This window comes from Heptranchias perlo, chromosome 31, assembly GCF_035084215.1.
Source record: "Heptranchias perlo isolate sHepPer1 chromosome 31, sHepPer1.hap1, whole genome shotgun sequence".
Taxonomy (NCBI): Eukaryota; Metazoa; Chordata; class Chondrichthyes; order Hexanchiformes; family Hexanchidae; genus Heptranchias; species Heptranchias perlo.
The window spans coordinates 594,881-666,969 of NC_090355.1; the positions used below are offsets into that span (position 1 = coordinate 594,881).

Here is a 72,089-nt window from a genome sequence, read left to right on the forward strand (position 1 = left end):
GTGGATGTGAAAGATCCCATGGTGCTATTCGAAGAAGAGCAGGGGAGTTCTCCCCAGTGTCCTGGCCAATATTTATCCCTTAATCAACACCTAAAAACCGATTTATCTGGTCTTTATCACATTGCTGTTTGTGGGAGCTTGCTGTGCAAATTGGCTGCCGAGTTTCCTACATTACAACAGTGACTACACTTCAAAAAAGCTCTTCATTGGCTGTAAAGCACTTTGGGACGTCCTTACGTCGTGACAGGCGCTATATAAATGCAAGTTCGTTCTTTCATGGGGGCCATCGCAGCCGAGTCATATCTCCCCTCGCCCTGTGCACTTCCTTTGAACGCTCTGCTTTCCTTGCAGAAATGCTGTTCGAAAAGGACGGCCCCCCCCAATATACTGGGTGTAAAGCAGCACCCGGGGTAGTACTGAGCCAACAGAGCAGAAAGCACACTGCTATAAATGCTACTGATTGGAAATAAAAACCAAGCTGCTGAATTCTACAGCAGGTCCACCCGAGTCTGAAGGGAGGAAATGAAAACAGCTAATATTTTGGACAGTGGCCTTCCAGTTGCTGCTCTGACTGGGTTTGACCCCTGGCCTGTGCTATGTTGGTTAATCTCCCATGGCACCCTAACCTGAGAATGAAGGAAGTATTACCGAGAACCCCCCAACCCCCCCCCCCCCCCCTCCCCATCCCTTGATCATCATTCAGTGCCTTGCAGGAGAGTGCAAAAGTGTATGGACATGGGGCAAGGACATGATCAGGCAAGGACATGATCAGGCACAGCTGTGATGCTCCCCAAGTGTGAATAGCCATACTGTAAAAGACATAGAATAATAATCATGGGAGATTTCAACTACCCCCAAACAAACTGGCGAGAGGTGGGAAAAGGGAATGGAGTTTTTACAGTGTGACTCCTTTCTCACCCAGTATATGAGAAGCCCAATGAGAGGAATCACTGCTGGACCTAGTAATGGGAAATGAAGCAGAACAGATAAGAGAAGTAAACGTAGGGGAGCATCTAGGCAATAGCGATCACATCATAAGGTTTAAGATAATGACTGACAGAGACATAAATAAGACAAAGACCAAAGTAATAGATTGGAAAAAAGCTAATTATGAGTGGATGCGAATGTAGGGAAGGTAAACTGGGGAGAAAATATTTACAAACTGAACAGCAGTGGGAATTTTTTTTAAAAGATGATCAATAGAGTTCAGGAGAAATACACTCTGCTTTTTAAAAAAAACCAAGAACAAACTAGCCAGTAATGACACACCATGGATGAATAAAGATAAGGGCACAATTGAAACAAAAGAAAAAGGCATTCACTAAGTACAGAGACAATAAAGGAGAGGATGACAAAAGGGAATGTGAAGAGGTTAGGAAAGAAGTCAAAAAACAATTAGGAAGGGAACGAGGAACTATGAAATTAAATTATCAAGGAATCTAAAAAGAAATATTTTACAAACATATAGATAACAAAAGAAAAATCAGGATAGGGATACACACGATAAACTCACAGGTAATGACAGCGAAATGGCAGAAATGTTGAATAATTACTTAGTCTCCCCGGTAAATACTGAGGCAAACGTGGTGGGTATGACATTAGAGGAAGAGATCAAAAAAGATATAAAGATATTTAAGACAGAAAGGGGGAGATCATTGATAAAACCCCTGGTCTAGGAACAGGAGTAGGCCATTCAGCCCCTTGTGCCTGCTCTGCCATTTGGTAAGATGATGGCTGATCTGTGATCTAACTCCATATACCCGCCTTTGGCCCATATCCCTTAATACCTTTGGTTGCCAAAAAGCTATCTATCTCAGATTTAAATTTAGCAATTGAGCTAGTATCAATTGCCGTTTGCGGAAGAGAGTTCCAAACTTCTACCACCCTTTGTGTGTAGAAATGTTTTCTAATCTCGCTCCTGAAAGGTCTGGCTCTAATTTTTAGACTGTGCCCCCTACTCCTAGAATCCCCAACCTGTGGAAATAGTTTCTCTCTATCCACCCTATCTGTTCCCCTTAATATCTTATAAACTTCGATCAGATCACCCCTTAACCTTCGAAACTCTAGAGAATACAACCCCAATTTGTGTAATCTCTCCTCGTAACTTAACCCTTGAAGTCCAGGTATCGTTCTAGTAAACCTACGCTGCACTCCCTCCAAGGCCAATATGTCCTTCCGAAGGTGCGGTGCCCAGAACTGCTCACAGTACTCCAGGTGCGGTCTAACCAGGGTTTTGTATAGCTGCAGCATAACTTCTGCCCCCTTGTACTCCAGTCCTCTAGGTATAAAGGCCAGACTTCCATTAGCCTTCTTGATTATTTTCTGCACCTGTTCATGACACTTCAGTGACCTATGTACCTGACCCCCCCAAGTCCCTTTGGACATCCACTGTTTTTAACTTTTTACCATTTAGAAAGTACCCTGTTCTATCCTTTTTTGATCCAAAGTGGATGACCTCACATTTGTCTACATTGAATTCCATTTGCCACAGTTTTGCCCATTCACCTAATCTATCAATATCGCTTTGTAATTTTATGTTTTCATCTACACTGCTTACAATGCCACCAATCTTTGTGACATCGGCAAACTTAGATATGAGACTTTCTATGCCTTCATCTGAGTCGTTAATAAATATTGTGAATAATTGAGGCCCCAAGACAGATTCCTGCGGGATTCCACTAGTCACATCCTGCCAATGTGAGTACCTACCCATTATCCCTATTCTGTCACCTTTCACTCAGCCAACTTCCTAACCAAGTCCGTACTTTTCCCTCGATTCCATGGGCTTCTATCTTCGCTAACAGTCTCTTATGTGGGACCTTATCAAATGCCTTCTGGAAGTCCATATAAATAACATCCATTGACATTCCCCTGTCCACTACTTTAGTCACCTCTTCAAAAAAAATTCATTCAGGTTTGTCAGGCACGACCTACCTTTCACAAATCCATGCTGGCTCTCTCTGATTAACTGAAAATTCTTGAGGTGTTCAGTCACCCTATCCTTAATTATAGACTCCAGCATTTTCCCCACAACAGATGTTAGGCTAACTGGTCTATAATTCCCCGGTTTCCCTCTCTCTCCTTTCTTAAAAAGCGGAGTGACATGTGCAATTTTCCAATCTAGAGGGACAGTTCCTGAATCTAGAGAACTTTGAAAGATTATAGTTAGGGCATCCGCAATGTGCTCACCTACTTCCTTTAAAACCCTGGGATGGAAACCATCTGGTCCTCGGGATTTGTCACTCTTTAGTGCTATTATTTTCTTCATTACTGTTGCTTTACTTATATTAATTTCATCGAGTCCCTGTCCCTGATTCAATATTAGTTTTCTTGGGATTTCCAGCATGCTATCCTCTTCGACTAAATACTGACGCAAAGTAATTGTTCAACATGTCCGCCATTTCCCCATTGTCAATGACAGTATCCCCACTTTCAGTTTTTAAGGGGCCAACACTGCTCCTGACCACCCTCTTTTTCCTAATATAACTATAAAAGTTCTTCGTATTGGTTTTGATATCTCTTGCGAGTTTCTTTTCATAATCTCTTTTTGTAGCTCTTACTATCTGTTTTGTGACCCTTTGTTGATCTTTGTATCTTTCCCATTCGCCAGGACCTGTGCCATTTTTTGCCTTTTTGTATGACCTTATGTCTTATATTGTCCCTTACCTCTTTAGTTGTCCATGGCTGTTTTTTTTGGCAGGTAGAGTTCTTGCCCCTCAGGGGTATAAACCGATTCTGTATCACGTTAAATGTTTCTTTAAACATTTCCCACTGATCATCAGTCGTTTTACCCATTAACAGATTTGCCCAGTTTACTGTGGACAGTCTCTGTCTCATCCCATTGAAGTCGGCCTTGCCCAAGTCTAGAATCTTAGCAGCTGACTCACTTTTTTCCCTTTCAAACACTACCTTGCACTCGATCATGTTATGATCATTATTGGATAGATGTTCGCGCACAGTTAAGCCGTTAACTAAATCTGGTTCATTACTCATTACTAAATCTAGTATGGCTTGCCCCCTTGTTGCCTCGAGGACATACTGCTGTAGAAAACTATCTCGGACACACTCAAGAAATTCACTATCTTTCTGACTGTTGCTAGTCTGCTTTTCCCAATCTATGTGAAGGTTAAAGTCCCCCATTAAGACCACTATGCCTTTGTTGCACGCTTGTCTAATCTCTGCATTTATACAATCTAGCACTTCAGAGCTGCTGCCAGGGGTCCTATATACAACTCCCACTATAGTCTTAGATCCTTTCCTATTTCTCAATTCAACCCATAAGGTCTCTGTTGGCTGCTTACCTCTCGTTATATCCTCCTTTATCATTGAAGTGGATGCATCTACGAATATTAAGTGGTTAGGGAAGAGAGAGCAGAGGCACTATTACATATATATAAAAACGCATTGGAAAAGGGACTGGCGGACAGCTAATGTTATTCCAATATTTAAAAAGGGAGATAAAACAAGTCCAGGAAACTATAGACCAGTTAGCTTAATGTCAGTGGTAGAAAAAATAATGGAATCTTTACTCAAAGATATAATAGAAAAATACTGAAAATATAATCAAGAATAGTCAGTACGGATTTCAGAAGGGAAAGTCATGATTGACCAACCTTACTGAACTGTTTGTAGGAGAATATGTGGATGTAATAGACCTGGACTTTCAAAAGGGAGTGTTTGATGGGACAGTGTAGAGGGAGCTTTACTCTGTATCTAACCCGTACTGTACCTGCCCTGGGAGTGTTTGATGGGACAGTGTAGAGGGAGCTTTACTCTGTATCTAACCCATGCTGTACCTGCCCTGGGAGTGTTTGATGGGACAGTGTAGAGGGAGCTTTACTCTGTATCTAACCCATGCTGTACCTGCCCTGGGAGTGTTTGATGGGACAGTGTAGAGGGAGCTTTACTCTGTATCTAACCTGTGCTGTACCTGCCCTGGGAGTGTTGGGTGCTGATCTTTTCCAGTACCTGGACACTCGGGCCTTTCCAGCATGAACATTGCGTGGGAACTCCCTTTTCAGAATTGAACAAATGCTGCGAGGGGGGGTTGACGCTGAGGGGAGGGGCTGACTCTTTTGTTTTGTGCTCAGGGTCTGCAGGACAAAACAAGCAACACACGATTACTAAGAACACTGCGAAACTGGACCGGGAAACTGAGGAACTGCACCATGAGCGAGTGTCGCTCACTGTCGGCAAACTGATCCAGCAGGGCCGGCAGAATATGGGAATGAATCAAAAGGACCTGGCGACAGTGAGTGTACACCGGCCGGGGGGACGGGGCGGGGGGGCGAGGGGGGGGGACGGCGCAGGGGTGTGGCGGGACTCCGAGGGCGGGGCGGGGGCAGAGGCGGGGCGGGCGGGGGGAGTGTGGGTGGGTCGGGTGGGACGCGGGCGGTGGGGGAGTGGACGAGGAGGTCGGAGTGCAGCCCGTTTTCGGGGGAGGTGGTCGGTTTGGTGGGAGGGGGTGCTGTTCTGTTGAACAACCTTGTTGATACCCTGTCTGGGTTCAGAACTGGTGAGGGGCCAGAAGGTGCCCAGTGCTCGTTGAACTCCACCTCCCACCACGATGCAGCACCTTCAGGACTGGGAGACTGGAAGTATTTCGAGCAGTTTCTCTGATATGTCCTGGCACTGGGATGTAGTTTTAATTTATTTTTCATGGGTATGAAGTGCTGCTTTAGCACCCAAGAAAGAAGAGCTCTTCCCAGTCTTACCCATTGCTGCTTTGTTTTCTCTTCAGAGAATCAGTGAGAAGCCTCAGGTCATTGCTGACTACGAGTGTGGAAAAGCCATTCCCAACAACCAGGTCCTTGGCAAGGTTGAGCGAGTACTCGGTGAGTCGACAGGCGCCTCATTACCATCGCGCTCAGAGCTGCCCCATGGCCATGGCGGTATGTTGCAGATCCACACACACCAGGAAGGTCCCCATCAGTTAGCTGATCTCCAGGGGGGCTGCTTTAATCTGCTACAGAGGGGGGGTTGGTGCTCCTGGTCACTGCGGGATGATCCCTGCTGAAAGTGTGAATGTGTGGGCTTCGCTCGAAGACAGGATCGGGAGTCTCGTCTCCGTATGTTTGGCCTGTCCTGTTGTCCATCCATTGCTGGGTGATCAATTGACCTTCTGGTGTTAACAGTTTTCCTATTCTGCTCCTGATTCTGATCTTCCCTCCAAAACCTCAACTGTGGTCTCCTTCCAATCACCTGAAGGTGCCCACCCACCCGCCCGCCTGCCATTTAAATATATACCCGCACACCCACCCTCCATTAAACGCGCACCCTCCATTATACCAAGTGTAACCAGCAAGTTTGAGTGTCTAAGATGGAATTAGTTGGTTTTAACCAAACTTGCTTTTTTTTCTTTTTCAAAGGCCTCAAGCTACGTGGGAGGGATATTGGACAACCTCTGGAGAAGGGACCAAAGAAAAAATGAGAACAAAGCCTCGAAATCAGTTCTCCCTTTGAACTGGTCTCCCCTGGCTTTTTCACAAGTCAGAATGACATATTGCCAAGCTGAATACAGGAGGGACTTGGACTTACCACAGCTGAGGAACTCGATCGATTTTCTGCCGGCATTCTACTTCACCCAAAGAAAAGCTTAGTTTCTGAATTTCTATCTGATTCCCAGGCATGGTTTGAATGCGATTAATCTCTAACCAGGGACAAAAGTGTGGAAACTTTATTTGTGTTAAATGCCCATTCCACATCTGCACCCCCTCTCTGGGTGCATATATTATTTCCTCTCGCTTTCTCTCTTCTCTCCCTCCTCCCTAAGTTCTTGTAGAAATAAAGTTTAAGCCTTTGGACTCTGTGTCTGATGGTTTTGTGTACGTTCATGACGAGGATATGACTGCGGCATTGACGTCCATGTAGTGTTTTAAACTTTCACCTTCACCCTCACCCTCACCCGGAGTATCTGGACCAGGTCCATCCAGGACTCTGGGCTTCCCAGTGGACATGAGCCTCTCGGATGAAATTGGGTGCCTGCCCACCTGGATACGATTGCCTTGCCTTGTGAGTAGGCTCTGGAACATCACACAAGGCCAATTCTCTGCATTGAGGTGAGCGACTTGCTTTTCCATGGAGGAAAGGCTCACATTTCCCAGTAACTGATCCGGTGGGAGAAGAGAGCTTTTTGTTGAATCCAGGGTTGCTGGAGTATGTTCAGGATTGGACTAAGGGCAGTCTCCTATCTCTCACTACACTGGACCTTCCAGCGTAACATCAGGCAATCCTGAATGCAGTGAGGGGATATGGAGGGAGGGTGGGGGTGGGTGTGATACTGGAGGATATACGGTACTGGATACCAACAGCTTCAGGCAAGGACAGTGACTTGAGGAAGTGATTAGCTGGAGGAAGAAGGTGGTGAGGAAAGGCAAGTGGTAGTTACAGGGGTTGCTATTGGAGAGATCGATCGCCTTTTCTGCAGCTGTAACCAGGGGCCTTGAATGGTTAGTGATGTTGGTTGAGGAATAAATATTGGCCAGGACACTGGGGAGAACTACACTGCTCTTCGAATAGTGTCCGTGGGATCTTTTACATCCACCTGAAAGGGCAGACGGGGCCTCTGTTTAACATCTCATCCGAAAGACGGCACCTCCGACAGTGCAGCACTCCCTCAGTATTGCATTGGGAGGGAGAGTCTAGATTTTCTGCTCAGGAGTGAGGCTTGAACCTACAACCTTCTGAATCAGAGGTGAGAGAGCTACCCACTGAGTCACAGCTGACTGAAAGGGTGAATAGAGCAGTGAGAGGCTTTAGATTAATGAGGCAGCGGGAAATCTTAATACCACATGGAGGGTTAACAATAAGTGAAAGAGCATTGCAGTCATAAATAGAAACTCGAGGTGTGTAGAGAGATATAACTTAGGGCAAATAAGACAACGGAAAGAGAAGGATAGACAGGATGGAGTACTAAGGAGTATAAATGTATTGGGATTAGTGTTTGTACACAAACATGCCAATCAGCAGAAATAGGGAACTAGGTACACTGATTAGAATGGAGCTTTATGATGGTGTAGCCTTGACGGAAGATTTGGTAGTAATTATTGCTGGCCATAAAAGTTTCGAGAGAGAGAGCGAAAAGGAGGTGACATATGAATACAGCCATAGAAGGAAAAGGTTTTATAGATGTTGTCGCTCACGTGGAGGCTGGTTGAGTGAAGGAATGACAAGGGCTCTGTTAACATTAGGAGTACATTATAGAATACCAAATATGTGCATTTTACCAGAAAACTGATCCTCAAAATAAATGATTGTTTTGGTATAGATGTCTTTTTCTAAATTTACAATATTTAATAAATCCTGCATCTTGATTCAAAGAAACCCTCTCACAATCAAAGGACCGTCCTCTATCTGATATGTGAAGAGAGTGAGTGTTTATCTTAGAGAGAAATTGTTTTCACATACACTGAAAGATGGTCTAAACATCTCATCTGTATCAAAAAAGGGAGAGCACGGGATGGTTTTCAGGAACACAGTGTGTCCAAACAAGGCTATCTTTCTGACATTAATACTGGCCAGCTTCTCTCGCTCTCACTTGCTCGCTCTTGCTTGTACTGACAAAATATTTTAGGGCCGATTGCCCAATTGAGTGGTTCCCACAAGCAGTGGCAATAACAGAGGGCTGGGGCTGAGAGTCCTCAATATCCCAGCCAGAGCTCACTGCGGGTGACGCTGTTCAGGTACAACACTCCTTCAGTGACTGACGCTGGGTTCACCCAGATGGAAAGTCACCCTTCCATTCATTCATTGATATTTGATTAAACAGGTGGTTGAAGTGTCAATCTCTGTCTTAAAGCTTGCTCTGTTTTTATGATCTCAGCTTACCTGTCACAGGAAGAACCCAATACAAGTGTGAGATTTGCACGTAGTGGAGGAGGAAAGAGCAGGAAGGCAATGAGTGGGGAATCATCAACTCACCTCTAACCTCTCCTGGCAACCGAGTCAATAGCTCCAGCAGCAGAGGCCTGGTAACAGGCCCCTTCCCTACCCAGTGTCCAGGGAATGATGGATGACTGGGCAGTTAATAAAGCAAAATCTATCCCCATACTAGAAACCCATAGCTATACAAATCTATATACATATTTTTATGTATGTACCAAAGTGCCAGAATGAATAACTGTTTATTGAGGGATTATACTTAACTTCATCACATCCTCACAACATATCTTAATATCTTGTCCTCTATACACATATTTTAATGCTATGTCATCGACACACATCTTAATGTTACGTTCTCTGTACACACATCTTAATGTTACGTTCTCTGTACACATATCTTAATATTACGTTCTCTGTACACATCTTAATGTTACGTTCTCTGTACACATATCTTAATATTACGTTCTCTGTACACATCTTAATGTTACGTCCTCTGTACACATCTTAATATTTTGTTCTCTGTACACATCTTAATGTTACGTTCTCTGTACACACATCTTAATGTTACTCGATGTGATCAAGTTGTATAAATAATTGAAAAAGCAGAGTGTTGTAAAGTTCTAGTGGAGTTCCATTAAGTTTTATGTTTTCTTCAATCTTTCTTTCTTGTCCTGTTTGGTGATGTGGTTAGGTGATAGTAGATGTCAGGTTTGGGAGTGCACTGGGTACCCAATAATATGAGGGCATCCTCCATAGTGAGAGTCTCAGAGGAGAGGAGAAAGCCTTTGCCTGGAGTGGGTGCCCTATAACTCAGTGGGTAAGTGCGTTGCCCAGTGTGCTATTGAGCCACACAGTGTCGGAAGTTCCCACGTTCAATCCCGATTTTCACTGGGTTAACTGATCTCAGCCAAAGTGGCATTTGAGGTACGATAGTTGGTCTAGGAAATTCAACCAAGGGCGGCATAGCTTCCAAAACCAAGCCTATCATCACCAAAGGTCCGAATTCTTAGAAGTGGTAACAGGAACCCTGCTTCCCCATTCCAAACCTAGGTGTACTGAGCCCAATCCTAGCCCTCTCTGGTTGCTGAGATCTGTTAACATAGACCTTTCAGCTCAGCTCAGCTCAGCTCAGCTCCCCCGCTGACCTTATCAGGAGCCAGGGCTATGATTCTTAACCAACTCCCTCTGCTCATTGATGCCATAACCACAGTGGCAGTTTTTATTTCCCAGGTGAAATCTCTCAACTCCTTGTTAATAAGTAATCTGAGAGCTGGCTGATGCTGTTGACCAGACGTCGAGTCTCCTGGGAAAGGTCCATTGGAGGGAAATGGGACTCCATGTGGCAGCACGGGACACTAGTGGGAAAACAATCGTCTCAAACATGTTTCGGGAGCACGTGGAAAGAACTTGTGCAGTCAAGCGGTTGCCATAGTCACCGGGCAGCGAGCGGTGGATGTGGAGAGGCTGGAGATTCCTCGGGATCGAATCAGCTGCCACTAAAGTAGCTGAGAGAGAGAGAGAGAAGGAAAATGAGACTGAGCTAGCAGACCTCTCGTGGCATTGCTCACGGTGATTGGGCTGTTACCGGGAGGGAGGGAGGTGGGGCGGAGGAAGAGGATGACCACCACTGAAAGGAGTTTGTGACGCACAATTAAGTGTTTTTCGGTTGTTTCTTGGAAAATAAATAAAGGGAAGAACGTGCATTCCTATAGGGCCGTTGACCACCTCAGGACGTCCCAAATCCCTTTACAGCCAATTAAATACTTTTGAAGTGTAGTGACTGTTGTAATGAAGGAAACACAGCAGCCAATCTGGGCACAGCAAGATCCCACAAACAGCAATGTGATAATAACCAGAGAATCTGTTTTAGTGATGTTGGTTGAGGGATAAATACTGGCCAGGAGACCGGGAGAGGGCGGAGCATTTCTACCAGGAGTCTGGTTTTGCTGAAGTGCGGGGCCTCATTGATGGCACCTAACAACCACCCTGATCTATATAAATAGAAAAGGATTCCACTCAGACCATGAAAGGAGACTAATTGTGGGGACTGCAAGATACCTCGGCAGCCCCCACGGTGCTGGTACGATTTGAAGACTGCAGGCAGGCCAGGGATACCCCTTGCAGTGTTGGCCATAAACACCAATCAGGGATCCGCACACAAATTACAGATGAGGCTTTATGACTTCACCTGAATCCTGGTGCAACGCACAATTGGTAGATTGAAGCAGCACTTCTGACTGCGTCCAAAGGTCGTGGGTTCAAGTCCTACTCCAGAGACTTGAGCACAAAATCTAGGCTGGCCCTCCAATACAGTACTGAGGGAGCGCTGCACTGTCGGAGGGTCAGTACTGAGGGAGCGCTGCACTGTCGGCGGGTCAGTACTGAGGGAGCGCTGCACTGTCGGAGGGTCAGTACTGAGGGAACGCTGAGGGAGCGCTGCTCTGTCGGAGGGTCAGTACTGAGGCAGCGCTGCACCGTCGGGGGGTCAGTACTGAGGGAGCGCCGCACTGTCGGAGGTGCCATCTTTTGAATGAGACTTTAAACCAAGGCCCCGTCTGCCCTCTCAGGTGGAAGTGAAAGATCACGTGGCACAATTCGAAGAAGAGCAGGGGAGTTCTCCCCGGTGTCCCGGTCAATATTTATCCCTCAACCAACATCATTAAAGCAGATTATCTGGTCATTATCACATTGCTGTTGGTGGGATCTTGCTGTGCACAAATTGGCTGCTGTGTTTCTTCCATTCCAACAGTGACCGCACTTCAAAAGTATTTAATTGGCTGTGAAGCGGTTTGGGACGTCCTGAGGTGGTGAAAGGTGCTGTAGAAACAAGTTCTCTCTTTCTTCTTTGGTGTTCCTGCTCTAGGAGGGACACCAAGGTCTCCACCTTGCAATTCAATGAGGGGACCCCACTCAGCCAGAGGGCAGGAAGGTTGGCCTGCAGCTTTGACAGAGGATGATCGAGGCAGGTGCAGAGCCAGGCAGACTGGTGCTTCAAGCATTGGTTGGCAGGACTCTCAGTTAAAAGCAGCCCATGACCTCCTGTACTACCAATGCTATGGTCCATCTGTCCTACATTAATGCCCATACCACCAGGCTGAGCCCAATCTGCCCCCTCCTCACCACCATCACAACATCAACAGTCGTATGTCCCAACTGGAAAAAAATCCACACTAAACATTCCAAGGAAGGTCCCATCAGTTTATTTCCCCATTCCACATCTGAGACCCTACCTCAGTGTTTGTTTCCTCAGAGCTTAGTGACAGTGTAAGTTGAGTGTGGTCCACTTCTTCGTCTCCTGTTCCTTCTAAATGCCATCCCAATGGAAGGAGCAAGCATGGTGACATCCTGTTGCTCCTCTGTGGGAATTTTGTGACTTGTTTGTGTCAAATGCTCCGTTTCTGCACCTCCCATGGAATCTGATACAGTCAGGAAGTCTCACAAACACTAAACACAGAGCCGTGCAGAGAGAGCTGCCCATTTTCACCCCCAACCAACCCTGATCAGGAAATTGGCCCCAAAGTATCCCCTGCTGCAAGTCAAGCCTTACCTGGTTTTTCAGTACTGAAATTCCTTAATGAAGCCTCCATTGTTGCTGGATGGGAAGGGGGGCAGGGCATGCTTATAAACAGCAAGTCCCGGCAGGCTCCGTGAATGGCTAGTCTACCTGTTAATATTAAAGAGAACCCTCCCACCCACCAGCTCTAAAATGCAGTTCTGTTCATTAAACTTAGAAGGGAGGAAGCCTTAGTGCATGCTGGGATATATCCCAAACTCTGAGGCATGCTGGGAGTTGCAGTCTGTTCCCTCGTTGGGCCTTGGTTTGAAGTGACAGAGTTGGAGTTCTGGGACGGGCCATCAGTAGGGTTGCCAACTCTCGTTGGACGTATTCCTGGAGGTTGCATCAAATGGCCTCCCGTCTGGAGGGTTAGTAATCCTACCTATGAACGAAGCCTCAGCCTTCTCAAAGAGAGACAGGCCTCCAACATCACCAGAGACATTTCATTACAAGTTCACCATATTCTTGAAAATGTTGTTATTGACTTCAATGGAAAAGAAAATCAGGCAGTGTATAAAATGGGCAGACAATGCTCATCCTTGTTTTCAAAGGCCTCCATGGCCCTCACCCCTCACTATCTCTGTAACCTCCTCCAGCCCTACAACCCTCCGAGATCTCTGCGCTCCAATTCTGGCCTCTTGTGCATCCCCGATTTAATCGCTCCACCATTGGCGGCCGTGCCTTCAGCTGCCTAGACCCTAAACTCTGGAATTCCCTCCCTAAACCTCTCCGCCTCTCTCTCCTCCTTTTAAGAAGCTCCTTAAAACCTGCCTCTTTGACCAATCTTTTGGTCACCTGTCCTAATATCTCCTTATGTGGCTCGGTGTCAAATACTGTTTGATAATCGCTCCTGTGAAGCACCTTGGGACATTTTACTATGTTAAAGGCGATATATAAATGCAAGCTGTTGTTGATATTGCTGATCTTTGATTGGTTTGTTCTGTGCCCCAGTTCCTCATTAGTAGCTTATCTTGTGTTTTAATTTCTACAATTTCTTCACTTGTGATTTGTCACTGTTTCATGATATGAAATTTCAGCCAATCAGCTGCCAGTGTGACGAACATTTGCATAGAGACATGTGACAGTTGAAATGTGAGCTCGGTACAAGATTTTTGATCCATGCTGGAGAATCTCCCGTGGCAATGCTCATTGTGAGGCTATACTGTTACAAGGGGAAGGGGTGCTCCAAAGGATGCAGAAAGACCTTCTGGTGACGGTGGAGATGGTGTCAGATTGTTATCTCCCATCTCCTGCATTTTATCTGATGCACCTTACCTTGTGGTCTGGTAGCTGAGAGTTGACAGGCCCACCAGGCTGGGCAGGAGGCTGGTGACGCTCACAGAAGATTGTTCCGTCAATGAAGTGGAAGCTGTCACCTGGAACCAGCCTGTTTCTGCAGGTAGCACAGGTGAAGCACTGTGGAAACAAAGAGTAAGCAGGTTAGGGGCATCTCCCCCTCATGAAAGGCCCAGTACTGGAGCTCAGACACCAGTACAATACACACAGCTCCCGCCGCTATCACTAACACAGCAACAGGAGGGAATGTGGTGAAAGAAGGAGATACTAGGAGGGGTGACCAAAAGCTTGGTCAAAGAGGAGGGCTATAAGAAGGGTCTTAAAAGGAGGAGAGTGAGGTGGAGAGATTTAGAGAGGGAACTCTAGAGCATGGTGGGGCGAAGGGAGAGGGGTTGCACAAGAGACCAAAGTCAGAGGAATGGACGGGGTTGTAGGGCTGGAGGAGGTTACAATGATAGGGAGGGGCGAGGGATTGAAACACAAGGATAAGAATTTTAAATGTTAGGTGTTACTGGCCCGGGAGCCAATGTAGGTCAGTGAGCAGAGGTGATAGGTGAACGGGGTTTGGAGCAGGACAGGATATGGGGAGCAGGGTTTTGGATAAGCTGAAGTTTATGGAGGATAGGAGAACATTGGAATAGTCATCTCGGGAGGTGACAAAGGCATGGATGAGTGGAAGATCAGTGGAAGATGGGCTGAGGGAGGAGCGGAGACGGGCGATGATACAGAGGTGGGAGTAGGCGGCCTTTGTAATGAAGCCTGATCTAGTCCGGTTGTGTCCATTCGTGGGTTGAACAGCTTCGGGTTATTTTTAAGTTTTGTAATTCCCAATTATAGACAACTCCAACTCATGTCAGACCCACTATATAGTGAGTGATCTCATCGTCCACCACTCCACGTGGCCCTGAGCTGCTGTGGTTATCACCACAATGTCAGTACCAGCTGTGGTCTAGTGGTCGCACTCTCACCTGAGTTTGAAGGTTGTGGGTTCAAGTCTTGAGCACATAATCCAGGCTGACACTCCCAGGGCAGTACCGAGAGAGTGCTGCACTGTCAGAGGTGCCGTCTTTCGGATGAGATATTAAACGGAGGCCAGAGCTTTCCCCAGTATAACACTAGGCACTCTCATCCACAATTTGTTATCTGTAATCTGTGTGTCAATATTTCTTTAAAAATTATTTTAAAACTAAACTTAAGGCAAGAAACATGGAAGGTTTTAAAACTTGTTTCTATTTTAACGAAAGCCCCATCAGTGCCAACAGAAACTACCAATGAGATCAGTGGAAGTTTCATCTGTTCAGTCCCATCGATGTTTACGTGACCTGCAGACATCACTCGACACTAGGCAGCCAAATGAGTGTGAAACGAGTGTGAAACGAGTGTGCAAGCCCCTCAGTAATGACGAGATATATGAAGAGTAACGCCACACACAAAGCCCGCAGCCTGCTCCGAGGTGCCATTGTAAATAGTGCAGCCGGCCCTGATCACACAAAGTTACAGTCGTATCCCTGGGCAATGAGTGAAGCTCCCCCAGTCGCTCAGCGAGTAGATGCAATACCTGTTATGCTGATGAGCCGTACAGGAAGATCGCTAGCTCGATCTGCGTTGGCTCAGCTGATCTCAGTCAGGACCTTGATAGTGTGCTGGATTTGGCCTCAGTGCCCTCGGTTTAGGCAGGGGAAAATCAGCCAGAATTCCTGCCGCTGATCACTAACCGGTGACCCGCGCGTGTGTGGGGATATATCGGGTGTGGACAAGAACGGTGATGCACTCCACAGTCAAATAGCCTAACACTCACTGGCTGGACTCACACACGAAGAATGGTGCGAGATGTTAGAGGGTACCACAGAACTATATCTGGGGGAGGGTCACACCTTCAGGGGAGGAGGGCAAGAGGCAGGAGTAGAAAAAGATATTTCTATAAAATTAAAAATAGAAAAATTCTTTTCGAATACTGGAAGGAATAGTAACAGTAACAGTGTGTACAGCACAGGAAGACAGTAAAGGGCCATGTGGACTGTGTGAGACACAGTGGGGGGAGCAGCATGGAGGATAATCCATTCATCGGAAGGAGCAGCCCATCATTCAGTTCTGATTCGATGCAGTAAGTTGTTAAATGGGGCCCCGATTGTCTGGTTTCCACCTTTCACTGAGGCACATTTCAGTCACCAGATTCCCATTCACCCTGTCTGGGTTACAAAGATTTGGATGTGCCCGTCGGGGCGAGGTGCCCGTCGGGGCGAGGTGCCCGTCGGGGCGCGGTGCCCGTCGGGGCGAGGTGCCCGTCGGGGCGAGGTGCCCGTCGGGGCGCGGTGCCCGTCGGGGCGCGGTGCCCGTCGGGACGAGGTGCCCGTCGGGGTGCGGTGCCCATATGCTGGCAGGGCCCCACCACGAGGCCATTCTTTTATGTGCTAGCAGGCTATTAGGCTGCGGAGTGCATCATCATCACTCCTGTCTTCACTCAGACGTTACTTGTTATCAATCACGAACGGGAACCCTGTTTGCTTTCCCCGTTCCCTAGCCCAGGGTGCTGAGGTTAGTTCGAGCACATCAACCACAGCCCTGGCCGAGATCAGCTCGTTCAGCACAGGGTGAACCTGGAGCCTGCTGGGTTGTGAAGCAAAGCACCACATAGTGTAGGTACATTAGTTAATGTGTGTCAGTGTAGGTGTGTCAGTATCAGATGTATCAGTGTAGGCGTGTCAGTATCAGGCGTGTCAGTATCAGGTGTGTCAGTGTAGGCGTGTCAGTATCAGGCGTGTCAGTGTAGGCGTGTCAGTATCAGGCGTGTCAGTATCAGGCGTGTCAGTATCAGGTGTGTCAGTGTAGGCGTGTCAGTATCAGGTGTGTCAGTGTAGGCGTGTCAGTATCAGGCGTGTCAGTGTAGGCGTGTCAGTGTAGGCGTGTCAGTATCAGGCGTGTCAGTGTAGGCGTGTCAGTATCAGGCGTGTCAGTGTAGGCGTGTCAGTGTAGGCATGTCAGTATCAGGCGTGTCAGTGTAGGCGTGTCAGTGTAGGTGTGTCAGTATCAGGCATGTCAGTGTAGGCGTGTCAGTATCAGGCGTGTCAGTGTAGGCGTGTCAGTGTAGGCGTGTCAGTGTCAGGCGTGTCAATGTAAGCGTGTCAGTGTAGTCGTGTCAGTATCAGGTGTGTTAGTATCAGGCATGTCAGTATCAGGCGTGTCAGTGTAGGCGTGTCAGTGTAGGCGTGTCAGTGTCAGGCGTGTCGATGTAAGCGTGTCAGTGTAGTCGTGTCAGTATCAGGTGTGTTAGTATCAGGCATGTCAGTATCAGGCATGTCAGTGTAGGCATGTCAATATCAGGCGTGTCAGTATCAGACGTGTCGGTTACGGCATGTCAGTGTGCAAGTCTCAGGTCAGGCTCAGGATTGAGAATTGGTTAAGAGACAGGAAACAGAGATTAGGAATAAATTGGTCTTTTTCAGGGTGGCAGGCGGTGACTAGTGAGGTACCGCAGGGATCGGTGCTTGGGCCCCAGCTATTCACAATATATATCAATGATTTGGATGAGGGAACCAAATGTTCCAAGTTTGCTGACGAGACAAAACTAGGTGGGATTGTGAGTTGTGAGGAGGATGCAAAGAGGCTTCAAGGCAATTTAGACTAGCTGGGTAAGTCGGCAAATACATGGCAGATGCAGTATAATGTGGATAAATGTGAAGTTATCCACTTCGGAAGGAAAAACAGAAAGGCAGAGTATTATTTAGATGGTGATAGATTGGGAAATGTTGATGTACAAAGAGCCCTTGTACACCAGTCACTGAAAGCAAACATGCAGGTGCAGCAAGCAGTTAGGAAGGCAAATGGTATGTTGGCCTTCATTGCAAGAGGATTTGAGTACAGGAGCAAGGATGTCTCACTGCAGTTATACAGGGCCTTGGTGAGACCACATCTGGAGTATTGTGTGCAGTTTTGGTCTCCTTACCTACGAAAGGATATACTTGCCATAGAGGGAGTGTAGCGAAGGTTCACCAGACTGATTCCTGGGATGACAGGACTGTCGTATGAGGAGAGATCGGGTCGACTCGGCCTGTATTCACTCGAGTTTAGAAGAATGAGAGGGGATCTGATTGAAACATATAAAATTCTGACAGGGCTAGACAGACTGGATGCAGGGAGGATGTTTCCCCTGGCTGGGGGGTCCAGAACGAGGAGTCACAGTCTCAGGATACGGGGTAAGACATTTAGAACTGAGATGAGGAGAAATTTCTTCACTCAGAGCGTGGTGAACCTGTGGAATTCTCTACCACAGGAGGCTGTGGAGACCAAGTCACTGAATATATTTAAGAAGGAGCTAGATAGATTTCTAGAGACAAAAGGCATCAAAGGGTATGGGGAGAGAGTGGGAATATGGTATTGAGATAGAGGATCAGCCATGATCATATTGAATGGCGGAGCAGACTCGAAGGGCCGAATGGCCTACTCCTGCTCCTATTTTCTATGTTTCTATGTGTCAGTCTCAGGTGTGTCAGTGTAGGTGTATCATAGTGAGTATGTCAGTATCAGGTGTATCAGCATAGATGTGTCAGTATGTGGTGTGTCATTGCAGGCATGTCAGTGTATGTGTGTCAATGTGAGTGTATCATTGTTAGTGTGTCAGTGTATGTGCGTCAGTATCAGATGTTCCAGTGCAGGCGTGTCAGTCTCAGGCATGTCAGTCTCAGGCGTGTCAGCATAAGTGTGTCAGTGTAGGTGTGTCAGCGTAGGTGTGTCAGCGTAGGCATGTCAGTGTCAGATGCATCAGCATAGGATGTGTCAGTGTAGGTGTGTCCATTCAGATGTGTCAGTGTAGGTGTGTCCATTCAGATGTGTCAGTGTAGGTGTGTTTATTCAGATGTGTCAGTGTAGGTGTGTTCATTCAGATGTGTCAGTGTAGGTGTGTTCATTCAGATGTGTCAGTGTAGGTGTGTTTATTCAGATGTGTCAGTGTAGGTGTGTTTATTCAGATGTGTCAGTGTAGGTGTGTTCATTCAGATGTGTCAGTGTAGGTGTGTCCATTCAGATGTGTCAGTGTAGGTGTGTTCATTCAGATGTGTCAGTGTAGGTGTGTTTATTCAGATGTGTCAGTGTGAGAAGTCACATAGCTAACTAACAGATGCCAGTTCAGGAATGGAGCTGCTCCTGGGGCTGTGAGGTTGATGCCCGATAATGTGGACAGGACAATTGAGAAAGGACCAGGCTTACCTCGAGATGGTAAACACTGTCCCGAGCTCTCATCACCAGCTCGCTCGAGGGGATCGATCGACCACAAGCCCGACAGGCCCCACCGTTCCCAAACAACCTGCAAGAAAATAAGGGGAACATGAGAGAGGAAGAGAGAGAGAGAGAGAGAGGTGGAACAAGAGAGAAAGGGAGAGAGGTGGAAAGAGAGAGGGAGAGAGATGGAAAGAGAGAGAGAGGTGGAAAGAGAGAGGGAGAGAGATGGAAAGAGAGAGAGAGGTGGAAAGAGAGAAAGAGGTGGAAAGAGACAGAGGGAGAGAGGTGGAAAGAGAGTGGGAGAGAGAGAGAGAGAGTGAGAGAGAGAAAGGAAGAGAGACAGAAAGAAATAAAGAGAGAGGTGGAAAGAGAGAGAGAGAGGGGGGAAAGAAGAGAAAGAGAGAAAGCAACAGAGAGGGAAAGAGATGGGTAGAGAAAGAGAGAGGAAGAGACAGAGAGGGGAAGAGAGGCAGAGAGCGAGACAGAAGCAGAGAAAGTCAGAGAGAAAGGGAGAGTGACAAAGAGAGGAAAAGTGAGAGAGAGAAAGAGAACGAACTAAAGAGAGAAAAGTAGAGAGAGAGAGGGAGAAAATACATGCAACAGAGAGACAGGTCGAAGAGTTTAGACAATGACATCGCAGATACAGCGTAGTGTTATAGAGCTTCATTATCCACTGACCAATGGCCATATTGATATGTGAAGCAGTCCTGATTGCCTCAGTTCCCTGTGTAGGACAAGCTCTGAAAGACACTTTGACCTTTAGCCCCATTACTCCTTCGGTCTCCTCCCCCCACTCCCCTCACCTTTCACCTTTGTACTTCGAACTCTCCTGAGTTCAAATAAGTGCGAGTGTGAACTAGAGATTTGCTCACACTGGTTATAACCGGTTACCTGATTAACTGCACGCACTGAACTACCCGGCCAAGTAACTGAACACCAGGACCATCCTGGTCCCTGCAGAAGAAACTGGCCTCGGGGAGGGGGGAGGGGTTTGCTCAACTGAAGTAAGTGTCAGCTTGGTTCACTCTGAGTCAGGTGACAGTGGGGGTTATAATGGATAACCTCTGAAAGCGGGCGGAGGGGTCGTGGTACGCAATTAACCTGTGGCCACTCATTGAGATGCAGGCGGCACATAACATTCGTGGCTAGCATCACTTAAAGGCAGCCTGCACCTCTTATTTGCAAAATATAAGATACAGGTCCGCACGGAGCCTGAACGGAGATCAGACATCGCACACGTAAAACACAGATGCAGGTCCTGTCCCTGTGTTTACAAACGGTTGAGTTATTTTAAAACATTGAATAAAGGTTGCGCACTATTAAATCCCATATCCTCCAATCTGCTCACCAGACCTCACCAATCTGCTGATCTGAGTTTGTACCAGGCCTGCAAGAGAGTGCATGCACCAAGGTTCTCTGATGATGCACTAGAGGCCTTGATGCAAGAGGTGGAGAGAAGGAGGGACATCCTATATCCGCGGGGTGGGGGTAAGAGGCCCTCCAGATATATGGTTAAGGGACAGTGGGAGGCAGCGGGGGAACGGAGTCAATGCCAGGCGCATAGCACCACGAACATGGATGCAGTGCAGGAAGAAGTTCAATGCTTTGACATGAATGGTCAAGGTGAGTGAGGTCAACTGTCAAGTGGTGTCTCCTAGCAACTGTATCACACACTACACCCCCATCACCCACACACCAATAAACTCTTTCCATCAGTACTCAACACTTCCAACCAGATGCTTCCCCTCACCCTTACACATTATCACTGTTGCAAACAGAAATCTATCAATCTAAGATTTAAAATTAACAATTGAGTTAGCATCAACTGCCGTTTGCAGAAGAGAGTTCCAAACGTCTCCCACCCTTTGTGTGTAGAAGTGTTTTATAACTTCACTCCTGCAGGTCCTGGCTCTAATTTTTAGGCTATGTCTCCTAGTCCCAGTATTCGAGTATAGGAGACCCCAAAAACAGGTACAAATGCATCAGCAGCCAGAAGCAAGAATCTGGGAACTAACCTGTAAGTCCTGCATGATCCCTTTAAATAACGCTGGTGGGGGGTCCTCCAGGCTGTTTAAAACCTGTTCAGCTGTGCGAGGTTAAGACAGTGTGTTGGAGTGTTGAGTTCCAAAATCGTATCTGTCTCTTTAAATCAGCATTACACACTGATCGAATGCATATTCTCCCTACTTCACATGCTGCCGGCATTCGTTATCTGTGCGTGTGCAAACGCCTTTACCAAGATGGAGCCCGGCGCACGTCAGCTAGAAGTGTGTGCACATTCCGGATGCCAGTCCGGTTCCTTAGGAGTCTGCGTAGCACCTACACTAGAGGCACTGCACGGCCCAATTTAGAGGCCAGTGAGTTCAAACCACAGTTCAAGACGTCAGCACATAATCTAGACTGACACTCCCAGTGCAGTACTGAGGGACGGTCAGTACTGAGGGAGCGCTGCACTGTCGGAGGGTCAGTACTGAGGGAGGGTCAGTACTGAGGGAGTGCTTCACTGTCGGAGGGTCAGTACTGAGGGGGCGCTGCACTGTTGGAGGGTCAGTACTGAGGGGGCGCTGCACTGTTGGAGGGTCAGTACTGAGGGAGTGCCGCACTGTCGGAGGGTCAGTACTGAGGGAGTGCCGCACTGTCGGAGGGTCAGTACTGAGGGAGGGTCAGTACTGAGGGGGCGCTGCACTGTTGGAGGGTCAGTACTGAGGGAGGGTCAGGACTGAGGGAGCGCTGCACTGTCGGAGGGTCAGTACTGAGGGAGGGTCAGTACTGAGGGAGCGCTGCACTGTCGGAGGGTCAGTACTGAGGGAGCGCTGCACTGTCAGAGGGTCAGTACTGAGGGGGCGCTGCACTGTTGGAGGGTCAGTACTGAGGGAGGGTCAGGACTGAGGGAGCGCTGCACTGTCGAAGGGTCAGTACTGAGGGAGCGCCGCACTGTCGAAGGGTCATACTGAGGGAGTGCTTCACTGTCAGAGGGTCAGTACTGAGGGAGCGCTGCACTGTTGGAGGGTCAGTACTGAGGGAGGGTCAGCACTGAGGGAGTGCTTCACTGTCGGAGGGGCGTTGATGTTTGTGGGACCTTGCTGTGCACAAAATGGTTATCATATTTGCCAACATAATAGCAATTACGGGTACGGTAGCATAGTGGTTATGTTACTGGACTAGTAATCCAGAAGCCTAGACTAAAATCCAGAGTTATGAGTTCAAATCCTGCCACAGCAGCTGGCGAATTTAAATTCAATTAATTAAATAAAAAAATCTGGAATTAAAATACTAGTATCAGTAATGGTGGCCATGAAACTACCGGATTGTCGTAAAAACCCAACTGGTTCACTAATGTCCTTTAGAGAAGGAAACCTGCCGTCCTTACCCGGTCTGGCCGATATGTGACTCCAGACCCACAGCAATGTGGTTGATTCTGAAATGGCCCAGCAAGCCACTCAGTTGTAAAATCTCGCTACGAAAAGTCATAATAAGAATAAAACCGGACGGACCACCCGGCATCGGACCACTAGGCACCGGACACGACAAAGGCAAACCAAGCCCAGTCGACCCTGCAAAGTCCTCCTCACTAACATCTGGGGACTTGTGCCAAAATTGGGACAGCTGTCCCACAGACTAGTCAAGCAACAGCCTGACATAATCATACTCACAGAATCATATCTTTCTTCCATCACCAAAGGTAGCAGTACAGTCAGGAGGGAGTGGCCCTGGGAGTCCTCAACATTGACTCCGGGCTCCATGAAATCTCATGGCATCAGGTCAAACATGGGCAAGGAAACCTCCTGCTGATTACCACCTACCGCCCTCCCTCAGCTGATGAATCAGTCCTCCACCATGGTGAACACCACTTGGAGGAAGCACTGAGGGTAGCAAGGGCACAGAATGTACTCTGGGTGGGGGACTTCAATGTCCATCACCAAGAGTGGCTCGGTAGCACCACTGCTGGCCGAGTCCAAAAGGACATAGCTGCTAGACTGGGCCTGTGGCAGGTGGTGAGCGAACCAACACGAGGGGAAAAACTTACTTGACCTCGTCCTCGCCAGTCTACCTGTCGCAAATGCATCTGTCCATAACAGTATTGGTAGGAGAGACCACCGCACAGTGCCTCGTGGAGATGAAGTCCCGTCTTCGCACTGAGGACACCATCCAACGTGTCGTGTGGCACTACCACCGTGCTAAATGGGATAGATTCAGAACAGATCTAGCAGCTCAAAACTGGGCATCCATGAGGCATCGCGGGCCATCAGCAGCAGCAGAATTGTATTCCAGCACAATCTGTAACCTCATGGCCTGGCATATTCCTCACTCTACCATTACCAACAAGCCAGGAGATCAACCCTGGTTCAATGAGGAGTGTAGAAGAGCATGCTAGGAGCAGCACCAGGCGTACCTAAAAATGAGGTGCCAACCTGGTGAAGCTACAACTCAGGACTTCATGCATGCTAAACAGTGGAAGCAACATGCTATAGACAGAGCCAAGCGATTCCACAACCAACGGATCAGATCAAAGCTCTGAAGTCCTGCCACATCCAGTCGTGAATGGTGGTGGACAATTAAACAACTAACGGGAGGAGGAGGCTCTGTAAACATCCCCATCCTCAATGATGGCGGAGTCCAGCACGTGAGTGCAAAAGACAAGGCTGAAGCGTTTGCAACCATCTTCAGCCAGAAGTGCCGAGTGGATGATCCATCTCAGCCTCCTCCCGATATCCCCACCATCACAGAAGCCAGTCTTCAGCCAATTCGATTCACTCCATGTGATATCAAGAAATGGCTGAGTGCACTGGATACAGCAAAAGGCTATGGGCCCCGACAACATCCCAGCTGTAGTGCTGAAAACTTGTGCTCCAGAACCAGCTATGCCTCGAGCCAAGCTGTTCCAGTACAGCTACAACACTGGCATCTACCCGACAATGTGGAAAATTGCCCAAGTATGTCCTGTCCACAAAAAGCAGGACAAATCCAATCCGGCCAATTACCGCCCCATCAGTCTACTCTCAATCATCAGCAAAGTGATGGAAGGTGTCGTCGACAGTGCTATCAAGCGGCACTTACTCACCAATAACCTGCTCACCGATGCTCAGTTTGGGTTCCGCCAGGACCACTCGGCTCCAGACCTCATTACAGCCTTGGTCCAAACATGGACAAAAGAGCTGAATTCCAGAGGTGAGGTGAGAGTGACTGCCCTTGACATCAAGGCATCATTTGACCGAGTGTGGCACCAAGGAGCCCTGGTAAAATTGAAGTCAATGGGAATCAGGGGGAAAATTCTCCAGTGGCTGGAGTCATACCTAGCGCAGAGGAAGATGGTAGTGGTTGTTGGAGGCCAATCATCTCAGCCCCAGGACATTGCTGCAGGAGTTCCTCAAGGCAGTGTCCTCGGCCCAACCATCTTCAGCTGCTTCATCAATGACCTTCCCTCCATCATAAGGTCAGAAATGGGGATGTTCGCTGATGATTGCAGTGTTCAGTTCCATTCGCAACCCCTCAAATAATGAAGCAGTCCGAGCCCGCATGCAGCAAGACCTGGACAACATCCAGGCTTGGGCTGACAGGTGACAAGTAACATTCGCGCCAGACAAGTGCCAGGCAATGACCATCTCCAACAAGAGAGAGTCTAACCACCTCCCCTTGACATTCAACGGCATTACCATCGCCGAATCCCCCACCATCAACATCCTGGGGGTCACCATTGACCAGAAACTTAACTGGACCAGCCATATAAATACTGTGGCTACGAGAGCAGGTCAGAGGCTGGGTATTCTGCGGCGAGTGACTCACCTCCTGACTTTCCACCATCTACAAGGCATAAGTCAGGAGTGTGATGGAATACTCTCCACTTGCTTGGATGAGTGCAGCTCCAACAACACTCAAGAAGCTCGACACCATCCAAGATAAAGCAGCCCACTTGATTGGCACCCCTTCCAGCACCCTAAACATTCACTCCCTTCACCACCGGCACACTGTGGCTGCAGTGTGTACCATCCACAGGATGCACTGCAGCAACTCGCCAAGGCTTCTTCAACAGCACCTCCCAAACCCGCGACCTTTACCACCTAGAAGGACAAGAGCAGCAGGCACATGGGAACAATACCACCTGCATGTTCCCCTCCAAGTCACACACCATCCCGACTTGGAAATATATCGCCGTTCCTTCATCCTCGCTGGGTCAAAATCCTGGAACTCCCTTCCTAACAGCACTGTGGGAGAACCTTCACCACACGGACTGCAGCGGTTCAAGGCGGCGGCTCACCACCACCTTCTCAAGGGCAATTAGGGATGGGCAATGAATGCCGGCCTCGCCAGTGATGCCCACATCCCATGAACGAATAAAAAAAATAAAATTCTGCAGGAGACGAGCGAGAGGGAGCTGATACCTCAGGTGAGGTGAGACAAGACATGGCAGCCAATGAATAATATTCATAGGTAGCAAACAAGTGCTGTGAAAATTCTACACCTGCGATCTCCAAAGGGACTCCTCTGAATTGCTGCTCACAAGCTAAAGGGTCTGGAACAAGACGTCAGCTGCACAAGACTCTCGGCAACCTCCCAAATCCTGCTGAAGACCATTCAACTGCTCCGCTGAAGATTCTCTTGCTAACACTCAGAAGGACACATGTTCTTGCTGGCAGCATGGTTTACGTCGCCAATGAATCTGTCCAGCAAGCTCCTTCCTCACAGCAGGATGTTTCTATTCAGAGTCCCCTCAAGTCCTTTTCTGTCGAGATTCTGCGGCAGATTCCAGTGCTGCAACTATAGTTATCCCCGATTCCCAAATACCATCATCAGAAGATCCTTCCAGTGACTGGCTCTTCCCTTGGAGAAAAGTATGAAGTAGTGGAAGGATTTGCAGGCTGATTAACAGTTTGACAGGCCGTGACATGAACACTCCTTCCATGGCTGTAACCATCTTTATACCAACTGATAGGGGGGTTAGTCCAACACGGAGGGAAGGTATTATGGGCTCCCACAACCCATGTGATGAGGGGGAAACACCCACACCCACCTGATGCAAATATCTTGCTGGGTGTCAACCCAGAATTCAGAGCCGGAGCTCCGGCCTCCGCTCCCCGGGATTGTCCGGAACTCTGATCTCCATTCCCCGGGATTGTCTGGGGCTCCGGTCTCCGCTCCCCGGGATTGTCCGGAACTCTGGTCTCCACTCCCCGGGACTGTCTGGAGCTCTGATCTCCACTCCCCGGGACTGTCTGGGGCTCCGGTCTCCGCTCCCCGGGATTGTCCGGAACTCTGGTCTCCACTCCCCGGGACTGTCTGGAGCTCCGGCCTCCACTCCCCGGGATTGTCCGGAACTCCGGTCTCCACTCCCCGGGATTGTCCGGAACTCCGGTCTCCACTCCCCGGGACTGTCTGGGGCTCCGGTCTCCACTCGAGGGGACTGTCTGGGGCTCCGGCCTCCACTCGAGGGGACTGTCTGGGGCTCCGGCCTCCACTCGCGGGGACTGTCTGGGGCTCCGGCCTCCACTCGAGGGGACTGTCTGGGGCACCGGCCTCCACTTGCGGGGACTGTCTGGGGCTCCGGCCTCCACTCGCGGGGACTGTCTGGGGCTCCGGCCTCCACTCGAGGGGACTGTCTGGGGCACCGGCCTCCACTTGCGGGGACTGTCTGGGGCTCCGGCCTCCACTCGAGGGGACTGTCTGGGGCTCCGGCCTCCACTCGAGGGGACTGTCTGGAGTGTGGTTTGAACGCTGCACCTTCTGACTCCAAGGCAGAGAATACTCCCACTGAGCCAAGGCTCACTCCACCTCCCCACACTGAAGATATGTTAATTTAATCAGAGTACTTTAACATGTCGTGTGTATTGGGCAGAATCCCTTTCATCACTCCCTTACATGTTGACCTTGTTTTCACTAACAGTTAATAGAACTGCCATCGTATTGTAAACATTACACCGAGAAATCGCAAAGGAGTTTGTGTTTATTTAAGAATAGTGGGTAATGTTGCAGTCCAGTTCATTACAGTGATCTGTAAACACACATTGCATTACAAGGAGGAATTTAATGTACCTATCATACTTTTCTAGTTCTTGAAATAAAGGATTTATTTTGATCACTTCTGTATCCAGTGTCTCCTTTGCCATCTAGTTGCACCATCACCATTGACACCATACCTCCCATTCCTGAGTCCAAATCATTTCTATATATGGTGAACAAGAGTGGTCCCAGCACGGATCCCTGTGAAAATCACTTCCCACTTCCTGCCAGTCCAAGAAACTTCCCTTAACTCCTACCTTCTGTTTTCTGTTCTAGCCATCGTTCAATCCATTCTGCTACCTGGCCCCTGACCTTTGTCACGAGTCTGGCACCTTAAGGAAGGCCTTCTGAATCTCCGTGTATATCAGTACACTACATTGCCCTTGTTTAAAACTATGAACTAATGGGAAAGAATAGATAGAAAGAAACTGTTTCCAGTGATTGAAGTCTAGAACCAGGAGACACAGATATAAGATTAAGACCAAGGATTTCTTGGGAGATGTTCCCACTCCACAGCTGCAACTTCACCAGATGTTTGTCGGAATCCCCATTAAGCGTGTAAATGGCAAAGTTACAGTGGAGGAGCGGGAACATTTAGGACAGTGAGTAAAAGAAACCTTTTCATACAGAGGGTTGTGAGGCTGTGGAATGTGGAGTTAGTGATTGAAGCATAGACAGTGCCAAGGATTCAGAATAAGTTAGGTAGATGATTGAAGGAAAGGGGGATGAAGGGATATGGGGACAGGGCGGGCACATGGTGAGATTAGGACTCCTGCTCACATGGAGGATAAACAGCACCTTGTCAGTTCGATGTAAATCTGTGTATCAGCCCAAATCAGGGATCACCGTCAAGGAAAGCCAGACAATGACAGGACTTTAGCCGAGTCCTAGCTTTGCAATTGCCCCTTTAATTCAGTTACAATACACGAGGGCCCAGGTTTTCCAATCCCAATATTGAATACCTGATCATTTAAAATGGGTTCCCGTCGGCACACAGATTGGAAAAGCCAGGCCGCGCAGGTTAAAACCGGCTGCATTCAGAATCGTGTCCCCAGCGCAAGGTAATACGAACGCTGCAAGGACTTCTGGTCTGTTGTCTTTGAGGCTGTCGGCTTAAGAGAGGAGCCAAGCCACACAATTCAAAACAAAACTGCACCATGTGATTACTTCATTACGTTCATGGTGGGCAGCTCCTTGTTGATTTAGTTGACAGTTACTCAAATCCAAGGAACCCCAGTAACTATTTGGAACATATTGAATTATCTGGGACTGTTCAATCCAAGAATAGTCCTGGGGCTGATTGTAAAAGAAATATTATATAAAAAGTTAATTGGGAACTTAAGCATAGAAATGACAAATCATTTATTATTTTTTCCTATTCAAACAGCTAGCATGGTCCGCCATTGGCTGTACATAAACATTTGTAAACAATTTTACAACACCAAGTTATAGTCCAGCAATTTTATTTTAAAGCTTGTGAATTTAAAATAAAATTGCTGGACTATAACTTGGTGTTGTAAAATTGTTTACAATTGTCAACCCCAGTCCATCACCGGCATCTCCACATCGTACATAAACATGATTGTGATTTATTGGCCCATTCACTTATTGTCCAATGAATGTGTTTGGCAGCTAAAGACTACATCGAGAAAGACTTGCATTTATATAATGCTTTTCACAACCTCAGGACATCCCATAACACTGCACAGCCAATGAAGTACTTTTTGAAGTGTAGTCCCTGTTGTAATGTAGGAAACGCAGCAGCCAATTTGCACACAGCAAGATCCCACAAACAGCAATGTGATAAATGACCAGATAATCTGTTGGTTGAGGGATAAGCATTGACCAGGGAGAACTCCCCTGCACTTTTTCCAATAGTGGCTGTGGGATTTTTTACATCCACCTGAGAGGACAGACGGGGCCTCGGTTTAATATCTCATCCGAAAGGCGGCATCTCTGACAGCGCAGCACTCCCTCAGTTATACACTGGAATATCAGCCTGGATTATGTTCTCAAGTCTCTGGAATGGGTCTTGAACCCACGACCTTCTGACTGAGGGGTGAGACAGCTATCCATTGAGCCACGGCTGACATCTGTTAGCTTGCTTATGTTATCTAAACTTACCCAGCTATCAGAGCCATTGGGGTGGAGGTCACACGGACCCCAAGACTCACCTGCAAGAGTCGTCTACAATACAGAGCCGAGGGGCAGGAAGGAGCTGGAAAACTAACGGTGACATCCCAGCTCGGTTAGACAGCCATTATTCATCGCATCACCCAAACTAAACAGCATTAACAGAAAGAGGCCCATTCTTGGCTGCAGAGCCTCATGATTGAAAATAAATGAAACCTTATTGCCTCTCAAAAGTGAGAAACCATGGCGACAGATAACTGGCACAGAATGAAGCCAAGTACTAAAGTCACGTACTACAAGGCAAGTGATTTCCATAGATCACAGGTGTAATTAGTACATTTATGGTGCTGATTGGCCCCACAGGGATGGATGGATGTGAATGTAGATATGTAGAAGGCCAAAGGGCTAAGATGGGGAATGGGCTAAAAAGTGACAGATGGAATTCAGTGTCAGTAAATGTGAGGTGAAGCATTTTGGTTAAAATAATAACAGTAGTAATAATAATGTGAATGGGAGTAGGTTCGGGGCTGTGGGGGGCAGAGAGATTTGAGGGACAGGTTCACATGACATTAAAGGCAGCATCTCAGGTTGATAAAGCTGTAAAAAAAAAAGCTAGTGGAATTCTAGGTTTTATCACAAGGGATCAAGAATATAAAAATCAAGAGGTAATGATGAGCCTGTATAAACCCTTAATAAGGCCTCAGTTAGAGGACTGGGTGCAGTACTGGGCTCCACACTATAGGAAGGATATTGAGGCTTTAGAGAGGGGACAGCACAGATTCACAAGGATGCAGCCTGAACAAGGAAATATCAATACAAAGAAAGACTAAAAATTAGATCTTTTTCCACTGGAACGCTGCAGATTATGGGGCGATAAGATTGGAGTGTTTAAAATGAGGAAAGGTTGGGACAGGGTCAATAGAAACAGACTGTTCCCAGTAGCCGAGGGGTTAAGAACGAGGGACCAGCGATACAAGATTAAATGTAAGAGATTTAGAACAGAGAGCAGGAGAAACGTCTTCACACAGAGAGTTGTGGGGATGTGGAATTCACTTCCAGGGTCAGTGGTTGAGGCAGAAACTGTCAACATTGAAGATTAGATTGGGATAGGTGGGTGAGGGAGATGGGCTGAAGAGATACAGGAACAGGGTTAATGTGGATAGGATTATTTGCTCGTGTGGAGGGTAAACACCAACACGGACAGGATGGGCCGAATGGCCTGTTTCTGTGTTGCAATTGCTATGTGTGTCTATGTACGCATGTTTATACATGTGAGTATACATTTGTATACGTATGTAAGTATGTGTGCACATGCATGCATGTGTGTATGTACTTGTGTGTGTACAGAGAATCATAGAATGGTTACAGCACAGAAGGAGGCTACTCGGCCCATCGAGCCCATGCCAGCTCTTTGTAAGAGCAATCCAGTTAGTCCCATTCCCGCTTTTTCCCCGTAGCCCTGCAAATTTTATCCCTTAAAGTATTTATCCGATTCCTTTTTGAAAGCCGTGATTCAGGCAGCGCATTCCAGATCATAACTACTCGCTGCGTAAAATAGTTTTTCCTCATGTCACCTTTGGTTCTTTTGCCAATCACCTTAAACCTGTGTCCTCTGGTTCTCAACCCTTCCACCAATGGGAACAGTTTCTCTTTATTTACTTTATATAAACCTGTCATGATTTTGAACACCTCTATCAAATCTCCTCTCAACCTTCTCTGCATGTATATACAATTTTTGTACACGTGTGCATAAGCATGTGTTTTTTCACACGTGTGCATGGACACGCGTGAAAAACACATAATCAATAAGACTAATGGAATGCTGGCCTTTATATCTAGAGGACTAGAGTACAAGGGGGCAGAAGTTATGCTGCAGCTATACAAAACCCTGGTTAGACCGCACCTGGAGTACTGTGAGCAGTTCTGGGCACCGCACCTTCGGAAGGACATACTGGCCTTGGAGGGAGTGCAGTGTAGGTTTACTAGAATGATACCCGGACTTCAAGGGTTAAGTTACGAGGAGAGATTACACAAATTGGGGTTGTATTCTCTGGAGCTTAGAAGGTTGAGGGGTGATCTGATCGAAGTTTATAAGATATTAAGGGGAACAGATAGGGTGGATAGAGAGAAACTATTTCCGCTGGTTGGGGATTCTAGGAGTAGGGGACACAGTCTAAAAATTAGAGCCAGACCTTTCAGGAGCGAGATTAGAAAACATTTCTACACACAAAGGGTAGTAGAAGTTTGGAACTCTCTTCCTCAAACAGCAATTGATACTAGCTCAATTGCTAAATTTAAATCTGAGATAGATAGCTTTTTGGCAACCAAAGGTATTAAGGGATATGGGCCAAAGGCAGGTATATGGAGTTAGATCACAGATCAGCCATGATCTTATCAAATGGTGGAACAGGCACGAGGGGCTGAATGGCCTCCTCATGTTCCTATGTTCCTATCACAGATCAATGCAGCAGCTGGCTGTGTGGCATCTCGGAACCTGCCAGTTATAAGGGGTGATATGGCAGGTGCCACGTGATATATCATCGAACCTGTCTGCACAGATACAAGGGGTAAAATCCCAAATGTTATTAGCAGGATGTGAACAGCTAAACTAAAGAAAAGGCTTTTATCTTTAAAAGTAAAGTTACTAATTTAGCACTGGAATCAAATCATTGAATTTGTTCATCGATATCCCAGGCGAAACAGCAAACTCAAATAATGTTTACAAACTATAGTCCTTTATAAAGTTATACTGAGTGCTTGTCCTGAAGGCCAAGCAGTTCAACCATAAAGACTAAGAAAGGCCCAGGTTCGATCTCTGGCCTCTGGCCTATGGCCTATGCTGATCCCAGCAAGGTCGGGGGGGGTGGGGATGGGCTACAATTGGTCTCAGTGCCCCTTGGTTATCTGAGGGCAAATCTGCCTGAGCTCCTGCTCCTGCTCCCTCACTATCCAGTGCCCCCTGCCAGAAGCAAACACCTGGGGTCACGTGAAGATTGGCCACTTCGGCAGCTACCAGAGGAAGCCTGGAGAGAGAAAGAATGAAAGGAAACTTGCATATGTTGAGCTCCTTTCAGTGCAGCCAATGAAGTATATTTGAAGGGTATTTATTCACTGTTGTAATGCAGGGGACGTGGCAGCCAAATTGTGCACAGCAAGATCCCACAAACAGCAATGAGATAAATGACAATTTTTTTTTAAAGCGAAGTAGCTTATAGAATCATAGAATCATAGAAGTTACAACATGGAAACAGGCCCTTCGGCCCAACATGTCCATGTCGTCCAGTTTATACCACTAAGCTAGTCCCAATTGCCTGCACTTGGCCCATATCCCTCTATACCCATCTTACCCATGTAACTGTCCAAATGCTTTTTAAAAGACAAAATTGTACCCGCCTCTACTACTGCCTCTGGCAGCTCGTTCCAGACACTCACCACCCTTTGAGTGAAAAAATTGCCCCTCTGGACCCTTTTGTATCTCTCCCCTCTCACCTTAAATCTATGCCCCCTCGTTATAGACTCCCCTACCTTTGGGAAAAGATTTTGACTATCGACCTTATCTATGCCCCTCATTATTTTATAGACTTCTATAAGATCACCCCTTAACCTCCTACTCTCCAGGGAAAAAAGTCCCAGTCTGTCTAACCTCTCCCTGTAAGTCAAACCATCAAGTCCCGGTAGCATCCTAGTAAATCTGTTCTGCACTCTTTCTAGTTTAATAATATCCTTTCTATAATAGGGTGACCAGAACTGTACACAGTACTCCAAGTGTGGCCTCACCAATGCCCTGTACAACTTCAACAAGACATCCCAACTCCTGCATTCAATGTTCTGACCAATGAAACCAAGCATGCCGAATGCCTTCTTCACCACCCTATCCACCTGTGACTCCACTTTCAAGGAGCTATGAATCTGTACTCCTAGATCTCTTTGTTCTATAACTCTCCCCAACGCCCTACCATTAACGGAGTAGGTCCTGGCCCGATTCGATCTACCAAAATGCATCACCTCACAATTATCTAAATTAAACTCCATCTGCCATTCATCGGCCCACTGGCCCAATTGATCAAGATCCCGTTGCAATCCCAGATAACCTTCTTCACTGTCCACAATGCCACCAATCTTGGTGTCATCTGCAAACTTACTAACCATGCCTCCTAAATTCTCATCCAAATCATTAATATAAATAACAAATAACAGCGGACCCAGCACCGTTCCCTGAGGCACACCGCTGGACACAGGCATCCAGTTTGAAAAACAACCCTCTACAACCACCCTCTGTCTTCTGTCGTCAAGCCAATTTTGTATCCAATTGGCTACCTCACCTTGGATCCCATGAGATTTAACCTTATGTAACAACCTACCATGCGGTACCTTGTCAAATGCTTTGCTGAAGTCCATGTAGACCACGTCGACTGCACAGCCCTCATCTATCTTCTTGGTTACCCCTTCAAAAAACTCAATCAAATTCGTGAGACATGATTTTCCTCTCACAAAAACCATGCTGACTGTTCCTAATTAGTCCCTGCCTCTCCAAATGCCTGTAGATCCTGTCCCTCAGAATACCCTCTAACAACTTACCCACTACAGATGTCAGGCTCACTGGTCTGTAGTTACCAGGCTTTTCCCTGCCGCCCTTCTTAAACAAAGGCACAACATTTGCTACCCTCCAATCTTCAGGCACCTCACCTGTAGCGGTGGATGATTCAAATATCTCTGCTAGGGGACCCGCAATTTCCTCCCTAACCTCCCATAACGTCCTGGGATACATTTCATCAGGTCCCGGAGATTTATCTACCTTGATGCGCGTTAAGACTTCCAGCACCTCCCTCTCTGTAATATGTACACTCCTCAAGACATCACTATTTATTTCCCCAAGTTCCCTAACATCCATGCCTTTCTCAACCGTAAATACCGATGTGAAATATTCATTCAGGATCTCACCCATTTCTTGTGGTTCCGCACATAGATGACCTTGTTGATCCTTAAGAGGCCCTACTCTCTCCCTAGTTACCCTTTTGCCCTTTATGTATTTGTAGAAGCTCTTTGGATTCACCTTTGCCTGATCTGCCAAAGCAATCTCATATCCCCTTTTTGCCCTCCTGATTTCTCTCTTAACTCTACTCCGGCAATCTCTATACTCTTCAAGGGATCCACTTGATCCCAGCTGCCTATGCATGTCATATGCCTCCTTCTTCTTTTTGACTAGTGCCTCAATCTCCCGAGTCATCCAAGGTTCCCTACTTCTACCAGCCTTGCCCTTCACTTTATAAGGAATGTGCTTACCCTGAACCCTGGTTAACACACTTTTGAAAGCCTCCCACTTACCAGACGTCCCTTTGCCTGCCAACAGACTCTCCCAATCAACTTCTGAAAGTTCCTGTCTAATACCATCAAAATTGGCCTTTCCCCAATTTAGAATTTTAACTTTTGGGCCAGACCTATCCTTCTCCATAGCTATCTTAAAACTAATGGAATTATGATCACTTGTCCCAAAGTGATCCCTCACCAACACTTCTGTCACCTGCCCTTCCTTATTTCCCAAGAGGAGGTCAAGTTTTGCCCCCTCTCTAGTCGGGCCATCCACATACTGAATGAGAAATTCCTCCTGAATACACTCAACAAATTTCTCTCCATCCAAGCCCCTAATGCTATGGCTGTCCCAGTCAATGTTGGGAAAGTTAAAGTCCCCTACTATTACCACCCTATTTTTCTTGCAGCTGTCTGTAATCTCCTTACATATTTGCTCCTCAATTTCCCGTTGACTATTTGGGGGTCTGTAGTACAATCCTATCAAAGTGATCTCTCCCTTCTTATTTTTCAGTTCTACCCATATAGACTCAGTGGGCGAACCCTCGGATATATCCCCTCTCACTACTGCCGTGATGTTCTCCCTAATCAAGAACGCAACTCCCCCTCCTCTCTTACCTCCTGCTCTATCTTTCCTATAGCATCTGTACCCTGGAACATTGAGCTGCCAGTCCTGCCCCTCCCTTATCCATGTTTCAGTAATAGCTATAACATCCCAGTCCCATGTACCCATCCATGCCCTGAGTTCATCTGCCTTGCCCATCAGACTTCTTGCATTGAAATAAATGCAGTTTAATCTAGACTTCCCTTGGTCTTTGCCCTGCTTTCTCAGACCATCTGTCCGGTCATGTTCTGTACACTCTCCCTTACTGCCTTTTGTTTCTGTCACCATTTTATTTCCCACTGACTTCCTGCATCGGTTCCCATCCCCCTGCCACATTAGTTTAAACCCTCCCCAACAGCACTGGCAAACACTCCCCCTAGGACATTGGTTCCAGTCCTGCCCAGATGCAGACCGTCCAATTTGTACTGGTCCCACCTCCCCCAGAACCGGTTCCAATGGCCCAGGAATTTGAATCCCTCCCTCTTGCACCATCTCTCAAGCCACGTATTCATCTTAGCTATCCTGTCATTCCTACTCTGACTTGCCCGTGGCACTGGTAGCAATCCTGAGATTACTACCTTTGAGGTCCTACTCTTTAGTTTAACTCCTAACTCCCTAAATTCAGCTTGTTGGACCTCAGCTTGAAGTATAAATATTGGCCAGGACTCCCCTACTCTTCTTCGAATAGAGGCCCCAGGATCGTTTACAGCCCTGGGACCTGAGAGGGCCGACGGGGCCTCAGTTTAACATCTCATCCGAAACATGGCGCCTCCGACAGTGCGGCACTCCCTCAGTACCGACCCTCCGACAGTGCAGCACTCCCTCAGTACTGACCCTCCGACAGTGCAGCGCTCCCTCAGTACTGACCCTCCGACAGTGCAGCACTCCCTCAGTACTGACCCTCCGACAGTATAGCACTCCCTCAGTACTGACCCTTGGACAGTGCAGCACTCCCTCAGTACTGACCCTCCGACAGTGCAGCACTCCCTCAGTGCTGACCCTCCGACAGTGCAGCACTCCCTCAGTGCTGACCCTCCGACAGTGCAGCACTCCCTCACTACTGACCCTCCGACAGTGCAGCACTCCCTCAGTACTGACCCTTCGACAGTGCAGCGCACCCTCAGTACTGACCCTCTGACAGTGCAGCACTCCCTCAGTACTGACCCTCCGACAGTGCAGCACTCCCTCAGTACTGACCCTCCGACAGTGCAGCACTCCCTCAGTACTGACCCTCCGACAGTGCAGCACTCCCTCAGTACTGACCCTCCGACAGTGCAGCACTCCCTCACTACTGACCCTCCGACAGTGCAGCACTCCCTCAGTACTGACCCTCCGACAGTGCGGCACTCCCTCAGTACCGACCCTCCGACAGTGCAGCACTCCCTCAGTACTGACCCTCCGACAGTGCAGCACTCCCTCAGTACTGACCCTCCGACAGTGCAGCACTCCCTCAGCGTCGGAGGGTCAGCCTGGATTATGTGATCAAGTCTCTGGAGCGGGACTTGAACTCATGACCTCGTGACTCAGAGGCGACGGGAAGTAGAGCAATAAAGTTCGAGAAATGAAAGCCTTGCTGAGCTGAAGAGCTGGCACGTTTGACTCACTGGAGGGTGACGACCAACACGGGCACAGGACAGACGGGCGCTGATACCTGATGTAGTCATTTCGGCAAAGGATCATTCCGCTTTTGGTGAAGCAAGAGGTGCCAATCTCTGCCAGCTGGGCCTGGCAGCACGAGCATTTGAGACAGGGCGTGTGCCAATAGCGTTCCATCGAGTAGAGAAGGAAGCGCTCCACAATCTTCAGCCCACAACCCGCGCACGTCCTGTGGGAGGAGCTGCTTCGGCTCGACGCGGTTCCTGCAGATCCACAGCTCCGATTGTTCACCATGGTCCTCCTGACACTGCGAGACACAAAGAGACCGCGCCTTACACACAGGCAGTGTGGGTGTTGGGCTCTGTCATCAGGAAATATCAGACCCACGATCACACCTGAACCTGTGGGCAGCGTATTAGGACATGAGGGGCAGAGCAGGAAAGGTCATCAGAGCCAGGTCAACACTAAATGTACACACACACGCGCGCAGACACACACGCGCAGACACACACACGCAGACACAGGCACACACACGCAGACACACACACGCAGACACAGGCACACACACGCAGACACACACACGCAGACACACACGCGCAGACACACACGCGCAGACACACACGCGCAGACACACGCACGCAGACACACGCACGCAGACGCAGACACACACACGCAGACACACACACGCAGACACACACACGCAGACACAGGCACACACACGCAGACACACACACGCAGACACACACATGCAGACACACACGCGCAGACACACACGCGCAGACACACACGCGCAGACACACACACGCAGACACACACACGCAGACACACACGCGCAGACACACACGCGCAGACACACACGCAGACACACACACGCAGACACACACACGCAGACACACACGCGCAGACACACGTGCAGACACACACACGCAGACACACACACGCAGACACACACACGCAGACACACACACGCACGCAGACACACACAGGCAGACACACACAGGCAGACACACACACGCAGACACACACACGCACGCAGACACACACGCGCAGACACACACAGGCAGACACACACACGCAGACACACACACGCACGCAGACACACACGCGCAGACACACACAGGCAGACACACACACACGCAGACACACACACACGCAGACACAAATCTCAGGATTGCTACCAGTGCCACGGGCAAGTCAGAGTAGGAATGACAGGATAGCTAAGATGAATACGTGGCTTGAGAGATGGTGCAAGAGGGAGGGATTCAAATTCCTGGGCCATTGGAACCGGTTCTGGGGGAGGTGGGACCAGTACAAATTGGACGGTCTGCATCTGGGCAGGACTGGAACCAATGTCCTAGGGGGAGTGTTTGCCAGTGCTGTTGGGGAGGGTTTAAACTAATGTGGCAGGGGGATGGGAACCGATGCAGACACATGCGCGCGCGCACACAGGCAGACACATATTAGACGGGCAGGCACAGACACACACACACACAGGCAGACGCACACAAACACACAGGCAGACACACACACAGGCATACACACACACACAGGCACACACACAGGCACACACAGAGGCAGACACATATACACACACGCACAGGCACACACATATACACACACACAGGCACACACATATACACACACACACACAGGCAGGCACACACACACACACAGGCACACACACAGAGGCAGGCACATACACACACAGGCAGACAAACACACACACACACAGGCAGACACATACACAGGCAGAGGCACACACACACAGACACACACAGGAACTCACATATACACACACACAGGCACACACACACTCACGCATACACACACACACACGCAGAGAGACAGACAGTCAGGCAGACAGAGAGAGAGAGACAGACAGACAGTCAGGCAGACACAGAGAGAAAGACAGACAGACAGTCAGGCAGACACAGAGAGAAAGACAGACAGACAGTCAGGCAGACACAGAGAGAGAGACAGACAGACAATCAGGCAGACACAGAGAGAGAGACAGACAGTCAGGCAGACACAGAAAGATTGCGAGAGAGACAGGCAGACAGAGACAGTCAGGCGCAGAGAGACACACACAGACAGACAGGCACGCACAGAAAGAGACAGAATCAGGCAGGCACAGACAGACAGAGACAGGCACGCACAGACAGACAGGCAGAGAAACAGGCAGGCACAGTCAGACACGCACAGACAGACAGGCACAGACAGACAGACAGGCACGCACAGACAGACACAGGCACACACAGACAGACAGGCACATACAGACAGACAGACAGGCACACATGCGCACAGCCAGACAGGCAGACACACACACACACAGACAGAAACAGACAGGCAGGCAGGCAGACAGGCACACAAGCATACAGTCAGACAGGCAGAGAGACAGACAGAGACAGGCAGGCACAGCCAGACACGAACAGACAGACAGGCACACATTGACAGGCAGACAGAGAGACAGGCAGGCACAGACAGACAGACAAAGAGGCACGCACAGACAGACAGGCATGCACAGACAGACAGGCACGCACAGACAGACTGACACAAGCACACACAGACAGACAGGCACACATGCGCACAGACAGATAGGCAGACACACACACACACACACACACACAGACAGAAACAGACAGGCAGGCAGGCGCGCACAGACAGACAGGCACACATGCACACAGACAGACAGGCAGACATACACACACAGAGACAGAAATAGACAGGCAGGCACGCACAGACAGGCAGGCACGCGCGCACAGACAGACAGGCAGGCAGGCACGCACAGACAGACAGGCAGGCACGCGCGCACAGACAGACAGGCAGGCAGGCACGCACAGACAGACAGGCAGGCACGCGCGCACAGACAGATAGGCAGGCACGCGCGCACAGACAGACAGGCAGGCACGCGCGCACAGACAGACAGGCAGGCACGCGCACACAGACACACAGGCAAGTACGTGTGCACGGACAGGCAGGCAGGCACGGGCGCAGAGTCAGGCAGGTCGGCACGCGTGCACAGACAGACAGGTAGGCACGCGCTCACAGACAGACAGGCACGGGCGCAGAGACACACAGACAGGCAAGCACAGACAGACAGGCACGCATAGACAGACAGGCAGGCACAGGCGCAGAGACAGACAGGCACTCATGCGCACAGACAGACAGGCACATACGCATGCACAGACAGACAGGCACACATGCGCACAGACAGACAGGCAGACACACACGCACACAGACAGGCAGGCAGGCACGGGCGCAGAGACAGGCAGGCAGGCACGGGCGCAGAGACAGACAGGCAGGCACGGGCACAGAGCCAGACAGGCAGGCACGGGCGCAGAGCCAGACAGGCAGGCACGGGCGCAGAGCCAGACAGGCAGGCAAGCACAGACAGACAGGCATGCACAGACAGACAGGCATGCACAGACAGACAGGCACTCACGCACTCACAGAGGGGCACATATGCATGCACAGACAGACAGGCACAAACGCATACACAGACACACACACACACGCGTGCACACACAGAGACGGACAGGCAGTGACACACACACACAGACAGAGAGACAGACAGGCAGACACACACAAATACAGAGACAGACAGGCAGACACACACAAATACAGAGACAGACAGGCAGACACACACAAATACAGAGACAGACAGGCAGACACACACAAATACAGAGACAGACAGGCAGACACACACAAATACAGAGACAGACAGGCAGACACACACAAATACAGAGACAGACAGGCAGATACACACACACACAGATAGATACAGACACAGACATACAAATGCACACACATAGATACAGAGTAAAGCTCCCTCTACACTGTCCATTAAAAACACTCACAGGGCCGGTACAGAGTTTATACAACTGATCCCCGTCCCTCTGTACCGACCCCCTCCCCCTCATCCTGACCCTCTCCCTCACTCCGACCCCCTCCCCTCACCCCCACACCCCTCCCCCCTCTTTCTTTTACCTCGCCCTCTCTCGCTGTCCTGATCCCTTTTTACTTCCCCTCTCCCCACTCCTGCTCCCGCTCCCCACCTTTTCCCTCTCCTGCTCCCGACCTCTCCCCTCTTCTCCCTCTCCCACTTCCTTGAATCATAGAATGATACAGCACAGAAGGAGGCCATTCAGCCTATCGTGCCTGTGCCGGCTCTTTGAAAGAGCTATCCATTACTCCCACTCCCCTGCTCTTTCCCCATCGCCCTGCAAATTTTTCCCCTTCAAATATTTATCCAATTCCCTTTTGAAAGCTATTACTGAATCTGCTTCCACCACCCTTTCAGGCAGTGTATTCCAGATCAGAACAACTCGCTGCGTAAATTTTATTTCCCTCATGTCGCCTCTGGTACTTTTGCTAATTTCCTCTGGTTACCGACCCTTCTGCCACTGGAAACAGTTTCTCCTTATTTACTCTATCAAACCCTTCATGATTTTGAACACCTCGATCAAATCTCCTCTTAACCTTCTCTGCTCTGAGGAGAACAATCCCAGCTTCTCCAGTCTCTCCACATAACTGAAGTCCCTCATCCCTGGTACCATTCTAGTAAATCTCCTCTGCACCCTCTCTAAGGCCTTCACATCCTTAGAGTCATAGAGTCATAGAGTTATACAGCACGGATAGAGGCCCTTCGGCCCATCGTGTCCGCGCCGGCCATCAGCCCTGTCTACTCTAATCCCATATTCCAGCATTTGGTCCATAGCCTTGTATGCTATGGCATTTCAAGTGCTCATCCAAATGCTTCTTGAATGTTGTGAGGGTTCCTGCCTCCACAACCCTTTCAGGCAGTGAGTTCCAGACTCCAACCACCCTCTGGGTGAAAAAGTTCTTTCTCAAATCCCCTCTAAACCTCCCGCCTTTTACCTTGAATCTATGTCCCCTTGTTATAGAACCCTCAACGAAGGGAAAAAGCTCCTTAGTATCCATCCTATCTGTGCCCCTCATAATTTTGTACACCTCAATCATGTCCCCCCTCAGCCTCCTCTGCTCCAAGGAAAACAAACCCAATCTTCCCAGTCTCTCTTCATAGCTCCTAAAGTGCGGTGCCCAGAATTGAACACAATACTCCGGCTGAGGCTGAACCAGTGTTTTATAAAGGTTTAGCATAACTTTTGTACTCTATGCCTCTATTTATAAAGCCCAGGATCCCGTATACCTTTTTAACAGCCTTCTCAACTTGTCCTACCACCTTCAAAAACTTGTGTACGTACATTCCCAAATCTCTCAGTTCCTGCACCCCCTTTAAAATTGTACCATTTAGTTTATATTGCTTCTCCTCATTCTTCCTACCAAAATTAAATCATTTCACACTTCCCTGTGTTAAATTTCATCTGCCATGTCTTTGTCCATTTCACCAGTCTGTCTATGTCCTCCTGAAGTCTATTACTATCCTCCTCAGTGTTTACTACATTTCTGAGTTTCATTTCATTTGCAAACTTTGAAATTATGCCCTATATACCCAACTCCAGGGCATTAATATATATCAAAAAGAGCAGTGGTCCCAGCACCGACCCCTGGGGAACACCACTGTATACTTTCCTCCAGTCTGAAAAACAACCGTTCACCACGACTCTCTGCTTTCTGTCCATTAGCCAATTTCGTATCCATGCAGCCACTGCCCCTTTAATCCCATGGGCTTCAATTTTACAAGTCTATCATGTGATACTTTATCAAACGCCTTTTCAAAAGTCCATTTACACAACATCAACTGCACTACCCTCATTAAACCCTCTCCATTGGTTCATCAAAGAACTCAATCAAATTAGTCAAACATGATTTTCCTTTAACAAATCCATGCTGACTTTCATTTATTAACCCACATTTTTCCAAGTGCCAATTAATTTTGACCTGGATTATTGTCTCTAAAAGTTTCCCCACCACCGACATTAGGCTGACTGGCCTGTTGCCGGGTTTATCCCACTCCCCTTTTTTGAACAGGGGTGTAACATTTGAAATCCTCCAGTCCTCTGGCACCGTCCCCATATAGGAACATAGGAAGAGGAGTAGGCCATTCAGCCCCTCGTGCCTGCTCCGCCATTTGATAAGATCATGGCTGATCTGTGATCTAACTCCATATACCTGCCTTTGGCCCATGTCCCTTAATACGTTTGGTTGCCAAAAAGCTATCTATCTCAGATTGAAATTTAGCAATTGAGCTAGTATCAATTGCCGTTTGCGGAAGAGAGTTCCAAACTTCTACCACCCTTTGTGTGTAGAAATGTTTTCTAATCTCGCTCCTGAAAGGTCTGGCTCTAATTTTTAGACTGTGTCCCCTACTCCTAGAATATCTAAGGAGGATTGGAAGATTGTGGCCAGAGCCTCTGCAATTTCCACCCTTACTTCCCTCAGTAACCTGGGATGCCTCCCATCCAAACCGAGTGACTTTTCTACTTTGAGCGCTGCCAAACTTTTAAGTACCTCCTCTTTATCTATTTTGATCCTATCCAATATCGCTACCACCTCCTCCTTTACTACATTGGCAGCATCCTCTTCTCTACTGAAGATCGATGCAAAGTATTCATTTAGTACCTCAGCCATTCCCTCTGCCTCCACAAGAAGATCTCCTTTTGGTCCCTAATTGGCCCCGACCTTCCTCTGACTACCTGTTCACTATTTATATGTTTATAAAAGACTTTTGGATTCCCTATTATGTTGGCTGCCAGTCTATTCTCATACTCTCTCTTTGCCCCTCTTATTCCCTATTTTAGATCTCCCCTGCACAAGTTCAGCCTGGTTCTCTACTGTATTATGAACCTGACATTTATCATAGAGTCATAGAGTCATAGAGTTATACAGCACGGATAGAGGCCCTTCGGCCCATCGTGTCCGCGCCGGCCATCAAGCCCTGTCTACTCTAATCCCATATTCCAGCATTTGGTCCGTAGCCTTGTATGCTATGGCATTTCAAGTGCTCATCCAAATGCTTCTTGAATGTTGTGAGGGTTCCTGCCTCCACAACCCTCTCAGGCAGTGAGTTCCAGACTCCAACCACCCTCTGGGTGAAAAAGTTCTTTCTCAAATCCCCTCTAAACCTCCCGCCTTTTACCTTGAATCTATGTCCCCTTGTTATAGAACCCTCAACGAAGGGAAAAAGCTCCTTAGTATCCATCCTATCTGTGCCCCTCATAATTTTGTACACCTCAATCATGTCCCCCCTCAGCCTCCTCTGCTCCAAGGAAAACAAACCCAATCTTCCCAGTCTCTCTTCATAGCTGAAGTGCTCCAGCCCTGGTAACATCCTGGTGAATCTCCTCTGCACCCTCTCCAAAGCGATCACATCCTTCCTGTAGTGTGGCGACCAGAACTGCACACAGTACTCCAGCTGTGGCCTAACCAGTGTTTTATACAGCTCCATCATAACCTCCTTGCTCTTATATTCTATGCCTCGGCTAATAAAGGCAAGTATCCCATATGCCTTCTTTACCACCTTATCTACCTGTTCCGCCGCCTTCAGGGATCTGTGAACTTGCACACCAAGATCCCTCTGACCCTCTGTCTTGCCTAGGGTCCTCCCATTCATTGTGTATTCCCTTGCCTCCTTTTTCTGTTTCACTAAATTTTGCCGTGTAGTGCCCATTGTTTTGGTGCTACACGGCCTCTCCGACATCCAAGATGGCATCTTGGATACGCACACACGTTTCCAGCGTGACATGAGCCAGACGCCATCTTGGTATAGGAGTTAGTGCAGGCGCAGATAACGATCACTGGAATCATGTAAAGTAGGGAGAAAATGGCTTCAATCAGTGTACAACGCTGATTTAAAATGATAGACACCATTTTGGGACTTAACGCTCAACTCAACGCACAGTCTTAACCCTGACCACCTGAACGTGTCTTAGAGTGCCTGGAGGACCCCCCACTGGCGCTTTTTAAAAGGACCATGCAGAATTTACAGGTTAGTGGCTGGATTATTGCTTCTGGCTGCAGAGATATTTGTATCTGTTTTTGGAGGTCTCCTAGACTTGAATACTAGACTAGGGGACATAGCCGAACATTTAGAGCCAGGACGTGCAGGAGTGAAGTTAGGAAATGCTTCTACAGACGGCAGTTGATGCTAGCTCACTTGTGAAAGTTAAATCTGAGATTGATAGATTTCTGTGAACCAAGGGTATTATGGGATATGGGGCTAAGACGGGTATATGGAGTTAGGTCACAGGTCCACCATGATCTCATTGAATGGTTGAACAGGCTCGAGGAGCTAAATGCCACTGCCACTTGCTGCCTCTTGATATGCGCCACCTCTTCAAAACAGAAATAGACAGTTTCCTAGAAGTAAAGGGAATTAGGGGTTACAGGGAGCGGGCAGGAAATTGGACATGAATTTAGATTTGAGGTTAGGATCAGATCAGCCATGATCTTATTAAATGGCGGAGCAGGCTCGAAGGGCCGATTGGCCTACTCAGGCTCCTATTTCTTATGTTCTTATAAGAAAGCACGACGTGTGTCTGGGTGATGTGCCTGTCATGGTTGAATAGCTGCCAGTGTGTGTAGTCTGTGAGTTGTGGGTGGGCGGCTTGAAACAGTGGTAATGTGTAAGGGTGAGAGGAAGCATCTGATTGGACGAGTTGAGTACTGGTGGAAAGAGTTTGTTGGTGTGTGGGGGATGGGGTGTAGTGTGTGGTGCAGTCGGTAGGAGATGCCACTTGACAGTTGACCTCACTCACTTTGACCACTCAAGTCAAAGCATTGAACTTCTTCCTGCACTGCATCCATGTTCATGATGTTGTGCGCCTGGCATTGACTTCGTCCCCCGCTGCCTCCCACTGCCTTTTGGATATATGTCTGGAGGGCCTCTTGCCCCCACTTCCGCGGATATAGGATGTCCCTCCTTCTGTCCACCTCTTGCACCAAGGTCTCTAGTGCATCAGCAGAGAAACTTGGTGCATGCACTCTCACAGGCCTGGTACCCCAACTCAGATCAGCAGATTGGTGAGGTCTGGTGTGCAGATTGGAGGATGTAGGATTTATTCAATGTTTTAACATAATTCATCTGTGTTTTACGTGTGCGATGTCTGATCTCTGTTCAGACTCCGTGCAGACAGTAGACTGTTATGTTCAGCAAATAACAGGTACCAGCTACCTTTAAGAGATTTCTGAGAAACATCCTCCCTTTAAGAGATTGAGCTCCCTCTGGTGGTGGAAAGTGCAAATTGCATTGATTCCCCATGCAAGGCCTGGAATGGAACGCTGATTGCAGGTAAGTCCAGGGGTGGGCTGAAACTTGCATCCTGCCTGCGCAGGGGCCATTGGGTGTGGGGTAATAGCACATCACGCTACCTACGCCCAAAAATGGCCCCTATCCAATTTATCCCCCTCTATCTTTAGTCATCCAGGGAGTTCAAGCTTTGGATGCCCTTCCTTTCCCCCTCGTGGGAATGTGTCTACTCTGTACCTGAATTATCTCCTCTCTGAAGGTCTCCCATTGCCCATTTACTGTTTTATCTGCCAATCTTTGATTCCAATCCACCTTTTCAAATCACTGAAATTAGCCCTCCTCCAGTTGAGTATTTTCACATTCGATTTTTCCTTGTACTTTTCCATAATTATTCTAAACCTAATGATATTATGATCACTGTTCCCCAAATGCTCCCCCACTGAAACATGCTCCACTTGCCCCACTTCATTCCCCAGAACTAGATCCAGCACTGCTTCCTTCCTCGTTGGGCTGGAAACACACTGATCAAGAAAGTTCTCGTACACATTTCAGGAATTCCTCCCCCTCTTTGCCCTTTACACTGTTACCATCCCAGCCTATATTGGGATAATTGAAGTCCCCTAATATCTCTGCTCTATAGTTCTTGCATCTTTCTGTAATGTGCCTGCAAATTCACTCCTCTATCTCCTTCCTACTATTTGGTGGCCTCTCGGATACACCCAGTAGTGTAATAGCTCCTCGATTGACCCTTAATTCAATCCAAATAGAGTCTGCCTTTGAACCCTTAAATACATCATCCCTTTCTAGGGCTGTATCTTTGATCAATACTGCCACTCCCACCCCCCCGCCTCCTTTTTTTCCTTCCCTATCTTTCCCGAATTCCCTGTAGCCAGGAATATTAAGTATCCAATCCTCCCCTTCTGTGAGCCAGGTCTCTGTTATTGCCACTGTATCAGAGTCCCATGTGGTGACGTAAGCCTGCAGCTCACCAGCCTTATTTACCATGCACTACAAACCCATCTCAGTCTGCCTTGCATTCCCTGTCTGATCCCTATTTCTGAACTGCTCTTTATTCTAATGCTGTTTGTCTCTCCCAGTCCTCTGTGCACCTTCTTTCTTCTCTCCAATGCTTCATCCTGGTGCCCCTCCACTTGCCAAATTAGTTTAAACCCTCTCTCTCTACCCGGTCCTCTCTCACCCACTCTCTCCCGCTCCCCTCTCCCTCCCCTTCTCTCACTCTCTCCCGCTCCCCTCTCACTCACTCTCTCCCTCTCGGCCCCTCTCCCTCCCCTTCTCTCACTCTCTCCCGCTCCCCTCTCACTCACTCTCTCCCTCTCGGCCCCTCTCCCTCCCCTTCTCTCACTCTCTCCCGCTCCCCCCTCGCTCTCCCGCTCCCCTCTCTCTCTCCCGCTCCCCTCTCTCTCTCCCGCTCCCCCCTCGCTCTCCCGCTCCCCCCTCTCTCTCCCGGTCCCCTCTCCGTCACTCTCTCCCCTCCTCTCCCTCCCCCTCTCCCGCTCCCCTCTCACTCAGTCACTCTCTCCCGCTCCCCTCTCACCCACTCTCTCCTGCTCCCCACTCTCTCCTGCTCCCCTCTCTCTCCCCCTCTCCTCTCACCCACTCTCTCCCGCTCCCTCTCCTCTCACCCACTCTCTCCCGCTCATCCCCCTCTCTTCCGCTCCCGTCTCCCCTCTCCCGTCTCCCCTCTCCCGTCTCCCCTCTCTCCCGCTCCCGTCTCCCCTCTCTCCCGCTCCCGTCTCCCCTCTCCCATCTCCCCTCTCCCGTCTCCCCTCTCTCCCGCTCCCGTCTCCCCTCTCCCATCTCCCCTCTCCCGTCTCCCCTCTCTCCCGCTCCCGTCTCCCCTCTCCGATCTCCCCTCTCCCGTCTCCCCTCTCTCCCGCTCCCGTCTCCCCTCTCTCCCGCTCCCCCTCTCCTGATCCAGTCGATGTGCTCCTGACTGACTTGCTGGGTCACATTCTGCTGTAACTTCCAGCTGCTCCAATCTCCACTTTCCCCATTCCTCACTCCTGCTCCTGCTCCCCTCCCCCTGCTGTCCCCTATCCCCTCCCCCTGCTGTCCCCACTGCCTTCTCCCTTCTACCTGCTTCCCTCTCCCCGCTCTCCCCCTCTCACCTGTGTTGGTCAATGTGCTCGAGGCTGACTTTCTGTCTGACTTTGTGCTGTAACTTCCAGTCCCGGTGTTGAGACTTGTCCTTTGAGCCTCTCGGAGTCGTTGTGTGTGGAATGAGTGAAGTGTTTGCAGCTGGCTGGGTCTGTCACGCAGCCAGTCAGAGCTGCCTGTGAGACAGGCTGTGCCTTTGGGCCAATGAGCAGAGAGTGAGGGAGGGCTGGGCTCGGTGTGACATTGTGTGTGTGAGCACGCTGCACAATCCCAGGGATAAGCACCATGCTCTCTACTGATAAACAGACGGAATGTTTGAGGACCGTTATATTTTTTGAGAAACTAAGGTCTGTGGTGACAGCAGCGAATCAGAAAAGAGTAAAGGAGGCGTCATGGAGCATCAGGAAATGATGACACCAAGTTTGGGTTTTCAACAGCTGAACATTGTAGGAGGAGGGGAGACTGAGCAAGGTGAAGAGGGCCATAGTTTGAAGGTCTCAGAAATAGCGGAGGGTGAGAACAAAGAGAGAGTGTAGGAGGAGGAAGGATATCGATGTGAACTTAATAGCTCAGCACACCCGTTTCATGGAAGTCACTTGATGCCTTTACGATGCCAGTGGAAGAAGTTCATCGACTGGTTCACAGGGTCAAAGTACAAACCAGGGGAAAGGGAAAGGGAAAGGGCAATTAGATTTTTTGATAGATCTCAACTCCACCCCTCAACATACCCCTTAACCCCACCCACCCACTTGCCGTATCCCTCAACTCCACCCACCCACTCCTCAATCCCACTCGCCGTATCCCTCAACTCCACCTCTCAACCCCACCCTCCCACTCACCGTATCCCTCAAACCCCACCCACTCACCGTATCCCTCAAACCCCACTCACCGTATCCCTCAAACCCCACCCACCCACTCACCGTATCCCTCAAACCCCACCCACCCACTCGCCGTATCCCTCAAACCCCACCCACTCACCGTATCCCTCAACCCCACCCACTCACCGTATCCCTCAAACCCCACCCACTCACCGTATCCCTCAAACCCCACTCACCGTATCCCTCAAACCCCACCCACCCACTCACCGTATCCCTCAAACCGCACCCACCCACTCACCGTATCCCTCAATCCCACCCACTCACCTCAGGACGTCCCAATGTTTTACAGACAATTAAGTACTTTTGAAGTGTAGTCACTGTTGTAATGTAGGAAACACAGCAGCCAGTTTGCGCACAGCAAGATCCCACAAACAGCAATGTGATAAATCTGTTTTAGTGACTGGTTGAGAGATAAATAGTGGGCCAGGACACCGGGGAGAACTCCCCCGATCTTCTTTGAAATAACACAATACGATCTTTTTTATCCATCTGAGAGGGCAGATGGGGCTTCGGTTTAATGTCTCATCTGAAAGACACCTCCGACAGTGCGGCGCTCCCTCAGTACTGACCCTCCGACAGTGCGGCGCTCCCTCAGTACTGACCCTCCGACAGTGCGGCGCTCCCTCAGTACTGCTCTGAAGTACCAGCCTGGATTTTGTGCTCAAGTCTCTGGAGTGGGACTTGAACCCACGACCTCCTGACTCTGAGGTGAGAGTGCTACCCACTGAGCCACAGCCAACACAACGTACTGAGCAGCTGCTGATTAAAACCCAACACCGAGAGTGGCTGCTCACAGTGAACGTCCCCGTGACTGAGAGGTGACTGCCCTTCCCACATTGTCCCCTGTATAAGGCCTCTTTACCTTACAAGGTCCCTATCAATGGCAGGTCACTGAGTGAGAGGCCCAGTGGCTTAAACGCTGTGGGCACAGTGGGCACAGTGGCTGTTGGCAGCCTCGCCATCACCAGCTGATCCAACTGGGAGCTGGGCCGGTGTGACACAGGGAAGGTCGCAGGCAGAGGGAGAGAATGCAAGTCGGTTTGCCAATCGTCCAGAGTGTCCAGCAATTAAAGATTAATCTCCAGGACACTGCTTCCAGCAAACCCGGAGAAAAATCATAGCGGTGGTAAAAAAATTGTATGTGATGTTTTTCATTTCCTTTGAATGTTTATCAGTTGTGGAAATATTAGCGATGGGATTAAAAAGGCTGTTTGACCAACAGTCAAGAATCATCCAATTGGGTAATTAAGAACCTGTTTGCTTTCCAATTGGCCATGGGAAGGCCGTGAGGATGGATGTGTTGGACAACCAATGGCAGGAGCATGGGGGCGGGGCACCGTGAGGAGGTCATGTGATGAAAACTCCAGGAATACATCCAACCAGAGTTGGCAACTCTAGTCACAAGTGCAGCTCTGCAGTAATTTGTACTCCCATCTGGAGACTGTGCTCAGTTCTGGGCACTGTACCTCAGGAAGGATATATTGCCCTTGCAGGGGGTGCAATGCAGATTCACTAGAATGATACCAGGGCTGAAAGGGTTAAATTACGAGGACAGGTTGCATAGACTAGACTTGTATTCCCTTAAATATAGAAGAATTGGGGGTGGGGGGTTGATCTAATCGAGGTGTTTAAGATGATTAAAGGATTTGATAGGGTTGATAGAGAGAAACTATTTCCTCTGGTGGGAGAGTCCAGAACAAGGGGGCAGAACCTTAAAATTAGAGCCAGGCCGTTCAGGGGTGATGTCAGGAATCACTTCATCACACAAAGGGGAGTGGGAATCTGGAACACCCTCCCCACAAGAAGCTGTTGAGGCCGGGGGTCAATTGAAAATTTCAAAACTGAAATTGGTAGATTTTTGTTAGGCAAGGGGGGTTAAAGGTTATGGAGGCAGGGTGGGTAAATGGAGTTAAGATCAGCCACGATCTGATTGAATGGCGGAACAGGCTCGAGGGGCTGAATGGCCTCCTTCTGTTGCCGATCCTGATCCCATTCAATGTCCCCACACATGATCTTTGAAGCAGGATTCCTGGACAGAGATTACTTTACTTCAGCCATCAAGAGGCTCGAATAACCTCAGTAAAAATGGTCAGCTTGGCTCTCGGGTGCAGCCGTCCCCAGTACCCTGCCCTGACACTGCACGGCCAACTCCACACACAGAGCTGACAGCAGAGGCTGCACATGGGGCTCAGTCCCTGCTAATGGGCTTCATGTGGACCATGGTTTGAACTCTCTCAGTACAGAGCAGGATATCTGCTCCTGTGACCTTGCCTCAGTCTGGAGGTCAGTGCCTGAGGGAGATCTCCTTCGAACTTTAATAAAGATGGAAAAACAATCCTGTGAACTATCAGAGAATCCAGTTACCAATCAGATTGCCCTGAATAATTAAACTGATCACTTTAATGAGCTTAATTAAGTTAATTTGACCACAGGACAAGGCCATATGGTGAAGGGAAACTAATTAAAAGTAAAATAATGCAGCTTTTAATTAACTCAATCCCCAGACATCAGCGTTCCTGAATCTATCCGAGCTCATAATTAAAATTTGCTGCAACGTAAGCAGCAATCCTCCCGCCAATTTAATTAAATCTGCAAGGCAATCGGCAGCGTTGTGTTTTAGTCATGGCTTCCGACCGAGAAACTGGCACCTCCAATGAAATAAATATGGCAGAGTCTCAGTCCCACCCCCGCTCCCATTCCCCCTCGCACCCCCGCTCCCCCTTGCACACTCACCACCGCTCCCCCTCGCACCACCGCTCCCCCTCGCACACTCACCACCGCTCCCCCTCGCACCACCGCTCCCCTCGCACCACCGCTCCCCCTCGCACACTCACCACCGCTCCCCCTCGCACACTCACCACCACCCCCCCTCGCACACTCACCACCGCTCCCCCTCGCACCACCACTCCCCATCGCACTCCCCCGCTCCCCCTCGCACACCCACCCCCACTCCCCCTCGCACCCCCACCCCCATTCCCCCTCCCACTCCCACCCCCGCTCCCCCTCCCACACCCACCCCCGCTCCCCCTCGCAAACCCACCCCTGCTCCCCCTCCCACCCCCGCTCGCACTCCCACCCCCACTCCCCCTCACACACCCACCCCCACTCCCCCTCGCACACCCACCCTCGCTCCCCCTCGCACATCCACCTCCGCTCCCCCTCACACCCCCGCTCCCTCTCACACTCACACCCCCTATCCCCCTCACACTCACACCCCCTATCCCCCTCACACTCACACCCCCTATCCCCCTCACACTCACACCCCCTATCCCCCTCACACTCACACCCCCGCTCCCCCTCGCACACCCACCCCCACTCCTGCTCCCACTCCCACTCCCGTTCCTGCTCCCGCTCCCACTCGATCCACTGACCCTCCCAGTCCCTCGATCCACTGACCCTCCCAGTCCCTCGATCCACTGACCCTCCCAGTCCCTCGATCCACTGACCCTCCCAGTCCCTCGATCCACTGACCCTCCCAGTCCCTCGATCCACTGACCCTCCCAGTCCCTCGATCCACTGACCCTCCCAGTCCCTCGATCCACTGACCCTCCCAGTTTGGTGTCATCTGCAAATCTTTGTACTGAGTTTGAGTTTTGTCCCCTTTTTGAATTGAGCTCCACATTATCCTGTTTCCATCTCCACCCACCTCCCCAGTGCCCAGTGACACCCTCAAAAAGACCGGCAGTGACTCACAAATCACCTCCCGAGTCTCTCTCAGCACTCTGGGATAAATCCCATCTATCCCTGGGGATTTATTTGTTTTGAGCCCATTCAGCCTGTCCAGGATTCCCACCTCATTTATATCGAAGTCCTGAATGAAGCCTTGGTGCTGTCTTTTTGGGGGAGGGACGTGTTGTTGATATCTGAGAATACTTTGAGGAAATAATCATTTAAAATATTTACTCCCTTGTGCTGACCCTCAGTTTATTTTTCATTCTGGGATTGTAGACATCTCTGGTAAGTCCGGCATTAATTGCCCATCCATGTGTACAACTGAATGTCTTCCTCGGCCATTTCACCACGTCGGTGTGGGACTGGAGTCACATATAGGCCCAGACCAGGTAAGGACGGCAGGTTTCCTTCCCTAAAGGACATTAGTGAACCAGTTGGGTTTTTATGACAATCCGACACTTACTGATATCAGCTCTTATTTTCCAGATTTTTTTTAACTGAATTCAAATTCTCAAAGTGCCCTGGTGAGATTTGAACTCACGTTCTCTGGATTATTAATCCAGTATCAGAAATGACTACACTACCGAACCCAGTTCAAGTGTATTTGCATCTTTAATGTTCACCCTTTTCTATAACAGCCCTCTTGCTTTTGTAATACTGGAAGAATTGATAACTGTTGTGTTTTCCCTCTGTGACTCTGCGTTTCTCTCGGTCTCTCTATCCCTCTGACCACCCTTTGAACTGTCTCCCCATGATCCCTGCCCCATCTCCCTGCAGGATTTGTAATCTGTTTATTAACCCATTCAGAGTCACTTGTGTTTAGTCCGTGCTCGCTGGCCGTAGGTATGTGCCTGTCCGACAGGACCAACATTATTCCTTTAAAGGTGTTCCAGTTGTCCTCTACTGAAATGTTGCCAGACATTCCCCTCCAATCCATCCATCTCAATTCCTTCCCGCGTCTCTTTCAATTTAGCCCTTTTTAAGGTTCGAGATCTGGCTCCTGGTCTTTGGTACAATTGGGTCCCATTTCCAGCCATTGTCTACTTCCCATCCCTCAGGGCAATGACCCCTTCCATTGCCTATACCTTGTCTGGGTCACTCCCGAATACCAGGTCAAGATGAGCACAGCCTCTCGTGCCTTTCCTCACGCACTGGGTGAGAGGGGGCGGGGATTTTATCCCACCGTGTCCGTCAGGGAACAGAGTGGGCGGACAGTGAAAAGCCTGACCGCCTGGTTCCCACTTCATTCCCACCCCTTGCCCCTGAGCTGGGTCCTCTTTTTACACCCTGAGGTGCCTGCCTGACTCAGGTGGGAGCCTCATTAATACATGCAGATTGGGGTCTTTGGTGTCCCCAATGAGCCACTGAGTTTGGGCGTCCTACTTAGTGAAAACTGGTGGGTAAACAGACGAGGCCCTCGAAGGTAAGTCCAGAACGGTCCTTAATGGACCCAGGAGGAGGAGGGCCTCACCCGGCTCGTCAGGGGCCTCCGTCGACACAGGATCCCCCTCCTCACTGCCCCCGCCACTCAACCCACCCACCCGTGACTTACCTTGTTGCCAGCAGCTCCCTCCAGGCGCTAAGATTATGAGCAGCCTGAAGCCGGCCAGCTGCCTCATTACGTCCGTTCCATCATCTCTCACCATTCTCACATTCCTGCCGTCTCCATATACACTCCTCAAATCCTGATCTTCACACTAATCCCACTCCTCAAATCCTAATCTTCACACTAATCCCACTCCTCAAATCCTAATCTTCACACTAATCCCACTCCTCACCTCCTAATCTTCACACTAATCCCACTCCTCACCTCCTGATCTTCACACCAATCCCACTCCTCACCTCCTAATCTTCACACTAATCCCACTCCTCAAATCCTAATCTTCACACTAATCCCACTCCTCACCTCCTAATCTTCACACTAATCCCACTCCTCACCTCCTGATCTTCACACTAATCCCACTCCTCAAATCCTAATCTTCACACTAATCCCACTCCTCACCTCCTAATCTTCACACTAATCCCACTCCTCAAATCCTAATCTTCACACTAATCCCACTCCTCACCTCCTGATCTTCACACTAATCCCACTCCTCACCTCCTGATCTTCACACTAATCCCACTCCTCACCTCCTAATCTTCACACTAATCCCACTCCTCAAATCCTAATCTTCACACTAATCCCACTCCTCACCTCCTGATCTTCACACTAATCCCACTCCTCAAATCCTAATCTTCACACTAATCCCTCTCCTCACCTCCTGATCTTCACACTAATCCCACTCCTCACCTCCTGATCTTCACACTAATCCCTCTCCTCACCTCCTGATCTTCACACTAATCCCACTCCTCACCTCCTAATCTTCACACTAATCCCACTCCTCACCTCCTAATCTTCACACTAATCCCACTCCTCACCACCTAATCTTCACACTAATCCCTCTCCTCACCTCCTGATCTTCACACTAATCCCACTCCTCACCTCCTGATCTTACAATAATCCCACTCCTCACCTCCTGATCTTCACACTAATCCCACTCCTCACCTCCTGATCTTCACACTAATCCCACTCCTCAAATCCTAATCTTCACACTAATCCCACTCCTCACCTCCTGATCTTCACACTAATCCCACTCCTCACCTCCTGATCTTCACACTAATCCCACTCCTCACCTCCTGATCTTCACACTAATCCCACTCCTCACCTCCTGATCTTCACACTAATCCCACTCCTCAAATCCTAATCTTCACACTAATCCCTCTCCTCACCTCCTGATCTTCACACTAATCCCACTCCTCACCTCCTGATCTTCACACTAATCCCACTCCTCAAATCCTAATCTTCACACTAATCCCACTCCTCACCTCCTAATCTTCACACTAATCCCTCTCCTCACCTCCTAATCTTCACACTAATCCCACTCCTCACCTCCTAATCTTCACATTAATCCCACTCCTCACCTCCTAATCTTCACACTAATCCCACTCCTCACCTCCTGATCTTCACACTAATCCCACTCCTCACATCCTAATCTTCACACTAATCCCACTACTCAAATCCTAATCTTCACACTAATCCCTCTCCTCACCTCCTAATCTTCACATTAATCCCACTCCTCACCTCCTAATCTTCACACTAATCCCACTCCTCACATCCTAATCTTCACACTAATCCCACTCCTCACCTCCTAATCTTCACATTAATCCCACTCCTCACCTCCTAATCTTCACACTAATCCCACTCCTCACCTCCTAATCTTCACACTAATCCCACTCCTCACCTCCTGATCTTCACACTAATCCCACTCCTCACCTCCTAATCTTCACACTAATCCCACTCCTCACCTCCTGATCTTCACACTAATCCCACTCCTCACCTCCTGATCTTCACACTAATCCCACTCCTCACCTCCTGATCTTCACACTAATCCCACTCCTCACCTCCTGATCTTCACACTAATCCCACTCCTCACCTCCTAATCTTCACACTAATCCCACTCCTCACTCCTGATCTTCACACTAATCCCACTCCTCACCTCCTGATCTTCACACTAATCCCTCTCCTCACCTCCTGATCTTCACACTAATCCCACTCCTCACCTCCTGATCTTCACACTAATCCCACTCCTCACCTCCTGATCTTCACACTAATCCCACTCCTCACCTCCTGATCTTCAGACTAATCCCACTCCTCACCTCCTAATCTTCACACTAATCCCACTCCTCACCTCCTGATCTTCACACTAATCCCACTCCTCACCTCCTGATCTTCACACTAATCCCACTCCTCACCTCCTGATCTTCACACTAATCCCACTCCTCACCTCCTGATCTTCACACTAATCCCTCTCCTCACCTCCTAATCTTCACACTAATCCCACTCCTCACCTCCTTATCTTCACACTAATCCCACTCCTCACCTCCTAATGTTCACACTAATCCCACTCCTCACCTCCTGATCTTCACACTAATCCCACTCCTCACCTCCTGATCTTCACACTAATCCCTCTCCTCACCTCCTAATCTTCACACTAATCCCACTCCTCACCTCCTTATCTTCACACTAATCCCACTCCTCACCTCCTAATGTTCACACTAATCCCACTCCTCACCTCCTGATCTTCACACTAATCCCGCTCCTCACCTCCTAATCTTCACACTAATCCCACTCCTCACCTCCTGATCTTCACACTAATCCCACTCCTCACCTCCTGATCTTCACACTAATCCCACTCCTCACCTCCTGATCTTCACACTAATCCCACTCCTCACCTCCTGTTCTTCACACTAATCCCACTCCTCACCTCCTGATCTTCACACTAATCCCACTCCTCACCTCCTGATCTTCACACTAATCCCACTCCTCACCTCCTGATCTTCACACTAATCCCACTCCTCACCTCCTGATCTTCACACTAATCCCACTCCTCACCTCCTGATCTTCACACTAATCCCTCTCCTCACCTCCTGATCTTCACACTAATCCCACTCCTCACCTCCTGATCTTCACACTAATCCCACTCCTCACCTCCTGATCTTCACACTAATCCCACTCCTCACCACCTGATCTTACATTAATCCCACTCCTCACCTCCTAATCTTCACACTAATCCCACTCCTCACCTCCTGATCTTCACACTAATCCCACTCCTCACCTCCTGATCTTCACAATAATCCCACTCCTCACCTCCTGATCTTACAATAATCCCACTCCTCACCTCCTAATCTTCACACTAATCCCACTCCTCACCTCCTGATCTTCACACTAATCCCACTCCTCACCTCCTGATCTTCACACTAATCCCACTCCTCACCTCCTGATCTTCACACTAATCCCACTCCTCACCTCCTGATCTTCACACTAATCCCTCTCCTCACCTCCTAATCTGCACACTAATCCCACTCCTCACCTCCTTATCTTCACACTCATCCCACTCCTCACCTCCTAATCTTCACACTAATCCCACTCCTCACCTCCTTATCTTCACACTAATCCAACTCCTCACCTCCTAATGTTCACACTAATCCCACTCCTCACCTCCTGATCTTCACACTAATCCCACTCCTCACCTCCTGATCTTCACACTAATCCCTCTCCTCACCTCCTAATCTTCACACTAATCCCACTCCTCACCTCCGTATCTTCACACTCATCCCACTCCTCACCTCCTAATGTTCACACTAATACCACTCCTCACCTCCTGATCTTCACACTAATCCCGCTCCTCACCTCCTAATCTTCACACTAATCCCACTCCTCACCTCCTGATCTTCACACTAATCCCACTCCTCACCTCCTGATCTTCACACTAATCCCACTCCTCACCTCCTGATCTTCACACTAATCCCACTCCTCACCTCCTGATCTTCACACTAATCCCACTCCTCACCTCCTGATCTTCACACTAATCCCACTCCTCACCTCCTGATCTTCACACTAATCCCACTCCTCACCTGATCTTCACACTAATCCCACTCCTCACCTCCTAATCTTCACACTAATCCCACTCCTCACCTCCTGATCTTCACACTAATCCCTCTCCTCACCTCCTGATCTTCACACTAATCCCACTCCTCACCTCCTGATCTTCACACTAATCCCACTCCTCACCTCCTGATCTTCACACTAATCCCACTCCTCACCACCTGATCTTACAATAATCCCACTCCTCACCTCCTAATCTTCACACTAATCCCACTCCTCACCTCCTGATCTTCACACTAATCCCACTCCTCACCTCCTGATCTTCACACTAATCCCACTCCTCACCTCCTGATCTTCACACTAATCCCACTCCTCACCTCCTGATCTTCAGACGAATCCCACTCCTCACCTCCTAATCTTCACACTAATCCCACTCCGCACCTCCTGATCTTCACACTAATCCCACTCCTCACCTCCTGATCTTCACACTAATCCCACTCCTCACCTCCTGATCTTCACACTAATCCCACTCCTCACCTCCTGATCTTCACACTAATCCCTCTCCTCACCTCCTAATCTGCACACTAATCCCACTCCTCACCTCCTTATCTTCACACTAATCCCACTCCTCACCTCCTAATGTTCACACTAATCCCACTCCTCACATCCTGATCTTCACACTAATCCCACTCCTCACCTCCTAATCTTCACACTAATCCCACTCCTCACCTCCTGATCTTCACACTAATCCCACTCCTCACCTCCTGATCTTCACACTAATCCCACTCCTCACCTCCTGATCTTCACACTAATCCCACTCCTCACCTCCTGATCTTCACACTAATCCCACTCCTCACCTCCTGATCTTCACACTAATCCCACTCCTCACCTCCTAATCTTCACACTAATCCCACTCCTCACCTCCTGATCTTCACACTAATCCCACTCCTCACCTCCTAATCTTCACACTAATCCCACTCCTCACCTCCTGATCTTCACACTAATCCCACTCCTCACCTCCTAATCTTCACACCAATCCCACTCCTCACCTCCTGATCTTCACACTAATCCCACTCCTCACCTCCTGATCTTCACAATAATCCCACTCCTCACCTCCTAATCTTCACACTAATCCCACTCCTCACCTCCTGATCTTCACACTAATCCCACTCCTCACCTCCTGATCTTCACACTAATCCCACTCCTCACCTCCTGATCTTCACACTAATCCCACTCCTCACCTCCTAATCTTCACACTAATCCCACTCCTCACCTCCTGATCTTCACACTAATCCCACTCCTCACCTCCTAATCTTCACACTAATCCCACTCCTCACCTCCTGATCTTCACACTAATCCCACTCCTCACCTCCTAATCCTCACACTAATCCCACTCCTCACCTCCTGATCTTCACAATAATCCCACTCCTCACCTCCTGACCTTACAATAATCCCACTCCTCACCTCCTAATCTTCACACTAATCCCACTCCTCACCTCCTGATCTTCACACTAATCCCACTCCTCACCTCCTGATCTTCACACTAATCCCACTCCTCACCTCCTAATCTTCACACCAATCCCACTCCTCACCTCCTAATCTTCACACTAATCCCACTCCTCACCTCCTGATCTTCACACTAATCCCACTCCTCACCTCCTGATCTTCACACTAATCCCACTCCTCACCTCCTGATCTTCACACTAATCCCACTCCACACCTCCTGATCTTCACACTAATCCCACTCCTCACCTCCTGATCTTCACAATAATCCCACTCCTCACCTCCTAATCTTCACACTAATCCCACTCCTCACCTCCTAATCTTCACACCAATCCCACTCCTCACCTCCTGATCTTCACACTAATCCCACTCCTCACCTCCTGATCTTCACACTAATCCCACTCCTCACCTCCTGATCTTCACAATAATCCCACTCCTCACCTCCTAATCTTGACACCAATCCCACTCCTCACCTCCTAATCTTCACAATAATCCCATTCCTCACCTCCTGATCTTCACACTAATCCCACTCCTCACCTCCTAATCTTCACACTAATCCCACTCCTCACCTCCTAATCTTCACACCAATCCCACTCCTCACCTCCTAATCTTCACACCAATCCCACTCCTCACCTCCTAATCTTCACACTAATCCCACTCCTCACCTCCTGATCTTCACACTAATCCCACTCCTCACCTCCTAATCTTCACACTAATCCCACTCCTCACCTCCTGATCTTCACACTAATCCCTCTCCTCACCTCCTGATCTTCACACTAATCCCACTCCTCACCTCCTGATCTTCACACTATTCCCTCTCCTCACCTCCTAATCTTCACACTAATCCCTCTCCTCACCTCCTGATCTTCACACTAATCCCTCTCCTCACCTCCTGATCTTCACACTAATCCCACTCCTCACCTCCTGATCTTCACACTAATCCCACTCCTCACCTCCTGATCTTACAATAATCCCACTCCTCACCTCCTGATCTTCACACTAATCCCACTCCTCACCTCCTGATCTTCACACAAATCCCACTCCTCACCTCCTGATCTTCACACTAATCCCACTCCTCACCTCCTGATCTTCACACTAATCCCACTCCTCACCTCCTGATCTTCACACTAATCCCACTCCTCACCTCCTGATCTTCACACTAATCCCACTCCTCACCTCCTAATCTTCACACTAATCCCACTCCTCACCTCCTAATCTTCACACTAATCCCACTCCTCACCTCCTAATCTTCACACTAATTCCACTCCTCACCTCCTAATCTTCACACTAATCCCACTCCTCACCTCTTAATCTTCACACTAATCCCACTCCTCACCTCCTAATCTTCACTCTAATCCCACTCCTCACCTCCTAATCTTCACACCAATCCCACTCCTCACCTCCTAATCTTCACACTAATCCCACTCCTCACCTCCTGATCTTCACACTAATCCCACTCCTCACCTCCTGATCTTCACACTAATCCCACTCCTCACCTCCTGATCTTCACACTAATCCCACTCCTCACCTCCTGATCTTCACACTAATCCCACTCCTCACCTCCTAATCTTCACACTAATCCCACTCCTCACCTCCTAATCTTCACACTAATCCCACTCCTCACCTCCTAATCTTCACACTAATTCCACTCCTCACCTCCTAATCTTCACACTAATCCCACTCCTCACCTCCTAATCTTCACACTAATCCCACTCCTCACCTCCTAATCTTCACTCTAATCCCACTCCGCACCTCCTAATCTTCACACCAATCCCACTCCTCACCTCCTAATCTTCACACTAATCCCACTCCTCACCTCCTGATCTTCAGACGAATCCCACTCCTCACCTCCTAATCTTCACACTAATCCCACTCCTCACCTCCTGATCTTCACACTAATCCCACTCCTCACCTCCTGATCTTCACACTAATCCCACTCCTCACCTCCTGATCTTCACACTAATCCCACTCCTCACCTCCTGATCTTCACATTAATCCCACTCCTCACCTCCTGATCTTCACACTAATCCCTCTCCTCACCTCCTAATCTGCACACTAATCCCACTCCTCACCTCCTTATCTTCACACTAATCCCACTCCTCACCTCCTAATGTTCACACTAATCCCACTCCTCACCTCCTGATCTTCACACTAATCCCACTCCTCACCTCCTAATCTTCACACTAATCCCACTCCTCACCTCCTGAACTTCACACTAATCCCACTCCTCACCTCCTGATCTTCACACTAATCCCACTCCTCACCTCCTGATCTTCACACTAATCCCACTCCTCACCTCCTGATCTTCACACTAATCCCACTCCTCACCTCCTGATCTTCACACTAATCCCACTCCTCACCTCCTAATCTTCACACTAATCCCACTCCTCACCTCCTGATCTTCACACTAATCCCACTCCTCACCTCCTAATCTTCACACTAATCCCACTCCTCACCTCCTGATCTTCACAATAATCCCACTCCTCACCTCCTAATCTTCACACCAATCCCACTCCTCACCTCCTGATCTTCACACTAATCCCACTCCTCACCTCCTGATCTTCACAATAATCCCACTCCTCACCTCCTAATCTTCACACTAATCCCACTCCTCACCTCCTGATCTTCACACTAATCCCACTCCTCACCTCCTGATCTTCACACTAATCCCACTCCTCACCTCCTAATCTTCACACTAATCCCACTCCTCACCTCCTGATCTTCACACTAATCCCACTCCTCACCTCCTAATCTTCACACTAATCCCACTCCTCACCTCCTGATCTTCACAATAATCCCACTCCTCACCTCCTGATCTTACAATAATCCCACTCCTCACCTCCTAATCTTCACACTAATCCCACTCCTCACCTCCTGATCTTCACACTAATCCCACTCCTCACCTCCTGATCTTCACACTAATCCCACTCCTCACCTCCTAATCGTCACACCAATCCCACTCCTCACCTCCTAATCTTCACACTAATCCCACTCCTCACCTCCTGATCTTCACACTAATCCCACTCCTCACCTCCTGATCTTCACACTAATCCCACTCCTCACCTCCTGATCTTCACACTAATCCCACTCCTCACCTCCTGATCTTCACAATAATCCCACTGCTCACCTCCTAATCTTCACACCAATCCCACTCCTCACCTCCTAATCTTCACACTAATCCCACTCCACACCTCCTGATCTTCACACTAATCCCACTCCTCACCTCCTGATCTTCACAATAATCCCACTCCTCACCTCCTAATCTTCACACTAATCCCACTCCTCACCTCCTAATCTTCACACCAATCCCACTCCTCACCTCCTGATCTTCACACTAATCCCACTCCTCACCTCCTGATCTTCACACTAATCCCACTCCTCACCTCCTGATCTTCACAATAATCCCACTCCTCACCTCCTAATCTTGACACCAATCCCACTCCTCACCTCCTAATCTTCACACTAATCCCACTCCTCACCTCCTGATCTTCACACTAATCCCACTCCTCACCTCGTAATCTTCACACTAATCCCACTCCTCACCTCCTAATCTTCACACCAATCCCACTCCTCACCTCCTAATCTTCACACCAATCCCACTCCTCACCTCCTAATCTTCACACTAATCCCACTCCTCACCTCCTGATCTTCACACTAATCCCACTCCTCACCTCCTAATCTTCACACTAATCCCACTCCTCACCTCCTGATCTTCACACTAATCCCTCTCCTCACCTCCTGATCTTCACACTAATCCCACTCCTCACCTCCTGATCTTCACACTAATCCCTCTCCTCACCTGCTAATCTTCACACTAATCCCTCTCCTCACCTCCTGATCTTCACACTAATCCCACTCCTCACCTCCTAATCTTCACATTAATCCCACTCCTCACCTCCTGATCTTCACACTAATCCCACTCCTCACCTCCTGATCTTCACACGAATCCCACTCCTCACCTCCTGATCTTCACACTAATCCCACTCCTCACCTCCTGATCTTGCAATAATCCCACTCCTCACCTCCTGATCTTCACACTAATCCCACTCCTCACCTCCTGATCTTCACACTAATCCCACTCCTCACCTCCTGATCTTACAATAATCCCACTCCTCACCTCCTGATCTTACAATAATCCCACTCCTCACCTCCTGATCTTCACACTAATCCCACTCCTCACCTCCTGATCTTCACACAAATCCCACTCCTCACCTCCTGATCTTCACACTAATCCCACTCCTCACCTCCTGATCTTCACACTAATCCCACTCCTCACCTCCTGATCTTCACACTAATCCCACTCCTCACCTCCTGATCTTCACACTAATCCCACTCCTCACCTCCTGATCTTCACACTAATCCCACTCCTCACCTCCTAATCTTCACACTAATCCCACTCCTCACCTCCTAATCTTCACACTAATCCCACTCCTCACCTCCTAATCTTCACACTAATTCCACTCCTCACCTCCTAATCTTCACACTAATCCCACTCCTCACCTCCTAATCTTCACACTAATCCCACTCCTCACCTCCTAATCTTCACTCTAATCCCACTCCTCACCTCCTGATCTTCACACTAATCCCACTCCTCACCTCCTAATCTTCACACTAATCCCACTCCTCACCTCCTGATCTTCACACTAATCCCACTCCTCACCTCCTGATCTTCACACTAATCCCACTCCTCACCTCCTGATCTTCACACCAATCCCACTCCTCACCTCCTAATCTTCACACTAATCCCACTCCTCACCTCCTAATCTTCACACTAATCCCACTCCTCACCTCCTAATCTTCACACTAATTCCACTCCTCACCTCCTAATCTTCACACTAATCCCACTCCTCACCTCCTAATCTTCACACTAATCCCACTCCTCACCTCCTAATCTTCACTCTAATCCCACTCCTCACCTCCTAATCTTCACACCAATCCCACTCCTCACCTCCTAATCTTCACACTAATCCCACTCCTCACCTCCTGATCTTCACACTAATCCCACTCCTCACCTCCTGATCTTCACACTAATCCCACTCCTCACCTCCTGATCTTCACACTAATCCCACTCCTCACCTCCTAATCTTCACACTAATCCCACTCCTCACCTCCTAATCTTCACACCAATCCCACTCCTCACCTCCTAATCTTCACTCTAATCCCACTCCTCACCTCCTCATCTTCACACTAATCCCACTCCTCACCTCCTGATCTTCACACTAATCCCACTCCTCACTCCCTAATCTTCACACTAATCCCACTCCTCACCTCCTGATCTTCACAAAAATCCCACTCCTCACCTCCTGATCTTCACACTAATCCCACTCCTCACCTCCTAATCTTCACACTAATCCCACTCCTCACCTCCTGATCTTCACACTAATCCCACTCCTCACCTCCTAATCTTCACTCTAATCCCACTCCTCACCTCCTAATCTTCACACTAATCCCACTCCTCACCTCCTGATCTTCACACTAATCCCACTCCTCACCTCCTAATCTTCACACTAATCCCACTCCTCACCTCCTAATCTTCACAATAATCCCACTCCTCACCTGCTGATCTTCACACTAATCCCAACCCCTCACCTCCTAATCTTCACACTAATCCCACTCCTCACCTCCTGATCTTCACACTAATCCCACTCCTCACCTCCTGATCTTCACACTAATCCCACTCCTCACCTCCTAATCTTCACTCTAATCCCACTCCTCACCTCCTAATCTTCACACTAATCCCACTCCTCACCTCCCAATCTTCACACTAATCCCACTCCTCACTGCTTAATCTTCACATTAATCCCACTCCTCACCTCCTAATCTTCACACTAATCCCACTCCTCACCTCCTGATCTTCACACTAATCCCACTCCTCACCTCCTAATCTTCACACTAATCCCACTCCTCACCTCCTGATCTTCACACTAATCCCACTCCTCACCTGCTGATCTTCACACTAATCCCACTCCTCACCTCCTGATCTTCACACTAATCCCACTCCTCACCTCCTAATCTTCACACTAATCCCACTCCTCACCTCCTGATCTTCACAATAATCCCACTCCTCACCTCCTAATCTTCACACTAATCCCACTCCTCACCTCCCAATCTTCACACTAATCCCACTCCTCACTGCTTAATCTTCACATTAATCCCACTCCTCACCTCCTAATCTTCACACTAATCCCACTCCTCACCTCCTGATCTTCACAATAATCCCACTCCTCACCTGCTGAACTTCACACTAATCCCACTCCTCACCTCCTGATCTTCACACTATTCCCACTCCTCACCTCCTAATCTTCACACTAATCCCACTCCTCACCTCCTGATCTTCACACTAATCCCACTCCTCACCTCCTAATCTTCACAATAATCCCACTCCTCACCTCCTAATCTTCACACTAATCCCACTCCTCACCTCCTGATCTTCACACTAATCCCACTCCTCACCTCCTAATCTTCACACTAATACCACTCCTCACCTCCTGATCTTCACACTAATCCCACTCCTCACCTCCTGATCTTCACTCTAATCCCACTCCTCACCTCCTAATCTTCACACTAATCCCACTCCTCACCTCCTGATCTTCACATTAATCCCACTCCTCACCTCCTAATCTTCACACAAATCCCACTCCTCACCTCCTGATCTTCACACTAATCCCACTCCTCACCTCCTGATCTTCACACTAATCCCACTCCTCACCTCCTGATCTTCACACTAATCCCACTCCTCACCTCCTGATCTTCACACTAACCTCACTCCTCAGCCTCTAATCTTCACACTAATCCCAACTCTCATCTCCTCAGCTTCTCACTTCTCACTTTTCACTCCCTCTTCTTCTCACCATGCCCACCTCTCACCAACTCATTTATCAACATGTGCACCTCACACCTCTTTGCCTTTTCACTGTGCCCACCTTTCACCTCCTCATCTCTACTCTACACTCACCTCTCATCTCCTCATCATTTCACCATGCCCATTGTCACCTCCTTTTCTTCTCACCAGTCCCAACTCTCAACTATTCATCTTCACCATGTCGACCTCTCATGCCCTCATCTTTTTTTCCATTCAACCTAAGGATGTGGGCGTCGCTGGCAAGGCCAGCATTTATTGCCCATCCCTAATTGCCCTTGAGAAGGTGGTGGTGACCCGCCTTCTTGAACCGCTGCAGTCCGTGTGGTGAAGATTCTCCCACAGTGCTGCTAGATCGGGAGATTCCAGCATTTTGACCCAGCGACAATGAAGGAACGGCGATATATTTCCAAGTCGGGATGGTGTGTGACTTGGAGGGGAACGTGCAGGTGGTGTTGTTCCCATGTGCCTGCTGCTCTTGTCCTTCTAGGTAGTAGAGGTCGCGGGTTTGGGAGGTGCTGTCGAAGAAGCCTTGGCGAGTTGCTGCAGTGCATCCTGTGGATGGTACACACTGCAGCCACTGTGGGTGAAGGGAGTGAATGTTTAGGGTGGTGGATGTCGTCCCAATCAAATGGGCAGCTTTGTCCTGGACGATGTCGAGCTTTTTGAGTGTTGTTGGAGCTGCACTCATCCAGGCAAGTGGAGAGTATTCCATCACACTCCTGACTTGTGCCTCGTAGATGGTGGAAAGGCTTTGGGGAATCAGGAGGTGAGTCACTCGCCGCAGAATACGCAGCCCCTACAGTAGCCACGGCATTTATGTTACCGGTCCAGTTACGTTTCTGGTCAATGGTGACCCCCAGGATGTTGATGTGGGGGATTCGGCGATGGTAATGCCTTTGAATGTCAAGGGGAGGTGGTTAGACTCTCTCTTGTTGGAGATGGTCATTGCTTGGCACTTGTAAAATAAGTAAAATAAATTCGAACAGGACCAGACAGACTAGGTGCAGGGAGGATGTTCCCGATGGCTGGGGAGTCCAGAACTAGGGGTCACTGTCTCAGGATACAGGGTATGCCATTTGGAACTGAGATGAGGAGAAATTTCTTCACTCAGAGGGTGGTGAACCTGTGGAATTCTCTACCACAGAAGGCAGTGGAGGCCAAGTCATTAGATGTATTCAAGAAGGAGATAGATATATTTCTTAATGCTAAAGGGATCAAGGGATATGGGGAAAAAGCGGGAACAGGGTACTGAGTTAGACGATCAGCCATGATCATTTTGAATGGCGGAGCAGGCCCGAAGGGCTGAATAGCCTACTCTTGCTCCTATTTTCTATGTTTCTATGTTTGCCACTTATCAGCCCAAGCCTGGATGTTGTCAAGGTCTTGCTGCATGTGGGAATAGAACTGAACACTGTGCAATCATCAGCAAACAGCCACACTTCTGACCTTATGATGGAGGGAAGGTCATTGATGAAGCAGCTGAAGATGGTTGGGCCTAGAACATTGCCCTGAGGCACTCCTGCAGCAATATCTTGGGGCTGAGATGATTGGCCTGCAACAACCACTACCATCTTCCTTTGTGCTAGGTATGACTCCAGCCACTGGAGAGTTTTCCCCCTGATTCCCACCGACTTCAATTTTACTAGGGCTCCTTGATGCCATACTCGGTCAAATGCTGCCTTGATGTCAAGGGGAGTCACTCTCACCTCACCTCTGGAATTCAGCTTTTTTTGTCCATGTTTGGACCAAGGCTGTAATGAGGTCTGGAGCCGAGTGGTCCTGGCGGAACCCAAACTGAGCATCGGTGAGCAGGTTATTGGTGAGTAAGTGCCGTTTGATAGCACTGTCGACGACACCTTCCATCACTTTGCTGATGATTGAGAGTAGACTGATGGGGCGGTAATTGGCCGGATTGGATTTTTCCTCATTTTGTGGACAGGACATACCCGGGCAATTTTTCACATTGTCGGGTAGATGCCAGTGTTGTAGCTGTACTGGAACAGCTTGGCTAGAGGCGCAGCTAGTTCTGGAGCAGAAGTCTTCAGCACTACAGCTGCGATGTTGTCGGGGCCCATAGCCTTTGCTGTATCCAGTGCACTCAGCCGTTTCTTGATATCACGTGGAGTGAATCGAATTGGCTGAAGACTGGCTTCTGCGATGGTGGGGATATCGGGAGGAGGCCAAGATGGATCATCCACTCGGCACTTCTGACTGAAGATGGCTGTGCAGCCTCCTTGCAGGTCATTGGGCTAAAGTGCCTCCCAGTTTTCACCCGTTAAGAACATTTACAACAATATCCGTCTTACCCGTAAGAGTGGTAAGGGATGAATAGGCTAAATTGCAGAGTGATCCAGCAGGGATAGGCTGTATCGCAGTGTGGTACAGGAGAGATAGGCTGTATCGCAGTGTGGTACAGGAGAGATAGGCTGTATCGCAGTGTGGTACAGGAGCGATAGGCTGTATCGCAGTGTGGTACAGGAGAGATAGGCTGTATCGCAGTGTGGTACAGGAGAGATAGGCTGTATCGCAGTGTGGTACAGGAGCGATAGGCTGTATCGCAGTGTGGTACAGGAGCGATAGGCTGTATCGCAGTGTGGTACAGGAGAGATAGGCTGTATCGCAGTGTGGTACAGGAGAGATAGGCTGTATCGCAGTGTGGTACAGGAGAGATAGGCTGTATCGCAGTGTGGTACAGGAGCGATAGGCTGTATCGCAATGTGGTACAGGAGAGATAGGCTGTATCGCAGTGTGGTACAGGAGAGATAGGCTGTATCGCAGTGTGGTACAGGAGAGATAGGCTGTATCGCAGTGTGGTACAGGAGAGATAGGCTGTAGCGCAATGTGGTACAGGAGAGATAGGCTGTATCGCAATGTGGTACAGGAGAGATAGGCTGTATCGCAATGTGGTACAGGAGAGATAGGCTGTATCGCAGTGTGGTACAGGAGAGATAGGCTGTATCGCAATGTGGTACAGGAGAGATAGGCTGTATCGCAATGTGGTACAGGAGAGATAGGCTGTATCGCAATGTGGTACAGGAGAGATAGGCTGTATCGCAGTGTGGTACAGGAGAGATAGGCTGTATCGCAGTGTGGTACAGGAGAGATAGGCTGTATCGCAATGTGGTACAGGAGAGATAGGCTGTATCGCAATGTGGTACAGGAGAGATAGGCTGTATCGCAGTGTGGTACAGGAGAGATAGGCTGTATCGCAGTGTGGTACAGGAGAGATAGGCTGTATCGCAGTGTGGTACAGGAGCGATAGGCTGTATCGCAGTGTGGTACAGGAGAGATAGGCTGTATCGCAGTGTGGTACAGGAGAGATAGGCTGTATCGCAGTGTGGTACAGGAGAGATAGGCTGTATCGCAGTGTGGTACAGGAGCGATAGGCTGTATCGCAGTGTGGTACAGGAGAGATAGGCTGTATCGCAGTGCGGTACAGGAGAGATAGGCTGTATCACAGTGTGGTAACAGGAGCGATAGGCTGTATCGCAGTGTGGTACAGGAGAGATAGGCTGTATCACAGTGTGGTAACAGGAGCGATAGGCTGTATCGCAGTGTGGTACAGGAGAGATAGGCTGTATCGCAGTGCGGTACAGGAGAGATAGGCTGTATCACAGTGTGGTAACAGGAGAGATAGGCTGTATCGCAGTGTGGTACAGGAGAGATAGGCTGTATCGCAATGTGGTACAGGAGAGATAGGCTGTATCGCAATGTGGTACAGGAGAGATAGGCTGTATCGCAATGTGGTACAGGAGAGATAGGCTGTATCGCAGTGTGGTACAGGAGAGATAGGCTGTATCGCAGTGTGGTACAGGAGAGATAGGCTGTATCGCAATGTGGTACAGGAGAGATAGGCTGTATCGCAATGTGGTACAGGAGAGATAGGCTGTATCGCAGTGTGGTACAGGAGAGATAGGCTGTATCGCAGTGTGGTACAGGAGAGATAGGCTGTATCGCAGTGTGGTACAGGAGAGATAGGCTGTATCGCAGTGTGGTACAGGAGAGATAGGCTGTATTGCAGTGTGGTACAGGAGAGATAGGCTGTATCACAGTGTGGTAACAGGAGCGATAGGCTGTATCGCAATGTGGTACAGGAGAGATAGGCTGTATCGCAGTGTGGTACAGGAGCGATAGGCTGTATCGCAGTGTGGTACAGGAGAGATAGGCTGTATCGCAGTGTGGTACAGGAGAGATAGGCTGTATCGCAGTGTGGTACAGGAGAGATAGGCTGTATCGCAGTGTGGTACAGGAGAGATAGGCTGTATCGCAGTGTGGTACAGGAGAGATAGGCTGTATCGCAGTGTGGTACAGGAGAGATAGGCTGTATCGCAGTGTGGTACAGGAGAGATAGGCTGTATCACAGTGTGGTAACAGGAGCGATAGGCTGTATCGCAGTGTGGTACAGGAGAGATAGGCTGTATCACAGTGTGGTAACAGGAGCGATAGGCTGTATCGCAGTGTGGTACAGGAGAGATAGGCTGTATCGCAGTGCGGTACAGGAGAGATAGGCTGTATCACAGTGTGGTAACAGGAGAGATAGGCTGTATCGCAGTGTGGTACAGGAGAGATAGGCTGTATCGCAGTGTGGTACAGGAGCGATAGGCTGTATCGCAGTGTGGGACAGGAGAGATAGGCTGTATCGCAGTGTGGGACAGGAGAGATAGGCTGTATCGCAATGTGGTACAGGAGAGACAGGCTGTATCGCAATGTGGTACAGGAGAGATAGGCTGCATCGCAGTGCGGTACAGGAGAGATAGGCTGTATCGCAGTGTGGTACAGGAGAGATAGGCTGTATCACAGTGTGGTAACAGGAGCGATAGGCTGTATCGCAATGTGGTACAGGAGAGATAGGCTGTATCGCAGTGTGGTACAGGAGAGATAGGCTGTATCGCAGTGTGGTACAGGAGCGATAGGCTGTATCGCAGTGTGGTACAGGAGAGATAGGCTGTATCGCAGTGTGGTACAGGAGAGATAGGCTGTATCGCAGTGTGGTACAGGAGCGATAGGCTGTATCGCAGTGTGGTACAGGAGCGATAGGCTGTATCGCAGTGTGGTACAGGAGAGATAGGCTGTATCGCAGTGTGGTACAGAAGAGATAGGCTGTATCGCAGTGTGGTACAGGAGAGATAGGCTGTATCGCAGTGTGGTACAGGAGCGATAGGCTGTATCGCAATGTGGTACAGGAGAGATAGGCTGTATCGCAGTGTGGTACAGGAGAGATAGGCTGTATCGCAGTGTGGTACAGGAGAGATAGGCTGTATCGCAGTGTGGTACAGGAGAGATAGGCTGTAGCGCAATGTGGTACAGGAGAGATAGGCTGTATCGCAATGTGGTACAGGAGAGATAGGCTGTATCGCAATGTGGTACAGGAGAGATAGGCTGTATCGCAGTGTGGTACAGGAGAGATAGGCTGTATCGCAATGTGGTACAGGAGAGATAGGCTGTATCGCAATGTGGTACAGGAGAGATAGGCTGTATCGCAGTGTGGTACAGGAGAGATAGGCTGTATCGCAGTGTGGTACAGGAGAGATAGGCTGTATCGCAATGTGGTACAGGAGAGATAGGCTGTATCGCAATGTGGTACAGGAGAGATAGGCTGTATCGCAGTGTGGTACAGGAGAGATAGGCTGTATCGCAGTGTGGTACAGGAGAGATAGGCTGTATCGCAGTGTGGTACAGGAGCGATAGGCTGTATCGCAGTGTGGTACAGGAGAGATAGGCTGTATCGCAGTGTGGTACAGGAGAGATAGGCTGTATCGCAGTGTGGTACAGGAGAGATAGGCTGTATCGCAGTGTGGTACAGGAGAGATAGGCTGTATCGCAGTGTGGTACAGGAGAGATAGGCTGTATCGCAGTGCGGTACAGGAGAGATAGGCTGTAT

General features: G+C 49.0%; 2 protein-coding genes across 2 annotated transcripts in view; one reads left to right on the top strand and one right to left on the bottom strand.

The window, feature by feature from the left end:
- Positions 1–6,803, top strand: part of edf1 (endothelial differentiation-related factor 1) — a 13,718-nt gene extending 6,915 nt beyond the window's left edge. The window contains exons 3-5 of the mRNA XM_067969512.1: positions 5,091–5,251; positions 5,741–5,834; positions 6,369–6,803. Of these exons, the coding sequence (XP_067825613.1) occupies positions 5,091–5,251; positions 5,741–5,834; positions 6,369–6,430 (317 nt within the window). The 3' untranslated portion in view covers positions 6,431–6,803. The remainder of the gene's footprint in view (positions 1–5,090; positions 5,252–5,740; positions 5,835–6,368) is intronic.
- A 2,306-nt stretch (positions 6,804–9,109) lies between these two features.
- On the bottom strand, positions 9,110–47,968 carry LOC137300450 (LIM domain transcription factor LMO4-A-like). The gene is made up of 5 exons (XM_067969511.1): positions 47,880–47,968; positions 36,637–36,888; positions 18,935–19,031; positions 13,712–13,852; positions 9,110–10,385 (listed from the first exon to the last, which is right to left on the bottom strand). The coding sequence occupies exons 2-5, from the start codon at positions 36,873–36,875 to the stop codon at positions 10,377–10,379; spliced, it is 486 nt and encodes a 161-aa protein (XP_067825612.1). The 5' UTR covers positions 36,876–36,888; positions 47,880–47,968; the 3' UTR covers positions 9,110–10,376.
- Positions 47,969–72,089: the final 24,121 nt, after the last annotated feature.

What these genes read in the sequence shown, in the direction of transcription:
- LOC137300450 (XM_067969511.1), bottom strand. Translation starts at nt 36,875, where the DNA reads ATGGTGAACAATCGGAGCTGTGGATCTGCAGGAACCGCGTCGAGCCGA. An exon ending in TGCCGAAATGACTACATCAG is followed by an intron (nt 19,032 to 36,636) that starts GTATCAGCGCCC and finishes ATTTTCTTGCAG; the next exon opens with GTTGTTTGGGAACGGTGGGG. An exon ending in ACAGTGTTTACCATCTCGAG is followed by an intron (nt 13,853 to 18,934) that starts GTAAGCCTGGTC and finishes TTGTTTCCACAG; the next exon opens with TGCTTCACCTGTGCTACCTG.